Consider the following 72,089-nt stretch of genomic DNA (forward strand, 5'->3'; position numbering starts at 1 on the left):
TCCGGCGTCATTCTCCATGAATTATTAGATATGTTTTGGCAAAAGAATTCCAAAACTATAAAGAGGTCTCTTTGTATTTTTGGCAACTAAAGCATAGTCGGTATAAAACTATTTTACCCGATAAGTTGCTTTTTGCATCGAAAGTCGGAATAGAAAACTTCCTTCGGAAGAAAGATTGAAATCATCAAGAGAAATGGGTGTACGCGTGTAGAATATTCATTTGAAGCTCTGAATAGATAAAGTCTTCATTGTCGAGAAATTCTAGGGTTTTGAAATACCAGGGATTCGGTTTCGGCAAACTTCCGATGATTGGAATCGGACGTTCGTAGATCCTAGAGTTTCGCCTCGAAACGATTGTGATATATGGAAAAAGAGAAGTTCTAACATTTCTCTGAAGATTTTTGGAATTAACTGCCATCGTGCCTAAAAGTGAAAATTAGCTATATACTAGGGTTTCTGACCTAGGTTTAAGCGTAAAACGTTCGTGCTATAACTTTTATCGATCATAATGCAATCCTTGAACTTTTCCTGAACTTTCTCCTTCATAAATATATTTCATTTAATAAACTTTCGTTCAGGTTTCCTTCACATTACATCAACCCTAATCGTGAATAAGAAGTTTATTCACTTAGCATGAACTTAAAAACTCGGGCCTTACATTACTACCCTCCAAAAAGAAAGTTTCGACCTCGAAACTTAAGGGTTAGTAAAAAGTTCTGGATACTGTTCTTGAATCTTCTCCTTCAGCTCCCATGTCGCATCACCAGTGTCTTTATTCCAAATAACCTTCACTAACTCGATCTCTTTCCCTCTCAACTGTTTTATCCTGGTGTCACCAATGCTAATTGGCGGTGTCTCGAAAGACAGATCATCCTTCAACTCAATATCATCCAGCTCGATAACATGTGTCGGATCCGCAATATATTTCCTCAGTTGTGACACGTGGAATACATCATGAATATTTGATAGAAATGGAGGTAGTGCAATCTGATATGCGACTGGTCCAATTCGACGAGTGATCTGATACGGTCCAATGAACTTGGGCGTAAGCTTCTTTGACTTGATTGCTCGACCAACACCCGTCGTCTGAGTAACTCTCAGAAATACATGATCTCCTTCTTCGAACTCCAGAGTTCTGCGCCTCTGATCTGCATAACTCTTCTGTCTACTCTGAGAAGTCCTCATCTTCTCTCTGATCTGCTTGATCTTCTCAGTGGTCTGTTGCAGAAGTTCCGGTCCTACCAACAGATTTTCTCCGTTTTGGTACCAACACAAAGGTGTTCTACACTTGCGGCCATACAAAGCCTCATACGGTGCCATACCAATGCTCGTATGAAAACTGTTGTTGTATGTGAACTCAATCAATGGCAATAAGGTATCCCAACTGCCCTTGTTGTCCAGAACGCAAGCGCATAGCAAATCCTCCAACGACTGAATAGTTCTCTCAGTCTGTCCATCAGTCTGCGGATGATAAGCAGAACTTAGTCTCAGCCTTGTTCCCAAAGCCTCTTGAAGAGCTCCCCAAAAATGTGATGTAAACTTCGGGTCTCGATCGGATACAATACTTGTCGGTACTCCGTGAAGTCGTACAATCTCCGCTATATATATCTCTGATTGTTTCTCCACGTTGTACGTAGTCCTCACCGGTACGAAATGAACCGACTTAGTCAGTCGATCCACGATTACCCAAATAGAATCGTATCCCTTCTGAGTTCTTGGCAAAGCCACGACGAAATCCATCGATATGCTATCCCATTTCCATTCTGGCACATCCAAGCTTTGTAGCATACCTGAAGACTTCTGATGCTCCACCTTCGCCTTCTGACATGTCAGACATGCAGCTACATACTCAGCCACTTGTCTTTTCATTCCTGGCCACCAAAAATTCACCTTCAAGTCCTGGTACATCTTCTTCATTCCAGGATGAATGCTTAACTTGCTCTTGTGACCTTCATCCATAATCAATCTCCTCAAGTCAGGGTTGTTAGGCACACAAACCCTATCCTTGCACCGTAGGATATTGTCACTTCCCACCTTGAATTCTGGGTCCTTACCTTGACTTACCAAATTTCTTTTCCCGAGCAGAAACTCATCTTGTAACTGTTGGTCTCAGATTTCTTCCATCAACCCATTGGTAATTCTGATCATCCCGAACTTCAGTTCTCCCTCGGATAATTTCACATCCAAGCTCAAATCTCGAAATTTCTCTAACAGCTGCAGCTCCTTCACCATCATCGACGAGATGTGCATCTTCCTGCTCAAGGCATCAGCAACAACATTCGCCTTCCCAGGATGATATTGCAGAGTGAACTCGTAATCTTTGAGAAATTCCATCCACCGACGCTGTCTCATGTTCAGCTCCTTCTGCTCAAACAAATACTTCAAGCTCTTATGATCACTAAATATGGTGAAATTGCATCCATATAAGTGATGTCTCCAAATCTTCAGCGCAAATACGATTGCAGCTAGTTCCAAGTCATGAGTCGGATAATTCTTCTCATGCACCTTCAGTTGTCTTGAAGCATAAGCAACCACTTTCCGATGTTGCATCAGCACACATCCCAAACCTTGATGCGAAGCATCACAGTATACCTCATAAGGTTCCTCCGGTTGCGGTAAGACGAGTACAGGTGACGTCGTCAACCGTTCCTTCATCGTCTGAAAACTAGTTTCGCACGCTTCAGTCCATGCAAAAGGTTGGTCCTTCCTCGTCAGTTGAGTCAAAGGTCCAACAATCTTCGCGAAATTCTCGATAAAGCGACGATAGTATCCCGCTAAACCGACAAAACTTCTGATCTCAGTCACTGTCTTTGGCCGTTCCCATGACAATACGGTCTCTACCTTTGCTGGATCCACAGCTATACCCTCCTTAGAGATCACATGGCCTAAGAATTTTACCTCTTCGAGCCAAAATTCGCACTTGGCAGGATTGGCATACAACTCCTTCTCCCTTAACACTTGTAAAACTTGTCGCAAGTGCTCTTCATGGTCTTCAGCATTCTTTGAGTAGATCAGAATATCGTCGATAAACACCACGACGAATCGATCCAAGAATGTATGGAAAGTCATATTCATGTAAGCCATGAATATTGCCGGTGCATTTGTCACCCCAAATGGCATCACTAAGTACTCATAGTGTCCATAACGGGTTCTGAATGCCGTCTTCTGGATGTCCTCGTTCTTGACCCTGATTTGATGATAACCCGACTTCAGGTCAATCTTCGAGAATATTGTAGCTCCTCGCAGTTGATCCATCAAATCGTCAATTCTAGGTAACGGATACCTATTCTTAACGGTTACCTTGTTCAATTGTCTGTAGTCGACACATAGTCTCGATTTCCCGTCCTTCTTCTTCACTAATAAGACTGGCGCTCCCCAAGGTGAAACACTTGGTCGAATAAATCCCTTCGACAACAGATCTTCTAGTTGGGACTTCAATTCCACTAGCTCCGCAGGTGCCATACGATATGGTGCAATCGAAATCGGCCCTGTTCCCGGTACGATGTCTATAGCAAACTCAATGTCGCGTACAGGCGGCAATCCAGGTACATCGCCAGGAAAAACATCTGCGAACTCTTTCACCACTGGAATACTATCAACTCCCGGATTCCCTTTACTCTCCAAGCTCAGCAGAACGGAATACTCTTGAGATCCCTCGTTCAAAGAGACGCCAATGTGATTGGCAGATAGATACTCAAAAAGATCTGAATCAGGAAATACCACTCTCTTTCGGTTGCAGTCCAAAAGACAATGATAGTGGGACAACTAATCCATTTCTAGGATAACATCTAGGTTCCGTTAAGTCAATCAAACAGTTAGTACTCATCATAAGATAGCATCTAGCATCACTATACAATATGAGTAAGCAATAACTTCAATCAATTTTTAAGCGAAAAATCGCTTGCAGACAATCAATTTTCACTCCTTGCAGAGTCACAAAACCTAGCACAGAAGACCTATTCCCCAACAACTCCCGAAAGACTCGACCGTGCTCTGATACCACAATGTAACACCCCGATTTCGGTGGCGTCACTTTAGTAACCAAAATAAACTTAATGCAGAAAAACGTGAATATTTTTTTTTTGATAATAACTAAGACAAGACTGAATTAAATAAAACCCAACACTAACAATAATCAGAACTAATGTACAATATATAAACAGCCCCCGCTGTAGTAGTAACCTCGTCACGAGTAAACCTCCAGTCACGGAAAGAAAAGTGTAACGCCCGAAGGCAATATGTACAGAGTGAAAATGAAGGTGAAGTGTCCGCAACACCATCCCTCAAAACTGAGAATCAGCTGGCCCATCGGCCCGAAGCAAGACCTCTTAAGTCCAACCAACTCTCTGTGATTCCTGTAAAGAAACCACACAAAAAGCTATAGGTGGATCTACCCTGTCCCCTAAGTAACAAATGAAGCAAGACTGTCAGAGCTAAAACTCTACTCCTACACTAATCCTAACTCGAGGAGCTCATACCAACACTCAAAACTATGTGCTAGCATGATCGTCGTCTGAATCAGAATCCAGAACGACCAAGTCTACTAACCCTATCCGTCCTCCCCTCGCAACCGCAGTGCGCTCCGATGCTGGACTCACGGGCTTAGGGCCCGAACCCTGATCATCAATGATCGCAACAGAGGGTGCACTAGACCCTGCCGAAGGCACTCCCACTGGAATCTCCTCTGAGGGATCCTCCTCCTCTGAAGATGACGGTGGCGGCGGTGCTCCTCCGAATCCTGGTCCGCAGTGAACGCCCGGTGGCAAGTTGAAGCTGATAGAGCATCGCCTCAACACTCCTGACCTCAAGAGTCCCCCACTGTCCACGTGATCCTCCATGATACGCCCCGAATACGTCGCTCGGTGGCTCGCGGGGTCAACCACCCACGACCCGGGGTCGTCCTGATCGATCATCTCATACCTAATCCCCCCCGAAGGGTGGACCATGGTGTACCAGTCCGCAATATTCATCTGACAAAAGGCGTTGTCCGCCAAAACACACACAGAAGACGCGAGGGTCAACTCTAAAGAACTATGTAGATAATAAACCCAATAGGTACAATTAATAGATAGCCACTTAGGCTTATAACTAGAGATATCATTCCTAGGGTTGCATGTTCCACAAAATCATAATGACAATAATAACAATTAGCATGTTCCAAGTAAGTTTATCAAATAGCAACCACACTCATCAACTAAGTCAGTATGCATGTTGCGTGATATGTATGCAGGTTAACCCAGTCAACCAATATGCAATCCGGAACGGATGGACATCATCGGATCAGCCCTTCACCAGCCACGGTGGTGCCATTTCGGCCCGTGATGTCTCTTACTCCCACTGGGTAGTCAGATCAGCAGTAAACCCGTAGGTCTGCCATTTCGGTCTGCTACAAGAGACGTCTACAAACGCTCTTTCATGGCATTCCGGGTCTTATGACCATTTTGGAAACCGACGAGGTCCAGAGTACGTCCTGTGTTAATACCTCATTAATGTTGCATGTATGCAAAATGATTAGTCAAACAACGTCTCCGTCCTCACTCGACACGTCGCCACGTGTTCTAGGTAAATTAAAGTCTCTAAAATCTTACCCTAAGGCAAAGTCGATTCTGCGACAAAAGACACACTTCATAACACACATCGCTGCTCCAGCAGCACAAGAGTATCACATACTCGGGAACTAACGGTTCCCCGGACTTATCCCCAGGATAGCCCCAACAACATCGCTGCTCCAACAGCACAACAACCAACGCTGCTCCAACAGCACAACAACCAACGCTGCTCCAACAGCACAACAACAACAGACTCAACACTTGGATCCGACGACACTTCTCGTTTTCCAAAACTATGATTTTCATCCAAAGCCTCCTTTCGAGATTATTACCCTTACTTAAAGATGTAGAGGTTGTTTAATGTCTTATGAATTTTCTTTTCAAAATAATATCCTTTTTAGTCTTATCGCAATTCCTATAAGTTCTCGGGATCTTCGAATCCCCAAATGACTCCAGAGAATGTCTCGATCCATAAACCCTATACAAGGCCCGAACCTCGTTCGTCCTATCAAACTTTCTCAAAACTCTCAAAATAAAATCGGCATGACCTGCCCGCTATTCTCACCGTTCAGAATCTCAGATTCCAGTACAGAGCATATTTAAATCATCACAATCAACAACATGTCATATATCAATAAATCGCATCATAAACACTTAGCACTTAGCATATACAGCATGCACCACACATCCTAGATTACCCACATAGCACATAGCATGTAAGTCAATCTTCAAAAACATTCAGTAGATGAATCATCTACATTGTCAGCCGAAGCCTCAGAAAACATTTTCAATCACACACAATCTCAGTGCATAAACAGTAAACAATGTCGAAATATCGACCCTAAGCATTAACTAGAGATTCAGTGAGAAGCCCTCACCTGAAAGTTCTCCAGAATGATCAACTAGTGCTTCCTCGCACTCAAAGTGTTGGTCCTCAGAGAAATCCTCAAAAGTACCTTTACAATGAAATCAAAGAATACTATAAGAATCTATCGGAAACTAAGTTATCGATACTTACTAAGGTTACTCGAAGTAATCTATACTCTAAGGTACGATAATCTAGCGCGAAAGGACAAGTTTTCGGAAAAGGAAATTTCTTCCTCCCCCTCTAATAGGCTCGGCCACTTTTCACAATTAAGGGGCTCGATTTTTCTTCGATCAAACTTGGTTCCTATGCTTTCATAAGCCGTAACTAAGGGTATTCTGAACTCGGAAAAATTATCGGATCAAAAACTGTCGCAGGGGTATTTTGGTCATGATTTTTAACTTAGGATTTTCAAAACTGAAATCCCAAAAATAAAATTTTGCAGGGACGTCACCAACGACGTTTATGACAACTAATCCTACTAGCACTAAGCTAAGGCGATAGTTTACAGCCTAAAGGTTGGAACTTTACTCAAAAACTACATAAATGGGTATTTTAGGCTAGAATTGATTCCGGCGGAATTCCGGCGACATAACGGAAAATCTAATCCGGCAGAAGTGATCTTGGGCACATATAGAAGAGGTTTAGAATCAGAAATGAAAGATTCAGGATAGTTTTGCAAAAACCCATAAACTATCCACTCAGAAAACTCTACAGAAAAGCTATGGAAAAAGCGATCGGAGGTAAGGATTAGCGACTATACCTCGAAGCCTTGAAGCAGCAACTGATTGATCGACGATCAAGCAAGGTTTGAAAAAAAACTCTTCTTCCTTCTTCCTTGTTCTTGGCCGCGGGTTTGAAGAGAGAAAATGGAGGAGAATTTGAGTTTTTCTTCCTTTCTTTGCTATATATAGAAGGTGGAAATTCGCGGGAAAATGAAAGTTTCGCGAATCTGATTTTTCCGGCGTCATTCTCCATGAATTATTAGATATGTTTTGGCAAAAGAATTCCAAAACTATAAAGAGGTCTCTTTGTATTTTTGGCAACTAAAGCATAGTCGGTATAAAACTATTTTACCCGATAAGTTGCTTTTTGCATCGAAAGTCGGAATAGAAAACTTCCTTCGGAAGAAAGATTGAAATCATCAAGAGAAATGGGTGTACGCGTGTAGAATATTCATTTGAAGCTCTGAATAGATAAAGTCTTCATTGTCGAGAAATTCTAGGGTTTTGAAATACCAGGGATTCGGTTTCGGCAAACTTACGATGATTGGAATCGGACGTTCGTAGATCCTAGAGTTTCGCCTCGAAACGATTGTGATATATGGAAAAAGAGAAGTTCTAACATTTCTCTGAAGATTTTTGGAATTAACTGCCATCGTGCCTAAAAGTGAAAATTAGCTATATACTAGGGTTTCTGACCTAGGTTTAAGCGTAAAACGTTCGTGCTATAACTTTTATCGATCATAATGCAATCCTTGAACTTTTCCTGAACTTTCTCCTTCATAAATATATTTCATTTAATAAACTTTCGTTCAGGTTTCCTTCACATTACATCAACCCTAATCGTGAATAAGAAGTTTATTCACTTAGCATGAACTTAAAAACTCGGGCCTTACAGTATCAGGAGCAGTGATCTTCTCTTCAGTAGTATTAATTGCAGAAATAGCACAACCTTCAGTATTCTTCAGCACAACTCCAGCAACAGTTTTTTTGGCACATTGTTTAACAGTTTTAGAACCAGATATTCCAGATTCATCACTGAGACCATACTTGGCATTGATCCATTTTTGCAAAAAAGCATCAAGATCATCATCCATTTCAGAAACTAATGAATCAAATTCAGCTTCAAGTTTCCTCTTCAAAGAGCGGGCAGCAGTGGTAGAACTCTCACCAGCAATTACATATGAATTCTTAGGCACATTACACTTCACAACAACATCAACCATATCTTTGAGATTTCCAACATGTTTTTCTTGGACTTTTGTATTCTCATGAACATCCTCTAACTATGTAAATGGAGGAGCAAATTTGGCCTAATGAATAACAGGCTTAGAATTAGTAAAAAATAAAGACCATTTCAGCAATAGATTTTTTACTTCAAATAACAATAACAATGTACTTAAAATTGAGTTAGAAAACTATCTTGTTGCAGATCAATAAAGGGTTAAACTGTACCTTCATTGGGGTCTTGTACACTGTCTTGTTTCACATTATCTCAGAATCATCGCAAATCCTTAAAACCTCAAAATTTCTTCACAATTGTATGTCAAACCAAAACCAGCATGAATCTGAAACAATAACTTCTTGCCTACCACTTTATCTTCAAGTTCAACAGGATACTCAGTAGATAGGTGGCGCTTTTAGAAAAAAATTATAAGTTCATGTGAGAAATTCATTGATATCATGGCAATGAAAATCTAAACTTATATGAGATAAAATGAAGAAATCAAATCCATTCAATCACCTTTGAATTCATCAGCTCTTGACATGGTATATTAATAAGTTCCATTCCCTCACGATCCTTGAGTAAAAACACAGTACTATAAACCCCATCAAAAACTTCAACCTTGAAAGAGTACCTTCTGAAATTGAGATTCATATGTTAGTACAGATTAAGAGTAACAAAATTAAAAACACACTGTATTGACAGGTATGGACCTCTTTGGTTGAGAGAAGTTCAGAGATGGTTTTCTTCTGATGCAAGTCAAGCATCTCAGTATGAAGATCCATCTTCTTATCAACATTTGAGATATACTCAACAGGTAACTTTGAGTAAACACCATCAAATATGTTCAACATTAATTCAATACATATAAAAAATGGAAATACATAAATCTCTCATAATGATATGTAACAGGCCAAGTTGACTACTGTTTTACTGATACATGCCTAAAATAAAATTAAACAATACCTGTCAGCAAGGACAGAAGCTTCTTCGAACTGGTGATTGATCATCATCTTAGTCACATGAGGAACAACATGTATAAGAATGGCACCTACACATGGTTTCTTAAGCATGAGCATATGGCTTGGAAGGTTCAGCAGTAGGAGCCATCTCCCACTTCCTAATAACTCTTGCTCTGATATGTTCAGACACTGGAGTTGGAGAAATTGGGGATTTGAAGAAATCAAACAGAACCAACAATCAGTGAAATCAGTGGAAATACAGGGGATAGAGGTGATTTTGAAAAATAAGGAAGGAGGAAATGTGTTGAATGGAAGTTCACAGCAAGGGGTATTTATAGCATAAATTCGAAACTGCACTGACAGGACCACACCCCTAACAAGGGTAGGTAATCAGACTACAAAAATTGTAAACAAATTTTGAATGCAAAAGCAACATTTGAAGATCAGAGAACCCTTGCTGTGAAAGGGTGCAGTAGTACAAAAATTAAATGAGATTTGAACAGATACTGACCATTTGATCACAGAAGCAACATTAGAAGATGCATTCAACCCAAAAACTTCGGCCGCTGAGGAAAAGAATGACGAATGAACAGCTTCCGGCGGCGGAAATAAAGGAGTCATCAGATCAATCGGAAAAGACGAACTTGATGGATGAGTGAGAAGTGGGTGGAAAGAAGAACTTAAACACGGCAACACATCTAGGGTTGTGAACGATGTGGAGAAAAGGGAACCTTTCAAGATGAATCAGTGAGAATGAAGATGACGATGAGTACGGCGGAGTAGGTAGAGAGGAAAGGCAACACGCGATTTCTACCTAGGGTTGATTTGAGACGCAGATGATGACTGAAGGCATGAACAACGACGTCGTATCCTGCAATCTATTTACGAAAAAAAAAAGAAATAAAAGAAAGCCATGTGGCGAGATCTGATTGGAGGTTTCTTAGGAATAGTAACTGAAGAATAAGATGTAGTAGATAAGCCTTAAATATGTTTTTGGTCCTTCTAAAATTAGGGTCTTTTGGTTTAGGCCCTCTAAATATTTTTTTTGGTATATACTCCTAAATGCAAAATAATATGAGGTTTTAGCATCTGTTGTCACTTGTCACCTTACGTCATTTAGAAGGAAGGACCTAAAGCAAAGAATCATAATTTTAGAGAGACTTAAGACATGGTGAAAGTTGAGTTTTAGGATCCTCTAAAATCATGGTTCATTGGTTTATATCCCTCTAAAATATGTCACGTCAGCGTCCGTTAGGTAAAGGTAACAACAACGGCTTATTACTCCAGATTATTTTCAAAATAAAATAAATTAGAGGGGTCTAAACCAAAAGACCCTAATTTTAGAGGGAACAAAAACATATTTAATAATAATAAAAAGACAAACTCCTAAAATACTCCAATGTCCTTTTCATTTTTTAGTCAAATGTTATTAATGGTTGATAGACGGACCAATAAGGTGTAACACAACGGATAGATAATTGAGTTCCATAAGCATCTAGTACAGGGTTCGATCCTTGGGCAGTGTGTATGAGGAATCATTTGTTGGAAGATACCTACTCGTTTAACGTGATCTCAGAGGACATTTTCTTAAAAAATGTGTATCATTGTACCACAATTGTCTTTTAGTTAGTAACTATTTTATTTATTCTTCATCCAAAAATGAGATTGCTCTAATTACCTTGCTTCTAGTGGGCCTTTATTGATTATACTTGTGCGACAAGGCTGCGTTGCACGACGGGTTGTACCTGCAAAATACGCTTAAGTAAGTGAGATAACAAGAAGAGAATTTCAGAGCCTAAAAAGTAAGAAGAACTCAAAGTTCAACATAATGAGTAATGTGTGTCCGCTAAACTCCCCTAATCTAGCAAAACCCTCTCAGCATAACCATTACAGGGTCGTCCTCATGCGGCTTAATGCCTTCAAAATCTCTTATGGAGAACATAATATCTTGCTGCTTAAAGCCACGCTGGGTTGCGTGCACCAAATGCATGGAGTGGACGTAGTGCCTCCTCGCCGAACTTGTTAATCCCCTTTCCCCAAAATCTCCAACAATGAAATCAATATGTCATCGTCGGCCCCCAAGTGTCACAGTGGTGGTGGGAATGGGTTACATGTTCTTGAAATTAAAAATTAGGATGAAATCGTTTTAAAATTAAGTAAAAAATCATTCCAGCTCCATTTTTGCCGAACATGTTTTGATTTACATTTGAAAACCAAACACTAAAAGATTTGATGTTTGTTCTTACTTTATGTTTAGTCGAGTTTCAACTTGTTTGATTGCTTTAATTAACCCTTTTACAACATTAATTCCTGATTTAAAACTTTCAATATTTTCACGAAAAAAACCAAGAGGACTCGAATATTTTTTGGTGTAAACAAGTGTGAAATATGATTTTTTTTCTAAGAAAAATGTATTACAGCTGAAATATGCCCACAAATCTCGGTACATGGCCACAAATGAAGGAATTAAGTTCTGGGAGATCCCCTCAATCCAAACAAAGTTAGAAAAAGTAATAACGAAGAGATTCACAGCCGCTTATACCAACAAAGAAAATGTCAACAAAATAAAAAATTACAAAATAGTAAACAATAGGCTTAATTAAGTTTTTGGTCATTATCCTTTACCCACCATTAGAAAATCATAAGAACTCCCCGGAATAGCCTTCAGCCAAAGCTCATAAAGATACAAACACGAGTCTCAAAGACAAATGAGTGAAAGCAAAAATCCGTAGCCAATGATAGAGTCCACCAGAAGCAAAGAGACTCAGCTATCAAAAGGGATGACACATGAACGCTGTAGCAGCAGACATGATTTGTTGCTCTGTTTTGTGTTTTTTCTAAATGAAATCTGAACCATACTCATGTTCATATAAATTGAGGAGACTATGGAGCCCTTTCATTATTGATTGGTTTAATATACTTAACTCATAAGCAAGCATTTTTCCACTCTATGAGCTTACTGTTAATATCATGGTAAACGCTATCTTAATCAAAGCCCTAAATTGAATCAGTAATTAACTAATTGTACACGCATATGTAAAAAGTGTAGACATGTGATAACACACAATTTTTCTTTATATTTCTCTCCCTGCATATATCACATCAATTAGTTCATTTTCATCTCTTCTTTTCTCACTTTGAATGTATGTCACTTTACGAATATTTCAAATCACTAGCTTAACCGATTGAAAATTATCATGAGATTCATTCAGCCCTTAAAGCTTCAAAGTAAGAGTAATAAGAATGCGTGGGCTCCATTCGACTCATTCTTTAGAACTTTCTCAAACATCACCAAAGACAAATGCACTAACATTCAAATCCAAATATCCATGTTGCATAACTTTAGCTTTACAACCCCCACCTTTTGCCAATACCCAGAAAACATTGTCCCCACTTCCTCATACTAAATCAAAAGCTTCTTTACCCCTTCTGCACTTTCCTTAACCCATAACTCCATTAAGAATAAATAAATACCTTCATCTTAATCTCCACTCGTCCATCTCTTCCTCATTGCTTTGCTTGATTAGAATGACCTTTTTCTAGCACCATCTACTGAAAACTGAAGCATGCTTGCTCTCCCACCCCCACCTTCACTCTCATCCCCAGCGACAAACCAAACCAAACCACTCTCTCTAGACCAAATTGTCATATCAAAACAACCCACAAACCATCTTTCTCTGGAACCAAATTCATCAAATTCAGCTAAAACAAAGTTAAGCAGGCCACCAGCACTAAGGTTTCAAAGGACCAATCCAATCATATGGTTTGCTTCAGTTTTGTGCCTCATATTCAGCCTTGTACTCATCTTCTTTGGTGTTGCAACTTTGACCATCTTCCTAGGAATCAAACCAAGAAACCCCACATTTGACATCCCCAATGCAAACCTCAATGCTTTGTATTTTGACTCCCCACAATACTTCAATGGTGACTTCACCCTCCTTGCCAATTTCACCAACCCCAACACCAAAATTGATGTGAGCTTTGAGTCTTTGGATATTGAGCTTTTCTTCTCAGACAGGATCATATCATCGCAGTCGATCGAGCCGTTTACTCAGAGGAGAAGGGAAAGCAGGTTGCAATCACTGCACTTCATATCAAGTTTGGTGTTTTTGCCTAAGGATCTTGGTGTGATGCTTGAAAAGCAGGTGCAGAGTAACTTGGTCAATTACAATGTAAGAGGAACATTTAAAGTGAGAGTCACTTTGGGGCTCATTCATTTGTCTTACCTGCTGCATAGTAGATGCCAGATAGAGATGACTAGTCCTCCAACTGGTGGTTTAGTAGCTAGGAAGTGCATAACTAAGCGATGAAGATGCTGGGTTGTTTAGAATTCTTCATGCTTTTTGCTGCTTTTTGCTCTGTTTAGATTCTTAGTTTGTATGTTTAGTATGTATATACACATACTATATGATTTTCAATGGTACAGGAAAAAAAGGGAAGATGATTGATGTTATATTTGGATATTTGTTGATACCTGTGCAAATAGACATTATTACTCTCTTTGAGTAACAAAATTCTTCAGAATTGTGATGAAAGTGTATTCCCCAGGTATGTGAACACACACTAAGAGTACATTTTTTTTGTTTTTTGGATTTCATTTCATCTGCTAAAAGCAATTCAATAGTGTCTCTTCCTTAACAGAATGGTAATTTCATAACAGGCTCACTAAAACAAGATTTGGAGTGACTTTATTAGTGTTTTGTTATTTCTGAAGTGTGTGGTGTTTGTTGAACATTACATTAATTAGATTTAGAAGCCTTTTGGACTGTCTGCCAAAGGGTGAGAAAGACTCTGCAAAGATTAATGTGGAACCGTCTAGGATCTGAAAATCATACATGCATTATTTATTTATTTACCATGGTCTGTCATATACCTCAAAGTCATGAGACATCATAATACAAAATCTTCAAAGCAAACACTCACATTAGTTTAATCACGCATAGCATATGAATGAGAATAGGTATTAGGAAGATCCTTGTCCTCCTAATGACCCATCACAAAGTACTTTTGCCTTTGGTTATCTCCACTAATGAATTTAGTTGAGAATACGAATTAGCACTATTGTTGGAGTATTTTAGAATTCCTATTGTTATGAGTTTTCATTTCACCCTTTTATATTTCAAACGAAATTTGGTTAGGAAGAAAAGTAATTACATGAACCAATTGAAATTAGACAATGTAGTTATAGGCTGTCTACCGTAAGCAAGAAAAAACTAGTTCAGAAGTTTAAAGAGTTTATTGAAATTAACTTTAGCACAGAAGCCTAATATGCACTAAATGTTAGTACTAAAAATATGGTTCATGGATTGCGAAGGATTGCATCTTGTCAGTCTTTCCCTATTTAACCATTCGATGGAGGTGAGTTTTAAGTGTTTCTCTCATATATATATATATATATATGGGGAAAACTCTAAACATACACCCTCTTGGTTTCTAACCCAGCTCTTCCAAGATAAAATTATTAAATTATTGTGTCTTGTTATTCTATCCATCAAACGAACTCGCAAAGTATGATGGGTCGACGTACGTATAAGTTGGAGATATACATAAAAATTAAAACACAAAAACATCTCAAATATAGAGAGAAAAACATACAAGAATATGAATTATATTATGCCTTTGGGAATGTCACGAGAAAAGCCAGCCATAGCAAGGGCAAGCAAGAAAAGCACACATAAAACAATTTTCGACGCCATATTCAATTTTTGTGAGATGTTTTTCTTGTGAGATAACTCTACTAAGTGCTTCTCTATGGGCTTTATATAATCAAACATCAATCAATATAAATCAAATCAATATCAATCAATCATCAATATATATTAGAAAAAATCTAATAAAAAAAATCCACTTATCATTCTCAGGTTAATTCTCATAAAAAATACATTTTTTAATTTTAAATTTGATTAGGATTTATGTTTGTTTATTTCTTGATTTTATCTTAATTTATTTTTGATTTATAATTGCATAAAAAAATAAAAAATATTGAATTGCATAAAAAAATCATTAATAAAATCCAATGAGATAGTATTCCTAAAAAAAATATTTTCCATGTGTGAGCTGCCATAAACTTTTTTAGGGTTACAATTCAACCTCAACCTGAACCCTCATTTTTTTTTCCCAACCTTCTACCAGCCTCTTTCTCTATCACCGTCGCGCCACCATTGTTGTTCCTCTGATTCTACCACTGTTTCTCCATGTCGTTTCAATCCCCTCGCGTCCGTCGTTCCACTCACACACCCCGAAGGTCTCTCGACCCTCCTCCTCCTCCAACGAACACACCTTGATCTGGTAGGTTGACTCAGTTTACAGATTCTATTTTAATTTCTCCTTTTTTTTTGCTTTTGGTAGGCTGATTCAGGAATCATTCTTCACTCCCTTCCCCTTTCTTGGATCAATTTCTCTGTTGTTTGCGCTGTTCAGTTTTCCTTCTTTCTCTTCAGGACATCAGAAGACTTCGAAGGCTCCGCGAAGTATGGCACTATTTTTCAGTCCTTCTTTGTCTTTGGCTTCTAAGGTCTAAGGTAAAAAAAAATTCTGCAACTGTTTGTTTGTTATTATTCCATAATTTTTTCAGTTAGACACCATGCATAATGTAAGGCCCTATTTTAGTTTGTTTTGTTTTTGAGAAAGATTGAATAAAATGAGGGTTTTGTTCAAGTTTGGAAATTGGCAGATTTCAACTGTCAACTTGTGTGAATTTTTAGAGGGTCTTAACGACCTCATTTGGGAAAACTTCCTTCATGAGAGTTGTAGCCCTTTAAGTGTAGAAAATTCTCGAAGTGGAATCAGGTCATTCCGATATTGGTACCTCGAGATATTGTAGTTTTAGTGACGATGGTTTTGGCTGTACAGTACCAGCGGGTTAATTGGAGAATTTTCCTTTTAATTCCTGTTTTAATCTTGTTTTTATTAAAAAGTGGTTTGGTTTTCTCATAAGTCAGACCGGTTTAAGTGAGTAATTAGTTGGGTTCAGGGTTTTTACTTGTTTGGGCTTAGAAAGAAAAAAATTTCAAAACCCTAGCCCATGCATGTGTAGCCGCGGGTTCAATAGGGTTTGGAGGGAGGAGTTTTTCTTATTCACACAAAATCTGAATTAGAAACCCTTGGGCAGCACCTCCATCACGTAAAAACAGAAGAGAGAAAGGAGAGGAGAAGAGAGGAGCCGCCACCTTCCACCCTTACCGCCGGCCGCCGTCGTGAAGGGGAGCAAGAGAGAGTGAGATCACGAGAGAGAGGGAGAGGATTCGAGAAGGAGAAAGAGGGAGGGAACTTGGACAGCAAGGAAAAGCCTCTTCAAAACTTCATCATTTTCTTCTTTCATCAAGGTTTTAGCAAGGTAAGGGCTGGTCCTAGGATTGGGTAGGTTGTTAGGGAATTGTTGCCATGATTTGTTGTGGAAAGTTTTGTTGTTGGAGGGTTTTGCATGAGGGTTTGGTTATGGGATAACTTGCTGGTTTTTTTTATGATCATGATGCTTGTTGGATTTTGCCATGAGATACCATGTGTTATTGTCTCACTATTGGCTATTCTTGCCTTAGACCTTGATGCTTTGTGAAGATCCCATGCAATACTTGTTAAGTTTGACATGAAATTTATTTGTCCAACGTGATGATTGAGATGTGTTAGGTTCTGAAATCTTTTCATAGGGTGATTCCACATGAAAATATGAAGTTTTGTTGCTGGAAAATGGCTTTGAAACTTTGCACTTGCATCTTCAAAATTTTAATTTAGGGCAGAAGTGACCCTTCCAGTTTTCTGTACTGGACAGCGGACTTCATGGCCCGATATCACCTATTTCTGGTCTTCAGATGAAAACGTGGTAAACTAGGAAGTTATAGATCTTCGAATTAGCTTTCTAGGCGTATAAAGAACAAAATTGTTGGTTTAGTAATGAGGTCTGGAGCAGTGGCGGAACTTGAGATAAATGTTTGGAGGAGCTAAAATATTATGTAAGTTAGAGTATGTTTCGTTTGATATATTTTTGTTCAAATATAAAGGTTATTTTACATATTTTTATTTACTAATAAAGAAGTTAAAATTTATCACATAAAACTTGACTTGGAAAATAAAAGTTTACCATATTAATTTTAATGTAAATCTATATATGTTGAGTTTATAAAAATTTACACACACCAAATAAAACATCCAACTAACACTCTCAATATGAAAGAAGATAAGAGAGATAAATAATATATGTGATAGGTGATAGAAGAAAAAAAAATAAAAAAAAATGAGGTGTTTGGTAGATGTTGACATTGTTTGACATATAAAAATTGACACTTTTCATACACACACCCTTATTTTTCTCTCTTTTTTTTTATCACCTTATGTCATATACCACATTTATCATTTATCTCTCATTTCTAAGTGTCTTGTGATCTTCATCAAACATTATAAAAAAAATGAAAATATATACATATTACAATTTCACTTTTGATTATCAAAACCAATTTTTATAAAAAGATAATTTAGATGAAAAGACAATGCTTTAGGTTTAGAGGTATAGGTTGCACGAACAGCAAAAAGGAAAATGAAATAGGATGCAAAGCTAGTATTTGAAACATGTGAGTGGTGAATAGTTAGCTAGTATAAGAGAATGAGAGATTGCTTTGGAGTATTTTATTATTATTATTATTATTGGCTAAAAGTAATCTCTTCATTTGGTTCAACACATTTGTATTTTATTGATACTTTTAATTTTTCTGAAAATGGTGAGGGAGCTGCAGCTCCCTTATGTCTCCATGAAGGTCCGCCCCTGGTCTGGAGATCGGTTTTAGTGACTGATACAGGGAAAACAGCAGGTGTATCAGTCACTAAAACCGATCTCCAGACCTCATTACTAAACCAACAATTTTGTTCTTTATACGCCTAGAAAGCTAATTCGAAGATCTATAACGTCCTAGTTTACCACGTTTTCATCTGAAGACCAGAAATAGGTGATATCGGGCCATGAAGTCCGATGTCCAGTACAGAAAACTGGAAGGGTCACTTCTGCCCTAAATTAAAATTTTGAAGATGCAAGTGCAAAGTTTCAAAGCCATTTTCCAGAAACAAAACGTCATATATTCATGTGGAATCACCCTATGAAAAGATTTCAGAACCTAACACATCTCAATCAACACGTTGGACAAATAAATTTCATGTCAAACTTAGCAAGTATTGCATGGGATCTTCACAAAGCATCAAGGTCTAAGGCAAGAATAGCCAATAGTGAGACAATAACACATGGTATCTCATGGCAAAATCCAGCAAGCATCATGATCATAAAAAAAACCAGCAAGTTATCCCATAACCAAACCCTCATGCAAAACCCTCCAACAACAAAACTTTCCACAACAAATCATGGCAACAATTCCCTAACAACCTACCCAATCCTAGGACCAGCCCTTACCTTGCTAAAACCTTGATGAAAGAAGAAAAGGATGAAGTTTTGAAGAGGCTTTTCCTTGCTGTCCAAGTTCCCTCCCTCTTTCTCCTTCTCGAATCCTCTCCCTCTCTCTTGTGATCTCACTCTCTATTGCTCCCCTTCACGACGGCGGCCGGCGGTAAGGGTGGAAGGTGGCGGCTCCTCTCTTCTCCTCTCCTTTCTCTCTTCTGTTTTTACGTGATGGAGGTGCTGCCCAAGGGTTTCTAATTCAGATTTTGTGTGAATGAGAAAAACTCCTTCCTCCAAACCCTATTGAACCCGCGGCTACACATGCATGGGCTAGGGTTTTGAAATTTTTTTCTTTCTAAGCCCAAACAAGTAAAAACCCTGAACCCAACTAATTACTCACTTAAACCGGTCTGACTTATGAGAAAACCAAACCACTTTTTAATAAAAACAAGATTAAAACAGGAATTAAAAGGAAAATTCTCCAATTAACCCGCTGGTACTGTACAGCCAAAACCATCGTCACTAAAACTACAATATCTCGAGGTACCAATATCGGAATGACCTGATTCCACTTTGAGAATTTTCTACACTTAAAGGGCTACAACTCTCATGGAGGAAGTTTTCCCAAATGAGGTCTTTAAGACCCTCTAATAATTCACACAAGTTGACAGTTGAAATCTGCCAATTTCCAAACTTGAACAAAACCCTCATTTTATTCAATCTTTCTCAAAAACAAAACAAACTAAAATAGGGCCTTACAATACCAACCCCCCTTAAAAATAGTTTCGCCCTCGAAACTTAAGGGTTTACAAACAAATCGGGATGTGACTCCCACATCTTATTCTCTAGTTCCCATGTGGCATCGCCAGTCGCTTGATTCCAATCGACCTTCACCAAGGACACCTCCTTGTTCCTCAGTCGTTTGGTACTCTTGTCGACAATCTTGATGGGTGGCATCACCATCGTCAAATCATCCTTTAGCTGAATGTCGTCAGGTTCAAGAACGTGAGAATCGTCAGCCATGTACTTCCGCAACTGTGACACATGGAGTACATCATGGATATTGGATAGGAAAGGCGGCAACGCAATCCTATATGCCACTGGCCCAACTCGTTCCGTTATCTGGTACGGTCCAATGAACTTTGGAGTAAGCTTCTTAGACTTGATCGCCCTTCCGACACCTGTCATCGGGGTAACCCGTAAGAAGACATGATCTCCAGCTTGAAATTCCAGCTCTTTCCTTCGATTGTCAGCGTAACTCTTCTGACGGCTCTGTTAGATCCTCATCTTTTCTTGAATTCGCTTTACTTCTTCGGTGGTTTGCTGAACCAGCTCGGGTCCAATCACAAAGTTCTCCCCATCTTGATGCCAGCACAAAGGCGTCCGACACCTCCGACCATACAAAGCTTCATAAGGTGCCATCCCGATGCTCGCATGAAAGCTGTTATTGTAGGTGAACTCAATCAGCGGTAACAACTCATCTCAGCTTCCTTTATGATCTAGCACACAAGCTCTTAGCAAATCCTCCAAGGATTGAATAGTTCTTTCGGTTTGCCCATCCGTCTGTGGATGATAAGCGGAACTCAATCTCAGCTTGGTTCCCAAAGCTTGTTGCAAAGCTCCCCAGAAACGTGAGGTAAACCTCGGGTCTCTGTCCGACACAATGCTAGATGGTACCCCATGCAGTCGTACAATCTCTGCAATGTAGATTTCTGCTAGTCTCTCCACCTTGTAGTTCAGATTGATCGGCACGAAGTGAGCGGTCTTCGTCAGTCGATCAACCACTACCCAAATTGCATCAAATCTCCTTCGTGTTAGGGGTAACGCCGTCACGAAGTCCATAGAGATGCTATCCCATTTCCACTTTGGAACTTCCAACGACTGTAGTTTTCCTGCTGGCTTCTGATGTTCCACATTAGCCTTCTGACAAGTCAAGCATTTTGACATATACTCGGCTACTTGTCTCTTCATCCCAGGCGACCAGAAATGAAGTTTCAGGTCTTGATACATCTTGTTCATTCCCGGATGAATGCTCAACCTGCTCTTGTGACCTTCATCCAAGATCAACCTTCTCATAGTTGCGTCATTGGGTACACAAACTCGTCCCTTGCAACGCAGTATGTTATCGTTTCCGATAGCGAACTCTGGTGCCTTCCCTTGAGTAACCAATTTGCGCCACTCAAGTAATCCTTCATCGGTCTCTTGCTTCGATTTGATCTCATCCAAGAGCCCACTCGACACCGTCACCATCCCGAAACTAAGCTTCCCTGAAGCTATCTTCACATCCAAACTCAGATCTCGGAACGCCTCCAGCAGTTCTAACTCCTTGACCATCAACGAGGATACATGTATAGCCTTTCAACTAAGAGCATCGGCTACAACATTGGTTTTCCCCGGATGATACTGTAGGTCAAACTCGTAGTCCTGCATAAATTCCATCCATCTTCGCTGTCTCATGTTCAAATATTTCTGATCGAACAAATACTTCAGACTCTTGTGATCACTGTAGATCGTGAACGTACTGCCATACAAGTAATGCCTCCAAATCTTGAGAGCATACACTATAGCAGCCAACTCCAAATCATGCGTAGGATAGTTCTTCTCATGAATCTTCAGTTGTCGCGAAGCATAAGCAATCACTTTCTTCTCCTGCATCATTACACAACCCAACCCATTATGTGAAGCGTCACAATAAACGTCATATGGTTCTCCTTCCTTGGGTAAGGCTAGTATCGGTGCAGTAGTCAGTCGCTTCTTCATCTCCTGGAAACTCTCTTCACATTTCTCCGTCCATGCAAAAGGTTGATTCTTCTTTGTCAACTAAGTCAATGGTGAAGTCAACTTTGCATAATCCTTCACGAAGCGTCTGTAGTAGCCAGCAAGTCCAACAAAACTCCTGATGTCTCTTGCTGTCTTAGGTTGTTCCCAAGACATGATCGATTCAATCTTGCTGGGGTCAACAGCCACACCCTGACTTGATATGACGTGACCAAGGAACTTCACCTCTTCCATCCAGAACTCACACTTCGAGCCGTTAGCATATAGCTCCTTCCCTCGTAACACTCCTAGCACTTGACGCAAATGCTCTTCGTGTTCTTCCCTACTCTTCGAGTAAATCAAAATATCGTCAATGAACACCACCACGAACTTGTCCAGGAATGGCCTGAACACTCTGTTCATGTAGTCCATAAACACTGCGGGTGCATTTGTAACTCCAAACGGCATCACGAGATACTCATAATGCCCGTATCGAGTTCTGAATGCAGTCTTCTGTATGTCAGCCTCCTTGACACGGATCTGGTGATACCCTGACTTCAAGTCTATCTTCGAAAAAACGACAGCTCCCCGAAGTTGATCCATCAAATCATCTATCCGAGGCATCGGGTAACGATTCTTCACTGTCACCTTGTTGAGTTGTCGGTAATCCACACACAATCTGGACCTTCCGTCCTTCTTCTTCACCAACAACATCGGTGCTCCCCATGGCGACACACTTGGTCGGATAAATCCTTTGGAAGAGAGATCCTCCAACTGTTTTGCTAACTCCGCAAACTCTGCTGGTGCCATCCGATAAGGCGCCATTGATATTGGTCCTGTACCGGGCATAATATCAATGGAGAACTCTGTTTCTCTCACTGGCGGTAATCCAGGCACATCCTCTGGAAACACATCCCCAAAATCTTGCACCACCAAAATGTTGCGTACGTCGCCATCGTTCTTCGCCTCAGCTACGATAGAGTTCACGAATGCTGGTGAACCCCTTCCCAAATTGTACGAATTCAAGTCATCCGTAACGCCAGAATCCGGAAAGACTACGACCTTATTAGCACAATCCAACAAAACGTGATACTGTGCCAACCAGTCCATCCCCAGAATCACATCGAGCTCTTTAAGCCCTAAACAGCAAGGTTCGCAAAGAACTTCCGATCCTCATAAATCAACGGACATTGCAAGCATGTCGTGCGCGTAACTAATCGATCAGCGGCAGGGGTCGTCACCACCAAATCGAATGGTAAATCAGCAATTAGCAATCCTAACTTTTCACGCACTCCTCAGCAATCTCAAGTATCACGGCAATGATACTAATCAGACAATCACAGCCAAGCAAACATCTTAGCACACAAGTCTACCCAATCTCACCGCGAAGCTTTGAAAACATCTTTATCAAAAACAAAACATCAACGAGTTCGGAAACTCGTAAGCCCAAAACCCTTAGTGCTCTGGTTTCTCAAACGGAGCTCTGATACCACAATGTAACGCCCCGATTTCTCGAGTGTCACACAGTGACCGATCACGTGTATTTTCTCAAAGAATTTTCGCCGTCCATTTAATTAATCTTCAATTAACGAGAAAGGTTCCTTCAACGTAAAACTCTTGAAACTGTGCGGAATAAATAAACCATGTAATTTCTGAATGAAAATAACTCATTAAATAAAAGGTAGCAATAGACCCAAAAATACAATAACTGAATCCTTGGGCAAAAGCCCTACAATAATGTGAAATCCAAAAATAAGAGGAAATAAATTGATAACCCGATACGGTCTCCCAAAACCCATAGAAAGGAAAAACCCTAGTCCAGATTCCGTTCAAGCACAGCAGCTTCAGCTTCTCGTGCCCTCTTCCTAGCCCGCTCTAGCCTGATCACACTCTTCCGAGGTCCCACAACGTAACGCCCAGGAGCGCGCTGCACACGACCTTCTGGCTTGGCCACAGGTGGTGGTGGTTCCACTACCTTTTCCTCCACCTGCAAGCGTGACTCCACCGTCTCGTCCTCATAAGGATTTTCCTCCGTGTCCTCCGAAGGGTCTTCTTCTTCTTTGTCCTTCTGAAACCTAGCTGGAGGATGCGGACACATCACTGACCCATCCTTGAGAATTTGGCTCCTTATGATCGTCCCTGTACTATTCCTCTCCAAGAGTACCGCACCGCCGACATAGATCTTCCGAACTCCGGAATTGTCGGTCTCCTAGAGTCGGTCTTCTTCTGGTCTATCCAGAACGATCTCCCACCTCGTGATCGCCTCCACTGTCGAAGAGGCCGGCATCTACCCCCCCCCCCCAAATAAACACATAAACAAGTAGCGCAAGGGTCAGGTCTCATATTCTCATAAAAACATTCACATATACATGTACAAGGTATAATAAGCACAATCTTTAAGTTATATCTCAGTCAGTCACCTAAGTTCAGTTAGGCTAGCGACCTCACCATTCACACAACCACCTCAACACCAATGGCCATATTCACGATCATCCGCAGATGAACAATTCTCGGAGGGGACACACCATACAACCCTCATTCATGTGGGGGGACACACCGTCCACCGAACACACAGTCCGTCCACAGAATCACAAGGTGACCGCAGTCAACCAAATCACGTGGGGACACACCATACAACCCACAAAACACCCTCGCGTGCAAGTAACCGTTTGTCTCTAACGGTACCATCGTTCTCATGGCCCACAGTCTTCACTAGACCTATGTCCAATTACATCACATTTTACTTGCAAGCGATAAAGTTCTCATTTCTCTTTGTTAGGGCTCTAATAGTCAACCTAGAGTCTTAACATTTTCAACAGCGGATAATGCAACTTAAATGACAGTAATAATCACAACACCAAAAGGAATTACAGCTGGATGAGCGACCTTTTTTACAGAACAATCCAGCTAGTAACAATAATACATCAATACCATACAAGTAAATTAGATATTCCAAATTCAGAAAACATCCAACCCAAAAACTAGTAGATTCAAGTTTTATGAAGCAACTGTCATATTCATTTTCAAAAAAACCAGCAGGAACAGCGATCACTAACAACGATCACCCGAACTCAATTCTCAACCGAATATGACATACTATACATGCCTGGAAAGCTATTTCGAAAATCTACTACTTTCTAGTTTAACACTTTTTCTTTTGAAACCCAGAACTTGGTGATATTAGGCTCTGAAGTTCGCTGTCCGGTACAGGGAAAACAGCAGGTGTATCAGTCACTAAAACCGATCTCCAGACCTCATTACTAAACCAAAAATTTTGTTCTTTATACGCCTAGAAAGCTAATTCGAAGACCAGAAATAGGTGATACCGGGCCATGAAGTCCGCTGTTCAATACAGAAAACTGGAAGGGTCACTTCTGCCCTAAATTAAAATTTTGAAGATGCAAGTGCAAAGTTTCAAAGCCATTTTCCAGCAACAAAACGTCATATATTCATGTGGAATCACCCTATGAAAAGATTTCAGAACCTAACACATCTCAATCATCACGTTGGACAAATAAATTTCATGTCAAACTTAGCAAGTATTGCATGGGATCTTCACAAAGCATCAAGGTCTAAGGCAAGAATAGCCAATAGTGAGACAATAACACATGGTATCTCATGGCAAAATCCAGCAAGCATCATGATCATAAAAAAAACCAGCAAGTTATCCCATAACCAAACCCTCATGCAAAACCCTCCAACAACAAAACTTTCCACAACAAATCATGGCAACAATTCCCTAACAACCTACCCAATCCTAGGACCAGCCCTTACCTTGCTAAAACCTTGATGAAAGAAGAAAAGGATGAAGTTTTGAAGAGGCTTTTCCTTGCTGTCCAAGTTCCCTCCCTCTTTCTCCTTCTCGAATCCTCTCACTCTCTCTCTCGTGATCTCACTCTCTCTTGCTCCCCTTCACGACGGCGGCCGGCGGTAAGGGTGGAAGGTGGCGGCTCCTCTCTTCTCCTCTCCTTTCTCTCTTCTGTTTTTACGTGATGGAGGTGCTGCCCAAGGGTTTCTAATTCAGATTTTGTGTGAATGAGAAAAACTCCTCCCTCCAAACCCTATTGAACCCGCGGCTACACATGCATGGGCTAGGATTTTGAAATTATTTTCTTTCTAAGCCCAAACAAGTAAAAACCCTGAACCCAACTAATTACTCACTTAAACCGGTCTGACTTATGAGAAAACCAAACCACTTTTTAATAAAAACAAGATTACAACAGGAATTAAAAGGAAAATTCTCCAATTAACCCGCTGGTACTGTACAACCAAAACCATCGTCACTAAAACTACAATATCTCGAGGTACCGATATCGGAATGACCTGATTCAACTTCCTACACTTAAAGGGCTACAACTCTCATGAAGGAAGTTTTCCCAAATGAGGTCGTTAAGACCCTCTAAAAATTCACACAAGTTGACAGTTGAAATCTGCCAATTTCCAAACTTGAACAAAACCCTCATTTTATTCAATCTTTCTCAAAAACAAAACAAACTAAAATAGGGCCTTTCACATAAGGTATTTGATTTGATGATAATATGGTGTATTTGTTTTAATATCTATTTTCAATCAGCTGGAATAGCTTAGAAAACCTATTCAGCCTCTTGCCTTTCATGGGGACTGATCCTTGGTGCAGCTGAACATGGTATGGCCAAAATAATTTTGATCTTTTTCTTTTTATTCAGCTTCTGATACTTTGTTATTGTACTTCTGTGTAAATGGCACAAGTTGACTCAAATGACTAATGAGAATGGTGATCTAAGAGACTTGAAATTAGTCTTTGTTTCCTTATTCTTGCATTATGTTGTTTGATTTTTGAAACCGTGTTTGTTCCCTTTTGATCATTGCTTAAGCATTCTGTTATTTGCTATATTTCATAGATTACTCTTTGATGTAATTTTTTCCTTGGATGTGTGGCTAGACACCTCGAACTTTATTTTATCAAATTGTATATCTATCGAACTCTGAATTAGAACTACCCCTTTGTAGGTTCGCAATATCGGAGAAGGGAAGGAGTTATAGCGCACAGAGGAGACCAAAATCATAACTATCTGTTCAATATCGTTTTGATCATGTTGGATAAGTATCTCTTTTCCTTTTTAATTTTTATACTATTATTTTCATCCAATTTTTGTTTGCAGTTTCCAACGTGGTGTTTTCACATTTAATTGGACAACATCTCATTCAAAAACATTGCAACATGTTATTGGATGATATTGTGAAACTTTTTAACACCAAGAGGACATTCAAATTAAATTCTTCAATCATTAAGAATACCAAATTCTGAGTAAGATGCATGAATTCATTTTTTCCCCTTGAACATTTATTTACTGAAGTCACCTTTCAGTGTGCAGTAGGTCAATGTATACATGAAAAGGCCAAAATATTCAGCAGTTTGCTCTCACCTCCAACCCGTGTCACTTCAAGAGGCTTTGGAAAAGCCTTCATTTCAATGCCAAGTATGACTTTATTTCGTTTGATATGCATCTCATAAGACTTTTATGTTAGGGTACATTCCAACATGTGAATAACACTAAACAATTGAATGTAGTGAAATTAAAATAGAATATGTAAATTGGCTAATTAATTTCATGCATGCATGTGTCTGATTGCCACTTCAACTTTAGATGGCATAGTATACATGCTATAGTATACATGCGACGTGTATCCAAACTGCTTTGAAAACTTACTGTGCAAGAGGTATAGCACAAAAAGATATTTGCCCGGATTGTGATCTCTTTGTCATGTTTTGTTGTGTAGTGATCTATTTTAAATATGAGTTTATATAAAAAGTATGATTACATAAAAAGTATCAATTGAAATTTCTGCACCTAAAATATATTTCCAAAACAAATCTATCTTGGCTAATTTAAAAATATTAAATCTTCTTTTTTATATAAAAAGTATCATTATATTTTTTTTAAACAATCATTATATTCTAAACTAAATAATAGATATTATGTAAAATTTCAGATAAAATCCAATGAGATAACAACCGAATGCATTATGTTTTTATTTTTTTAAGAACAATCATCATGTTCTAAAATAATTATATTTATAGATATTTTTTTAAAAGATTTTCCCTATTTATCTAAGATACTGCATCAGCCATATCTTGGCTAATTTAAAAATCTTAAATCTTCTTTTTTATTATATAAAAAGTACCATTATATTTTTTAAAACAATCATTACGTAAATAAGTTTGAGATAAACAAATTTAAATCTTAACAACATTGTATATCATCTCTTATAAGTTTTTTTAGTATCTATCATTATATTCTTGAAAATCAGGTATGATTTTTTTAAACATATGTTTTATAATAAAATATTAAATTAGATCAACAAATTTAAATGGAATTTGCCAACAAATTTACGAGCTAATATAATAACATAAATCTATATATAAACATGTCATATCAAAATTAAAAATATGAATGTGTGTTTCAAAAGAAAAAATTTATAAATATGAATGTGAATCGGTTGGGTTGTGTTGAATTTCTTAAAGCCTTAAAACCTATTTAAATCTTAGTTCATATCAAAGAATTTAAATAGGTAGATATATTTTTTAAATAAGTTATAATATTATACCTTTTGAAAAAACCTCGTAACAATGCGTTTGAACCCCTCTACGAGGGTTTCTGGACCATGTGATACGAAGACGGCGGCGGCGAATCGGAGGGGCTCGACGGCGGCCCGCGACGACAGCAACGTGGAGGGAGAGGCGGACGGTGGAGAGCTAGACGGCGAAACTGATGGTGGCTCAGACGGAAATCACGGGAGAAGGAGGAGGTGCTTTTCAGTGTTCATCGATGGGTTAGCAGAGAAGAGCGATTACTTGCAGCTCCGTGATCTTTGCTCCAAATATGGTAAGGTTATCAACCTCTTTGTTCAACGACAGAGAAAGGTTGGAAGAAATTGGCACTTTGGCTTCGTCAGATATGGGGTTCGTGAGCAGGCTTTGAAGGCGATTGAGGGGCTCGATGGGCTTAAATTGGGCAAAACTTATCTATCAGCTTCTATGGCCAGGTTTCCTAGGGTTGAAAATTCTGTTTCAGATAAGAATCGGGTTGATTCTCAGAGCAGTTCAGAACAGGGGAAGAGGTCCTCTGCGTTGGGGCAACAATGGAAGGTAGGCACTACTTCTACCCTTCTGTCCTGGCGTGATACTGTCTTGGGGATTAAAAAGGTAAGCAACTCATCTTCCTTCTCCAAGGATGAGTTGAGGATGTTTGATAATTCTGGGAGATTTGCTGTTCAGAATTTTAGAGTTCCGGATTTGGTCCTCTTTCCAGAGATTTCAGGTTCAGGTTTGGATAGTGATGTGAGAGAGATTAAAGGGAGCGTTGGAGTGCAAGATGGTCAGCTCATGGATTCTGCTAGGAAGGCTCGATGGTATAGTGGTGTGTTAGAAGCGGCTGAAGCGATAGATGCGGTGGTAGTGCAGAATGGTGGTTCCCCTGCTGCTGTTCTTTCAGTGGGGCAGGGGTTCTTGGAAAAAGGGTTGCTTTCTTTCCTTTTTCAGGGTCCCTCGGCTGGAAGGTGGAGCAGATGCCTCCAATGCGCTGATGTTCCGCGCCTACGCTTTAGTTTTCTTGCTGCCCCCTCTATTCTGTCGTTGATGGTGGGATTAAGGAATTCGGTTTTTCCGAGGACCTCCCCTTCTGCGGGTGTGAGGTTTGGGTGTGGGCTTTTGGAGAGCGCCGAGTCTTCTGAGTTGGTAGCTTCTGGTTTTAGTGCAGCTGTCGATGAAGCTTCTCCGCCGCTTCAGGTAGACCCGCTGGTTCTGCCGGAGTCTCACCTTTCTTCGAGTTTGGTACCTGTGGTTGGGGGTGCGGAAGTTGCAAGTTCTTCACTTGAGGAGGGGCCTTAAGCAGAGGTTCCAGTTCAGCAACCTCGCCGGCGGGGGCGTCCTAAAAAGTTTCCCCCTTGTCAGAGACCTATTGTTCTGCCTCCGGTTCTTGAGGAGGTTCAGGAGGATCTTTTCACCTCTACACCCTTGGCGTCGGAGGCTCCAGATCAAGCTAGTGGAGGGCGTTACTTCACGCGATCGAAAAAGACCTGGCTTATTGGTAAAGTCTTGGGGCTAGAGTTTGAGGGGAATGACATTGATGCTATTCGAGGTCTGGAAAAGGTATACGAGGAACACTTTATGTCTTGATTTATTTTTTTTCTATAGGGTTATGCTTGTATAGTCTTAGGGTCTTCTTTTTGGCTTGTATCCCTTGGCTTGGTCTGTTTTGCTTTTTTTATTATCTGTCAAACTGCCTCGTTTTTATTGGGGTTGTACTCTCTCCTTAAGGGTTTTGTCCTTAAGGGTTTTTTGTGGATAATAATATATAATCCTTTATATTTCAAAAAAAAAATAAGTTATAATATTGTTAAACAGAATTAATGGAAAAGAGCAAATTGGTGACGTGTCAACTCCTAATGCATTCTGTCTCACGTGTCGATACAAGGTTAATTCTCACATTTCTTTTTCCACGTGTAATTCCATTAGATAACTTCTCTTTTATTGTGAGTCTTTTATTTTACTTTTAGAGTATTAATGAATTTTTATGGTATTTTTATTGAATTTTCGTATTTATATTTAATTCCGGATTTTATGAGTTTTTATTATAATTTGCTAGATTCTGATAGTTTTTATCTATCTTTAATTAGTACTTTCTTAAATTTTAGATTTGATTAGGATTTATGTTGTTTATTTCTTGATTTTGTCTTAATTTATCTTATTATTTATTTAATGTTAATTCCAGGAAAAATGTGTGGATCTGGTGCTGAGGGTCCACAAAGCTACCATGGACACGCAGAGATTTGATGGCTGTTATTTCTACCTCTACAACGTGTCGCGATCGGGACAGATGTCTGCCATAAGATGATGTTGCGCGAAGCACTAGAATTTATGCTTTAAAAGTGATTATATTAAATATTAAAATAAATAAAATCCAACGCGATCATGCTCCATTTATAAGAGATTCACGTCAAGGAAAAAGCAAAAAGATATTCAATGGGTAAATATAATAAAGAAAGAGTAATTCTTGCCGCAACCCTCGAGAGTGTTGAGCAAGTCAACAACTACATGTAGTCAAAGCTTCCTGGTGTCGAGAGAGAGTATTTGAGCTATGATAACCCATGCAGATCGGATTAGGATTATGAGGTTAACGCAGAATGGTTCACCTCTGAGTTTTTAAACTCCAGTGCTTGGGAATTCCAAACCACATACTAATATTGAAAGTTGGAGCTCCGATCATGCTTCTTCGAAACATAGACCAAGCGGCTGGTTTGTGTAATGGGACCCGGTTGACAGTCACTCATCTTACTCAATATATAATTGTTGCAACTATTTTATCAGGGATTAGGCCGGGTAAAACAGAGTACATTCCAAGGATAACTTTAACGTCTTCTGACTCTGGTCTTCGCAAATTATTGAAATTGAAGCCATGAAAAAAAAAACAGAAGCACCCTCTTTTGCCATATTTTATTTAAAAAACACCAAAATTAACTTGAATGTTGATACACAACTATAAGAATTCGGTCAAATAAGGGTGTGTTTGGGTTCAAGTCGTGATCAACTTGAAAGCACATTCAACCCAACATAAGTAAGAAGTTTCTATCACATTTACTAAATTGAAATTTGTGCTTTTCTGCTATTGTTTATTAGACACCGTAAAACCATCCTCTTATATGTTTTAGAGAATTTGAGATTTCTTTAACCAATCTTCTTATTAGTTAATCAGTCGTTTGCTTCGCATTTCAAACACTTATATTCCATCTGTCTAATATATTTAAAAAAAACGTATTGATTGATGTATCAAATACGACAAATTCGTCCCCTTATATGTTTTGTAGAATTTGAGATTTCGTTAACCAATCTTTTTATTAGTTAATCAATCGTTTACTTTGCATTTCAGACTCTTATATTTCATCTTTGTTTATTATATTTTAAAAAATCAACGTATTTATTTACATATAAAATACGACAGACATATTCCCTGTGCATCGCACGGGTAAAAAAACACTAGTATCAACATATATATAAGTATACCTTTATATTATTCATTATATTAATTACTAATTATAATTTTTTTATATATATTTAAAAATGAAAAAATATTATCATTTAAATTTTAATTATTAATCACTTGGGAAAAAATTAAAAGGAATTATGTTAGTAAAAACTAATAGTGAAATTGACTCACTTCACATGATAAAATAATTAATTAGATATTAATAAATTTTATATTATTCATTATATTAATTACTAATTTTAAAATTCATCATTTTTCATAATATATAAATAAAAATAAATTACTATTTAAATTTTAGTTAATAATCACAACTTGGCAAAAATTTAAGTACCAAACAAATAACAATATGTAAAATTGAAATTGACTCACATTAATAAATGTATTTATTACCTATTAAAAATATTTAATTTTAGTCATTATTTTAGATATTAAGATTCAAATTAAAAATAACAAATTGGGAAAAATATTTTCAAAAAAAAAAAAAACACAAATTTGCAAAACAATTTAAAAAATGATGATAATAATAACTAAAAATGAAATTGACTTATCATTTTTGAAGATGAAATTGACTTATCTTACAAAAAATATTATTTAATTATTAATAAAATTTTATATTATTCATCATATTAATTACTTACTGTAAAAAATTATTTTCTTATATTTAAATTAAATATTAATACTATTTTAATTTCATTATGTATCACAACTTTAGTAAAGTCTTAAAGAATAATAATAGTAATAATAATAATAATAATAATAATAATAGTTAATTTACTTAATTTTTACATTCATACCAATATTAATTAGTAGTTGATAATATATAATATTTATGACTAATTGTAAATTTTTTATTTATAATGTATTAATATTAAAATTATTTTCATCTTAATTATTAATCACAAATTTAGGAATTTTTAAAAAGTAATAAATTATTTACTATGTTTTTATATATATATAATTTATTAAGTATTAAAGTTAGAATAATTGTTTTGCAAATACTTAATACATTTTTTATATATAACATAAAATAATAATGTATTAAGTATTACACTTGTTGTTGTGTTACCTTACTAAAAAATATGCAGTCTCGCCAAATATTATCTATTATTTTTACATTGCAATTCCTTGCATTTGATGCTTATGAATCAATGATCTGTGGCAATCCACCCAAGGCCATTACCGTGAACCAATCAGGCAAAGGAGATTTCAGAACAATTCAAAATGCCATTGATTTTGTTCCTGCAGGAAATTCTCAATGGATTCACATCAAAATTTCTTCTGGTGTTTACAGGTAATATATTTGCTTTCAGTATATCAGAAATAATCACAATAACAAAATTTACTATTAAACTTTGATATATTTTTCTAGAAAATTAATCTCTTTGCAAAATAATTTATATAGGTGAGCTAAATTGAATTTATAAATAAAAAATGTTAATACTTATATTGAAAAAAAAAATGTGACTAACATTTCCAGTTTTTGTCAACACAGACTAATGTGAAGTGTTTTCTATCTAGCATATATTTTTCGCGTATTATTTTTCTTAGAGTTAAGAGTCTAATAAAATAAGCATGATGTGCACTTGGTGTAATCCAGAGAGCAAATTGAAATTCCCATGAACAAATCATGTATTTATCTTGAAGGAGGTGGTAGCGGCTCGACAAGTATCGAATGGAGTACACATGAAGGTGCTACTTTCTATTCAAATGCAAATAATACAGTAGCAAAGGGCATTACTTTCAAGGTAATTGAACTAGTCATCTAGATCTATGTTAGAAAGATATTTGTTTCATTTGTTTTATAATTATAAAATTAAATAATAACTTTTTATTATATAATTAGAATATATTAAACCGCCCTGTAATATTAGAGGAGGAGAAAAACAAGATTACACAAGCTGTGGCAGCTCGGGTCCATGCAGACAAATGTGCTTTCTTTAATTGTGCTTTTCTAGGGGTGCAAGATACCTTATATGATGAATATGGTCGCCATTACTACCATAATTGCTACATTCAAGGTGGAGTTGATTTCATATTCGGGAATGGTCAATCAATTTTTGAGGTAATTAAAATAAATAAAAACTCATTCATATTCCTCTATTGATATTCTTTAGTCCTACAAGTAATTCACTAGTAGCATTTCACAATTGGTCATGATCATATATTATAGGCAAGTACAATATTTTTTTCAATGGGGAAGTTTGGTCCCAAAATGGATGGAGTTATCACAGCACATGAAAGGGATTCACCAAATGATCCAAGTGGGTTTGTGTTTAAAAATTGTATCATAAACGGGACAGGAGGAAAAGCTGAACTTGGAAGAGCTATGGCTGCTTATTCTAGGGTCATCATAGCCAATTCATTCTTAACAAATGTGGTTCGACCTGGGGGTTGGAGTTCTCGGAAATATGCAGGGCACGAGTAAGATATTTAATTATATATGTATTTCAGATTATTCTTTATATATATATATATATATGTATATAATTTTTCAAAAATATATATTTATATATAAACTTCAATAATACAGAGAAACCATCACATTTGTGGAGAATAGAAACAGAGGACCAGGAGTGAAAGTTCCGCGCGTGAAATGGATGAAGCACTTGAGTAAGTCTGCGGTCAATAAATTCTTGAGTATCTCTTATATTGATGAAGAAGGGTGGGTTAACAAATTGCCAACAAAAATCTTCACCTGAAGTTGAATCAATGTGACTCATGTATTATTTTGTATTTGTTCAATATACATGGAAAAGCGACAAAAATAAATATTTCTTCGTTAATTATTGTTTATTACAACTTTAATTCAGACAATATGAGAAATATTATACTCGCTCGATCTGTCACTATTGTGAGTCTCCTTTTATTGATCGTTATTTAAAATTTCAAAAGGGTATTCATTATATTTTACTAATTATATTATTAACTTAAAATAATACTTATTAATGATAGAGAAAATTTCATTAAAAAATATAGAAAAATTGACGAGTAAAAATAAGTGAGTTATCAATACTGTTTTAGAAAATTTAGTAGTAACTTTAGGTTCCCACTAGGGTGGGCTAATTTCATTTTGGTCCACCGGTGGACCAGAGGATAATTTTGACATTTCCTCTTCCCTTTTACCCTTTTCCTCTTCCTGCTCTCTTTCCCTTTCCCTTTTCGGTTTTTCCTCTTCCCCCACCTCTTCCTAACCAGCCACCGGTCCACCGCCAACCCCAGCCATCTCTGTCCACTTCTTCCTAATCGTTCCTTTCTTCATTCAGATAGGAAATGGACTGAAGTGGATGACCAAAACACACCCCTCCAAATCTTCATCCAATCGTTGCACCTCCAACAACTCCGTCACGAATCCGTCACCGACGATCAAACCCTCGCCGACCTGAAACGCTCTGTTTCCGGAATCACACCACCTATCCTCCTTCTACTTAACCCTCCATGGCAAACCCCTCCCTTAACCCTTCGAATTGCTCCTCTTTCCAACCTCGTCCTCTGACCCCGCCTCCGCGGCGGTGTCGCAAACGACGCCGCAATGGGCGCCGAGTCCCGCGACGGCTACCTGAACATATATGCGGAGAGGGTAGGTTTTGATGGGGTTCTGGGGATAGCCGGTGGGGGTGGTTTTATGGGTTTTGGGGGTGGGGGTTTGTTGCTTCCTCTTCTGAGTTGCCATTTTTGGACATGCATCTGTGTTGATTCACTTCTGGTTAATAGTTTGTTATGTAGAACATTTTTCCTACTGGATTTTCTTTGACTGATTCAATGATTTCCTACTGGTGAGGGCTTGTCGTTGAGGTAAGGAAAGGCTGAGGGTTCGTTGTTGTAGTGGTTTATTGGTGGGATTGTGGGAAGAGGGGTGGGAGACGGATCTGGGGAAGAAAGAAGAAAAAGATGAAGTTCTGGGGGTTGATTATGGAAGCCACCGTCATTTTCCAAGGGAGAAGACTTACAGTGTTTGTGTTGTTGGGGCTGGATTCTTGACTTCTGGGGTTGGCTGGGGTTCCTAACTTCTGCTGCTCTGCATCTGGTTCTTAACTTCTGCATCAGGGTCGGAGCTCGCGAGGGAGGGGGCGGGGGTATGCTCCGGCGGAAGGTGGTGGTTGTGGCGGAGGAGGTTGCAGAACCAGTAAAAATGGAGAAGAAGAAGGGAGGGGTGTATTTCCACTTTTGCCCTTTTATCATCCATCAAATCCTAGCCATTCAAATAAAGAATATTCCAAGATTCTTAAATCAAACGGTGTGTAGGCCTGGTCCACCGGTGGACCAAAATAAAACTTGCCCACCCTAGTGGGAACCGTAACTTTAATCAAAGTGATAACATTAATACTACTTATTCATGCCGGAGACAAAGTCTTAAAATAATATAAAGTGAATATATAAGGTGATCGTTTAAGTAAATAGACTTTGAAAAAATATCGCTAAAGGGAAAATTAACGATATAATATAAATCAATATTAAAGTGAAGGATTTTTGGAGATAGAAACCAAATACGTGGTGGTAGCTCTCATTGTTATGAAGAGTGGGTCGGCCAATCCAACCAATTGCATTGGGAATATGTCACGTGATCGATCTATTTGAAAGAAGAAACAGACTAATGTCATTATTTACATTGAACATCTTATGTAATTTTATTTATCTCAGTTTTTGGCTGATTATTATTTCAAACTATAGACTAAGAGTAAGTCAGGGTGTCACATGTCCAGTCCTGCAAATTCCCCCCATGAAATATCCATCTCTGGATGTGAAAGTGTGTCAATAAGTTCCATATTATAAAAATATGACCGAAGTTTTAATAAAAGGGTAAATCAACCCTAAACCAAGCTTTTTAAAGTAGGGTTAAGCTTAGCATGAATTTTAAGAAATATACATCAGAGACTTTGTTTCAAGTTACAGACAATAGGTGTCAAGGGGGTAACTCTAATGAAGGCTTAATATCACCCTTGCATAGAAAAATCCCTCTCAGTAGCGAGTAGTAGCTTATTGCTTATTAATAATATTTCAGCCACCTCATTAATACTAATCAACCATTTTGTCGAAAGCTCTAACCCACCATCCTCTTCTAGTGTTTAGATTGGAGGTGAGTACATAATCTTAAACATGGTAACCCCATAAGTGATACTCCGAAACTTCTCTCAAGAAATGATTATGGAACTTCCCACCATAGAACAATTGTGGAAGTAAAAGGTAAGATGAAATAATCATTGGAGCATCCACATGCCATTTTATAAAATACACAACAAAAGGATAATGAAATGGTGATCCAAGGCTCCATAGAGTAAAAATTGATTTTGAACTAAAAGACAGATGTCCAGCATAATAGTGATTGAGCAAATTCTATCATACTTCCATAGGAATCTCTCATTAATAATAATAACAATCAACCTAAAATATTGTGGAATTCGCCCCCAAGGTGTAACTACTGGGAAGGAACCACCAGTTGTTCATCATCATCTGTTCCAAAGTACCTATCGCCAAACTCGCCCATGCCCGGTATGACACGGAAATCTTTATTCAAACCTATCTCAATCTCAGATGTCACTATTTTAATTTTTGGAAATTTTTTGCATACCACATGCACACCTAAAGGAGCCTGAACATGAGAAGATAAATGCAACTCATCAAAAAAAGAAGCAAGGGAAAAACATTCATAATTCAATAAAAGAGCAAGACATATAGAGAGATTAAGGCACTGTCAACTTACAGATATGAGATTAAGAAATATAATGTTGGACTCTGGTACACCCTTTCTTATAAGCAAAGAAATTGCTTGAACAGCCGAATTACCTAAACATGAAAATCAGCAAACAAAAAAACAATTTTCAATCCACTCTCATTATACTAATTAATTTGTAGCTATAATAAAGTTGCAATAGTCTGCAGACACTTGAAACTTCAGAACAAGGGTGACGACAAACAAGAGAATAACAAACCTGTGCCGAGGATAGGGTCCAACAGCAACACATGCCGGTCTGAGATATCCATTGGTAACTTTTCATATATTAGCTGTTCATTTGATTAAAGGATAAGAAGTCAGTGATGAAAAAATGAAACATGATACGCATCAAAGCATACGTGCAGATGGACAAACCTGCTGACCATTGTCACCTTCTCTGTGAATTAAAATTTTCCCAATCTTGATACCTTTACAGCAAGCTCTTAAAGCATTCTCCATACTCTCCCCACTGAAATTTGTAGAATATCATATAGGATAAAGGAAAGTGTTTTGCTAAACAATAAATTATAAACTGCAGAGATGTAACTTCACATCAAACCAAGGAGGGAGGAGGAAGGATCTAGTTAACAAGGATAGGTTTATTACAATTCCGAGGCAAAAAAAAAATGCCACCATATGCAATCTAATGAATTTGGTACTTCTAAATCCAAATCAACAATGGATCTTTCCTTTATTTATTGAATTATATCATATCTAATTATCTATTAAGAGAAGACATGTTATTCAATACTTTGAAGCATGGATAAAAATGTTTAATCTAATATTCAAATGGCCATGTGAGTTGTAACTCCAGCTTTGGACTGGCTAATACCTCCTGATGACAGAGACACCACACAATCTCTTACAAAAATCCACACCAGTGTATACAGAACCTGCATTTTGAGGACATGCATCAACAGTTACCATAAGATGGTTATACATGAAACAAAGTAACTCTATTATATAAGTTGAAGAATAAGAATGAAAACTACATGGAGACAGATGTAAAAGCTTAGTTCAGCATGGTAATTGCTGTAATTAACAACATGGAAAGCAAATATTTTCTCTCTCAAGTTCTATAACATAATAAACATTTGGTACCCAATCTATCAAGAAAAGCTCCTTGACATGGAAGTTAAAAAAGTGCATGACTAAGAACGTGTAACTCTTGTATTTCTCAAATTTGGGAACAAGATGACAGAATGCAAGAAACTAGGTACCCAATATACACATTATCCAAGATATATACAGTGAAAATTTTGGACAAATCATCTGTCAAGGCAATATGATACAAACTAAGGTATTTAGCTCATTCAGTTAAAACCTTTAGCTGCTAGGATCAGCATAGGAAACAGCACACAAAACTTGCATATCAAAATAATCTTACAAGGCAAGTACTGGAAAAGAAAAGGTTACCCGTGGGAGTGATAACTTGCTTTTCTGTAAAGGGAAGATGCCCCAAGCCGTGTTCTACAACCTAGTCAATCGTGCGAATTATGATTATTAATAATGTAAGAAAGTTTCCGTGTTCAAATGAGCTGCGTTTACTTACCAATCTAATCAAACGATCAGCATAAAATACAAAATCATGCTTTGTTATTTGAGCATCACGGATCAGAGTATGCATTCCCCGTATCTACATAGAAGCATTATAATGATGATTCCAAGTTTGAAGCTATTGGTGGGATAACTGGAAAGTTAAAAAAGTTGCAAGTGAAATGGGTACCTGAAAAGTTGTCTGAATTACATACAAATTTGGATATATTTTACAAAGGTCATGCTGACCGAGCTTTGTGCGGATATGCTGTACAATCAAATCACAGGCCACATGATTATCTCCTCCACGGGGTATAATTATATCAGCGTACTTCTTTGTTGGAAGAATAAAGTCATCAAAAGCTGGCTTCACGAATTTTGAATACTGAAACAAGTATAACATAAGAATCAGCTGCCATATCTATCAAGATCAAATAAATTAACTACTGAAATCTGATAAAAATATGTGTGTTTCACCGATATTATACAAATCAATCCTTAATGATTTAATTCCACAAAAATACTGAATAATCATAGGTTTCATCTTTAAGGAATTTAAATAGTAGCGGATCAACAGCGTGAAACTACAATAACATTTCTCAAGTCATGCAATGAAGTAAATATGATCAATCTGAAAAAGAAGCAAGAGATAATCAAAGCATGCTAATGGTGGCACAAATGGTGTGGCAAAAAATTGCTACCTGATCAAGAACAGTTCCAATATCCCGACCCTTCTCATTAGTATCACGCCTAATTCTTCTTGCCAAACGAACATCAGCATCTGCACTGATTTTTTAGAAATGGTAAGTGACAGCTTAACTTAGTGTGCCAACAACAACACAGAAAATGAACAGGCTTATAAATTTATTATAGAAGGTACGCATAAGAAACAATTTAATAATAATATAGAACTGACAAATAAATGAAAAAAAAGTAACAAATTTGAAGATATAGGGTCAAAGTGTCATAGACTCAATAGCATATCCACCCCAACCCATGCAAACAAAAAAATCATTTTTTTTTTAAATAACAAGGAACAATTCAGCATGTGATTTTCTTATATCACAATGTGGCTTATGAAAAGAAGGGGGAGGGTGAACTAGTTCAAAGAGATGAAAGAAAATGAATCTAACAAAAATCTCGAACATATAATAAAATTAATTCCGAGCCAAAGGTAGAGCAACAACAATAAAGGACCTGTGTCAACAAATATCTTCATACTCATCAACTCCCGAACACGTGGATCATGGAAAACAAGGATCCCTTCCAAAATTATAACATCTGAAGGGTTTACCTGAAAACAGGTTAAAGGAATATAAAATGTAATGATAATGACAACAATTTCGCATGCAACACTGTGTTTGAGATATGCATTTGGATAATCATGCACATATATTTTATACTTTCTATATGCAGAAAAAAATAACAAATTTATTCTTTTGCATGATATTCACAACTTCAAAATTAGAATTTCAATCTTAAGCTGTTAAGCATTTTAAGAAACAAAGGGTATAGAGATAATTAAACAAGGAAGTCTAGAGATATACCCTTCTTAACACATCAGTCTTGCAACTTTTAAAATCATACTTCGGGATGTCTACAGCTTCGCCACGCTTCAACTTGTCCATAACAAGTAGCAATTGCTCAGTATCAAAAGCATCTGATGATATAATAACAGAAGTACAAAACAATCACATAGCCATTAAGAAAATTAAAATGTTATATATCTTCCATTCTTCCTTATCTTGCTAAACCATCAAATTTTATGTACAATCCTGTGCTAATGTGTTCATAATTGGTTGGCTGGAACATGAGAACTATTAAAGGGTTTGGAACCTCATCCTCAAAATGCATTTTCGGAAAAACAGATTCACAACTTTTCCAATAAATAGAACTAAAGAAAGAGGACATCGTTCATAATATCTTGATATTAAGAGAAAGTCAAGAATAAGAATAGAATAAGTATAATTGTACTGACCAGGATGGTCAAAATTGTAATCCTGCACTCTTGTAACTTCCTCCTCAGTCAAGTTATTGTAAAAGGAATCCTGTCATAAATAAATTAGTTTATCTATTAAGCCCAAATGTATCAGGACGTGCAATAAGAAACATTTAGTCCATACTTTGAAATATGATCCAGAAAAGATAAATAACACAAACTGAAGAAAGAAACAATTAATAGAAGTGATAAACCAGGGGGGGGGGGGAGAAAAGAAAATATAATGAATGATAAAGAAAAGACATTCAGAATATTTTTCAACTATGTTACCCAAAATAAAGGTATACAAACTTCATATTATGACATTTTGAAGGGAAATTTGAGAAAAAGAGGTAAATATTATTAATACAAGAGGAGGTTTGGCAGAAGCAAGACACAATATCAAAACTAATCATAAAAAAAGAGGGTGATGCATTATGGTGTCAAGGTGTCTATTTTACCATAAAATTGAAAATAAAGATAGTAAAAGACTGATTGTTTTCCTTAGAGAACAGGATGCTAGAGGCTTGAAGAACTAACCGACTGATTGTTTGCCTCGATGATCATTTTGAGTCACAAACAGTAAATCATAATACATTCTCAATTAGACCACCAGCAAGTATAAATAGGAAGAATGCATTGCCTGATTAACAAGGACAACTCGCTGGTCATGAAGTTGCTGAATAATCATGTCACAAACTGTTTTCTTGCCAGATGCAGCACCCCCAGCAACACCTGTAGCATAAAACAAAAATTAGAAAATAAAATTAGAATCATTAAGATGAAACAAGTTATGAGATTGAAAACAAGGCATCCTAACTTATTGTGCAGGAAGCTCTACTTTATAAACATAAGATGATATATAAGTTGACAGAATTTGTAGCATAAAATGACAGTGTAATGGGATATAAGGTGAAATGAAATTATGATGTTAGCATATGAACACCTCTATAAACTGCTAAGTAATTTAATTTCATGTAAATTGTTAAAAGCTCAAGTATTTCTTTTCACTGCAAACATGAATTCAGACCTCAGTAGGTTATTTTTCTTTCAAAGAAACATATATTTCCAGCAAATAAATTCTATTATTTCAACTAAACTTGTGTTGAACATAAATTCAGACCTCGGTTAGGTTATTTTTCTGTGGTGCTCTTCAACAGGAATTTTATTCAAGTACACTCAACAGTCAACACAACTTAATGGCTCATGTGAAATACATCCAAAGTGAAAAAGAACAGAGCTGGTAACATTTTCTTTGGCAGAACAGAACCCAATCCATTTATGATTTATAGTCTCTAGCACCTCTAAGGACCCAAATAGGTAGTTGGTGGTGACTTTACTACTACTACTAATACTTTAGCTGCTAGCCATAAGAAAACACACCTATTATGAAAGGTTGTTTATACATGTCAGTTGCCGATGTTGTTGGTTGTTCAGTGTTGGCCTCTCTTTTCTCAAAACCATCCATGTGAAATCCCGAAAAATGAACTTCTGATGAAGACTCCATTAAATCTAAAGCTGACTTAGCATTCATTGGCAAAGACCTGGAAATAAAACGGTTAAAAATCATGAAGATAAGAGAAATAAATCTGGATACAGAGAGTTCATACATAGCTTGGAACCATGTAAAAGCATTCACATTACGGAGAGTTCATACACAGCTTGCCAATGTGTTTGATTGAATCAAGTAAAACATTTCACTCTTTCGTGCTTTAGGTTACAATTCAGTTCTGATAAACAACCATTCATTGACATTGACTAAACTAGCCTGAAGTAGCATGCTACTTCTTTGTCTTCCGGAGCCATTGCACATTGAGATATTGTGGAAAACCCATTCAAGCTCTGGTAATTTTCTTACAATACATGGTCACAGGCTATGGTAAAAATTAAATGAGGCTGCTCAAAGCACACCTAGGAATTAGGAAATACTGCAAAGGCTTCTGAGACCTCCCAAGTCTTAAATCTTCACCACAACTTTACAACTAGACAAAACACTCAAATTCTTTAAGTAAAACACACAAATTTAAACCCAACTTCATTTTCCCTTTATCTATCAGTATCAAACAAAGTAGTCCAAAGCATCATATATGATATATTCAACTATCAATTGATCATAGTAGTTCATGACAATCCTCCCAGCAAAGTAGTAGTCCACAATGATTTTCCAGTTACAAGAACCAAGTGAATAAAACATCATAGACAAAAACAAAACAGCAAGCTCCTTCAAATGCAACTAGAACGCCAAAAAGAGAAATTACAAAAAATCCAACTTTATGCTCACCCACTTCAACACTTTACAAATAACACACACCCCAGCAACCACAACCTTAGTACTCAAATGGGTTTTCCAGATCCAATAAGAAACAGAAAAATAAATAAAAAAGATTGGAAATTTGATCAAAATAGAATCCCAAACAAAAACCAAGCAATGCATAGTAAGGATTGCTGTACCGAACAGTCAAAGGGTGTTGGTTCCAAAACGTACCTGGTGAAGTGAACACAAGAACTTGTGTGAAGAAGAAAACTGAAATTGAAGAAGGTGAGAGTTATTGCAGAGAGACACAGAGTACGGAGTGTATGTACATGTCAACTACACGTACACATTACATTGACGAAAGCTTATGTGTTGTCTCTTTATATCGGTTTGGTTTATATCTACTCGTGGTTGGAAAATTGGATAAATGGACCCTGTATTTTACTATTTTCTACAAATTTATCACTTTCACCTACCTTAGTTCTGCATTCTTTTTCTTAAAGTTATCTTCCACCACGTAAGATAATATTTTTCAATTGTTTTTTTTTTCAATAAAGATTCATGGCCTAGACTACTTTCGACACATCTTTTGTAGCGGTTTTGATCTGCCACAAAAATGGCAAAGTTATTTTTTCTGTCCATTTCCATTTTTGAGACAGTGTTAAACTGCCATAAAATTAAGTGTACCAAATGATACAGAGTGTTTCTATTATCAAAACTGAATTTTTTTATTTAGTACATAAGACTAAAATTAAACTTAAACTATGGTCTTACTTTGTTTTTTTTAATTTGGAGGGTCAAAAGACCCAACTATGGTCTTACTTTAAAATGAATTAAACATATATCACACAGTGGCAGATCTACCTTATATAGTTATATCCAGGCGGTTCATCTGAACCCCCTGAGTTCAGATGGACCCCCTAAAAAAATTAAATTGCAATTACTCCCTTATATAATTTTTTTTTGAACCCCTAGAAAATTTAAATATACTAGTGGACCAAATTTTGCACCTATTTATACCAAAGACACACACTCACTTATTCCTCTCACTCTTTCACAGACACACTCCTCTGAACCCCTAGAGATACATGGATGAACGATTGTTTAGTTCCTTACATTGAGAGTGATATATTCAATAACATTGACTCATAACTTATTGTTCAACGGTTTCAGAATATAAAATTACGTAGAGGACAACTTTGGCTTGTATAATTTCTGATGTAAAAACATATTGAAGTTATTTTTAATTATATTTTTACTGATGTGTTAATTTAAAAAAATTAAACCCCCAACCCTGGGTCCTGGATCCGCCACTAATATCACATGTTATTACCTTCTGCATTCTAATCCTGATTATCCACAAAATTTTAAGCCTCCAGAAATGGGATTACTATCTTAAACACAATTTAAACAATAAAGATTTGTTCCCATACAATACACCATACCCATTGAAATTTTATGTTATGAGCTAGTATATACATACTAAACTTTTTAATGGTTCACATACTAGGTAGATAGTTGAGCTCTTTAAGAATCTAGTTCAGGATTTGATTCCTGGGCAATGCGTATGGAGAAATATTTATTGGGAAGACATACCCACTTAATGAGATCTCAGAGTATTAATCTCATGACAGCCGGCTGGAGGATACCTTAATTGGAAAATCAAAGAGAACATATTATTTTATAGTATTGAAAGAACGACATATTACTGTTAAATGTTTGAATACACATTATAATTATTCTCCGTAATTTTTTATATTTATGGAGAAGCATTTGTTGGAAGAAGCCTACCCACTTTACGTGATTTCAGAGTCTCGAAGGATTAGTCTCATAGGTGTCGGCTGTGAGATACCTTGGAAAAAAAATTCCACAACTTTTTATTTTTTAATACTATCAAATACTCTATATTTTTTTTTTGGTACAAATCAAATCAAATACTCTATATAAATCATGAAGCAATCATCCAACCATTTATTTCACGTACAATTCAACATCCAAAATTGTTAATAATATTATTCATAGAGAACTCTTTCAGATTATCTTTGTGTAAAATTCATCACTTTCGGTTGACACCGATCATTTTTTTGGCATAGTGTTTTCTTTTGGGAGATCTGGAGGTATATAGAGCCGTGTGTGTATCTATTTCCTTCTATTCATTCAGTTGTAGGCTTGTAGCGTGTCGGTATTTTAGATGCTACTACTACTGTACAGTGTCTTTATCAAAGCTGAGTAGATTTTTCAGAATCCAACTTGGCACTGAATGGATATGGGCCCCAGCTTCATATTATCTCAAAGAATCTTCGCTTCGATTTAAGAGAAATTATTTTTGACCCTAATCAACGTTTGACGTTGGTCCAAATCATTAATCAACACACCAATATATCAGTTAACATAATTTTTTTTATAAGCCAAATTGTATTCAATTTTAGCAAAAGGGGTGCTAAACTCAAATATAAGAGAGGGGAAACTACGACCAAAATGAAAAAAAAATACATGAAAAGGGGAAAAGCATGCATATAGCATGAAACCCAGCCACCTAATGATACACAGGGAAGAAGAGAAAAATCGTGAGCTACCCCAACAAAGATACATACTGTAACACCCATAAGATTTCGGTGGCGTCACTTTAGTAACTCGAAAATAAAATAAAGCGGAAAAGCAGGTATATTTTTTCGTTTTCTTTTTAAACAACAAGACTTGTCGAAACAAAGACTCAACCCAATCGCGATTAACAGCGATTAATATACAATACAAGCACAGCCCTCGCTGCAACTAAAAACATCGTCACGAGTGTCCTCAAGTGACGGAAAGTAACATCAAGTAACTAAAGGTATTGCCCAACGGCAAAAAAGTGCGACCCATAGATAGAGTCATGAGTTCCATAAATACAGTCTTCCAAAAAAAAGTAAGTCAGCCCAAAACGGCCTCCAAAAAGACTTCCTACGTCCGACTACTCCATGTGATTCCCATCAACGGAGAACCACACCGAAAAGCAATCTGTCGGAAACTACTCTGTCCCAAAAGTACAAATGACGAATCAGAGTTATGACACTAACACCCAACCTTAGTAGGCTCTAAACACCCATACCCTATACTTCCATCATCGACCCTCTTCTGGTCATGCATTCAGTCCGGTCCTCGTCGAAAGCTTCAGTAATAGTCATTACGCTCCTGGTCCTCCTCGAGTGACGAATCATCACGAATCGACTGACGGACGCCTGGCAGCAGGCCGACCGCCCAAACACAAACATGAACACAAAGCCAAGGCGCTAGGGTCAACTCACAGAATACAATAGATATACAAACAACATGTGATAAAGAGGGTATATACTTATATAGGTTCTCAGTTGCCTATCTTAAGGTATATACTTAGCATGTTATCAAGGCTCTAATAAACAATTCGATATCTGCTATCTCAACAGTTCAATAAACAACTACTCAACAATTCAATAAGGGTGCATGTATGCATGCAATGTCAACTCAAAAGATGATCCCAACAAATAGGCATGTCAAGTCGATCCAACCCATCGGGTTGAACATACAGACTCGCACACGCAACTAATGACAACGCCAAGTCGGTTCACTCAATAGAGTCGAACATACGGACATTGCGCGCGTCCAATGACTATCGCCGAATCGATCCAATCCACTGGATTGAACATGTAACACCCCGATTTCGGTGGCGTCACTTTAGTAACCAAAAGAAACTTAATGCGGAAAAACGTGAATATTTTTTTTTTCGATAATGATAAAGACAAGACTGAATTAAATAAACGCAAATGCGAGAGATAGCAGAACTAATACACAATATATATTACAGCCCCCGCTGTAAGTAGCTAGCCTCGTCACGAGTAAACCTCCAGTGACGGGTAATGAGAAAAGTAGCGCCCGTAGGCAAAAGGTACAGACCAAAAGAAAGGTCAAGTGTTCGCAACACTATCTCTCAAAAATGAGGATAAGCTGGCCCATCGGCCTAAAACAAGACCTCCTAAGTCCAACCAACTCAATGTGATTCCCGTAAAGAAACCACACAAAAAGCTATAGGTGGGAAACTACCCTGTCCCCAAAGAAATAAATGATGTTCAGAGCTAAGACTCTACTCCTACACTAATCTCATCTCAAGGAGCTCACACCAGCACTAAAACCTACATGCTAGTATGATCGTCGTCCTAATTCGAAATCCAGAACGACCTAGTCTATATACACCATCCGTCCTCCTCTCACGACCGCGATGCGCTTCTATTCCAGCATCTCAACCCTAGTTCCCCCCGAAGGGTGAACCATCGTGAATCAGCCCGCCAAAGACATCTGACAAAAGGCGTAGTCCGCCAAAGCACACACAGAAGACGCGAGGGTCAACTCCAAAGAATTATGTAATTAATAGCACCGATAGATATAGATAATAGAATAGCCACTTAGGCTTATAGCTAGGGATAACATCCTAGGGTTGCATATTCCATAAAGAACATAAACGACAATAATAACACTTAACATGTTCCAAGTAGGATTATCAAATAACAATCACACTCAACAACTAAGTCAGTATGCATGTTGCATGACATGATATGACGGTTAACCCAGTTAACCACATGCATTCCGGAAAGGGATGGACATCAAACGGATCAGCCCTAACACCAGCCACAGTGGGACCATTTCGGCCCGCGTGCCTCTTACACCACACAAAGGTAGTCAGATCAGCAGTAAACCCGAAGGTCTGCCATTTCGGTCTGCTACAAGAGTCGTCTACAAACGCTCTTACACGGCATTCCGGGTCTTATGACCATTTTGGAAACCGACGAGGTCCAGAGTACGTCATGTGTTAATACCTCATTAATGTTGCATGAATGCATGATGATTAGTCAAACAACGTCTCCGAATCTCACTCGACACGTCGCCACGTGTTCTAGTTAAATTAAAGTCTCTAAAAACTTACCCTAAGGTAACAGTCGATTCTGCGACAAAAGACACATCTTCACAACAACACATAACTCATGATGATCTCCAAATCATCCGACTCATCTCAATCCGATGGTCAAAACTGCTCAACGAGCAAGAGTATCAACATACTCGGAAACTATCAATTTCCCGGACTTATCCCCAGGATAGTCCAACAACACAGCTGCTCCAACAGCACAAGAGCATCAACATACTCAATACTTCCCAACTTCCTCAACACTTGGATCCGACGACACTTCTCGTTTTCCAAAAACTAAGATTTGCATCCTAAGCTTCCTTTCGAGTTTGTTATCATTATTTGAAGGTTTAGAGGTTGTTTAATGTCTTATGAGTTTTCTTTACAAAATAATATCCTTTTAGTCTTATCGCAAAATCTAATAAGTTCTCGGGATCTCCTAATCCCCAACTGACTCCAGAGAATGTCTCGATCCATAAAACACCATAACAAGGCCCGAATCTCATTCGTCCTATCAAACTTTCTCAAAACTCTCAAAATAAAATCGGCATGACCTGCCCGCTATTCTCACTACTCAGAATCTCAGATTTCATTGCAAAAGCATAATTAACTCAGCACAATCAACCAACATGTCATATATCAACATATTATGCGATAACCACGTAGCACTTAGCATATAAAGCATGCATCACACATCCTAAATTACCCACATAGCACATAGCATGTAATTCACTCTCAAAAACATTCAGTAGATGAATCATCTACATTGTCAGTCGAAGCCTCAGAAAACATTTTTCCAATCAAACACAAACAAGTGCATAAACAGTAAACAATGTCGAAAGCATCGACCCTAAGCATTAACTAGAGATTCAGTGAGAAGCCCTCACCTGAAGGTTCTCCAGAGTGATCTTCGAACTCTTCCTCACAAGCAAAGCGTTGCTCCTCAGGAAATTCCTCAAAAGCACCTTTACAGTAAAACCACAGAATTCCATCAAAATCTTTCGCAAAATAAGCTATCAATGCTCACTAAGGTTACCCGAAGTAATACATACTCCGAGGTGCGATAATCTAGCGCGAAAGGACAAGTTTTCGGAAAAGGAAATTTTCCTCCTCCCCCCCTAAAGGGCTCGGCCACTTTTGGTAATTGTGGGGCTCGATTTTTCTTCGATCAAACTTGGTTCCTATCCTATCATTAGCCATAACTAAGGGTATTCTAAACTCGGAAAAATTATCGGATCAAAAACTGTCACAGGGGTATTTTGGTCATGATTTTTAACTTAGAATTTCAAAACTGAAATCCCAAAAAGAAAATTTGACAGGGACGTCACTAACGACGTTTATGACAACTAATCCTACTAGCACTAAGCTAAGGCGATAGTTTTCAGCCCAAAAGACGAAGCTTTACTCCAAAAATGGGTATTTGAGGCTAAAATTGATTCCGGCGGAATTTCGGCGACATAACGGAAAAACTAATCCGGCAGAAGTGATCTTGGGCACGTAAGGAAGATGTTTAGAATAAAAAATGAAATATTCAGGATAGTTTTGCAAAAACCTCAAAACTATCAGCTCAGAAAAGTCTACAGAAAAGCTATGGAAAAAGCGATCAGAGGTAAGGATTAGCGACTATACCTCGAAACCTTGAAGTAGCAACTGATTAATCGACGATCAAGCAAGGATTGAACAAAAACTCTTCTTCCTTCCTCTTCAATGGAGCTCGCGGATTTGGGAGAGAAATGGAGGAGTTTTGTGATTTTTCTCACCTTTCTTGCTATATATAGAGGTTGGCAAAACGCGGTAAAATGAAAGTTTCGCGAATCTGATTTTTCCGGCGTCATTCTCCGTGAATTCTAAGATATGTTTTGGCGAAAGAATTCCAAAACTAAAATGAGGTCTCCTTGTATTTTTGGTAACTAATGCAAAGTCGGTGTAAAACTATTTTACCCGATAAGTTGCTTTTTGCATCGGATGTCGGAATAGAAAACTTCCTTCTGAAGAAAGATTGAGATCATCAAGAGAAATGAGTGTACGCGTGTGGAATCTTCATTTGAAGCTCTGAATAGAAAAAGTCTTCATTGTCGGGTGATTCTAGGGTTTTGAAATACCAGGGTTTCGGTTTCGGCAAACTTCCGATGATTGGAATCGGACGTTCGTAGATTCTAGAGTTTCGCCTCGAAACGATTGTGATATATGGAAAAAGAGAAGTTCTAACATTTCTCTGAAGATTTTTGGAATTAACTTCCATCGTGCCTATAAGTGAAAACTAGCTATATACTAGGGTTTCTGACCTAGGTTTAAGCGTGTAACGATCGTGTTATACCTTTTATCGATTCGGATACAATCATTAGACTTTTCCTGAACTTTCTCCTTCATAAATTTATTTCATTAAATAAACTCTTGTTCAGTTTTCCCTTCTCAATACATCAAACCTAATCGTAAATGGATATCTCTTCCACTTATTCTAAGCTTAAAATCTTGGGTCTTACATAACATACGGATCCGCGCGTGTCGAAGAGTTATCGCTGAATCGATCCAATCCCTCGGATTGAACATACGGATTCACGCGAGTTAAAATGGCAATCGCTGAATCGATCCAATCCCTCGGATTGAACATACGGACTCACGCGTGTCTGAGTGACTACCGCCGAATCGATCCAATCCCTCGGATTGAATATACGGACTCGCGCGTGTCAAACAATTATTGCCGAATCGGTCCAACCCGTCGGGTTTGGACATACGGATTCGCGCCGCAAAGTCGAAGATACACTCTTGGTGTTCCTCGTGAAGGCCCAATCTTTTGACCGTCCCAAACCCCAAACGTATGCATAATGCAATATGGTTAACCAAACATCGAATCGTCCTCACATGTACGAGTTTAACCACAAATCTCAATTTAAAAGGACCCGAAGGTCAAAGTCGTCTTTGCGACTAGGCTGTGAAAAGCCGGAGTACATATTGCACTCAGTGACATTTCCATGGTCACTATGGTTCATCCCCGTGACGACCATCAAATCATCTCAAGTTCAAGGCTTTTTGACTATTTCCCGGTTTTCACAATCATTTCAAACTCTTAAATTTTCCTAAAGGTCTCGTTAATTAATCAAAGCATTTCAATGTGAGTTAATCAAGTTATGATGTCTATTATCGAAATCCAAGTTCCATAAGTTCTCAAGTTCCAAATTCCAACTATTCAAAGTTTCCCAAATCTCCCAAATATAATCCCCGGGAAAAGTCTAAGTATTCCAAAGAGGGCTAGATATCAGACCTCAGGTCAGGACCTGCCTAGGGTTATTCTTTCAACCCGAAAGATCAACAACATCAACTCAAATGTCCTACGCTCCGCAATCGCGTCAACACGCACAATTCGAAATCAATTCAACAATATTCAGCTCTAAAGAGCGATGCAATAATAATATGGTGCGGGAATCATAAGACAGAAATCAGTAAACGGCCGAAGCCTCTCAGAAAACGGAGACACACGTCTCATATAAGTTCACTCGGCCGAAGCCTCCAGAAAACATTTTCCAATTCACAGCGATAAACAATATCCAAGCAATATTCAATATCAAGCAATACTCAAGTCGAAGTTATCGACGCCTACAATACAAATAGCTAGTAAGTAAGTTGCCCTAACCTCGAGTTGTTCTAGTCTCGCGGTGCAGGTCTCGCTCACAAGCTTGTTCAGTCAATCCCAAAGTTTCCACAATTGAACCTTTGAGCAAACAAAGCAATAATGAATCAAAACAAGTCGATACAGTCGAAACAATCCTAACAAATGTTCGACAAAGCTCAAGAAGCTTCAGAGTACAACATTTAGGCACGAATGGAAGGGCTTTCCCCGTATGGATGAGTTTAGACTCGATTCAAGTTTTGTACAAAAACACTTTATTCGCTAAAACGTGCATAACTCGAGCTACAGAACTCGGAATGACACGAAACCAACGCCAAAATTTCGACAACGGAGAGAGCTACGCTATAACTCAGGTCATACAGACCCACAAATTATTTTTGGACACGGTACCATGGCATATAAGTTTCGGCCACTATCAAAATAGGGCTTCCCGAACTTTTTCTTCAATCTAATTTAATTCCTAGGTATTCTTAGGCGATATCTAGGCCAGGGAAACTCTCAGAAAAATTATCGGGTCGAAAACTGTCGCAGGAGTATTTTGGTCAATAATCTTAGCTCAGAATTTCAAAATTGGAATTTCGAAAAACAAATTTGATGGGGACGTCACCAACGACGTTTATGACAACTAATCCTACTGACACTAAGCTAAGTCGAGAGTTTTAAACCGAAAGAACGAAACTTTGGCTCAAAATGGGTTTTTCAAGCAGAATTGGAATTTGGCGGCATTTCGGCGAGATTCAGCAGAAAACAACCAGATATTCATGCTCTTGGGCATGTAGGCAATAAGTTTAGACACTAAAATCAAGTTATTTGGACAGTTTTACAAAAAGCTCAAAACTTTGAGCACAGAAAGACATAGAGAAAAGCGACAGAATTGACGATCAGAAGTAAGGAATAACATCTATACCTCGAGGTCTACGCGTAGCAACGAACGGTGCAGCGATCATGCAAGAAACGGCGAAAATCTTTTCTCCCCTCCGTCTCCTCTTTCTCGCGGGTTTGGTGGCTATGGTGTTGTGGGGTTTTTTTTTGATTTTTTTCCTTTTCAAGCTATTTATAGTTTATGGAAAATGCGGAAAAATGAAAATTTCGCGATTCTGATTTTTCCTGCGCGTTCCTCTGTTAATTCTAAGATAGATTCTGGCGACAGAATTCCAGAACTAAAAACAGGTTTCTTGGAATTAAATCAAACGATCCAAAGTCGGTGTAAATCGATTTTACCCGAAAAATTACTTTTTGCAGTGGTTGTCGGATGAGAAAACTTCCTTCTGAAGAAAGATTGGAAACATCAAGAGAAATGGGTGTGCGCGTGTGGAATCTTCGTTTGAAGCTCTGAATAGAAAAAGTCTTCATCGTCGGTTGATTTTAGGTTTCTTGACCTATCAGTGATTTAGTTTCGGCAAACCTCCGAGAATTGGAATCGGACGTTCGTATATCTCAGGGTTTCGTATCGAAACGCTTGTCATGGAAAGGATTAAGAGAAATTCTAACATTCCTCTGAAGATTTTTGGAATTAGTTCCTATAGTGCTTTAAGGGTAAATTAATCGTTTACTAACGCTCTTGCCCTAGGCGTAAGCGTATAAGAGTCACACTATAACTTATATCGATTTTAATACTATTCTTAGCCTTTTCCTGAACTTTCTCCTTCATAAGTTCATTCCATTCGATAAACACTTGTTCAGGTTTCCTTCACGATACATCGAAACCTAATCGTGAATATGAATTTAATTAATTTATTCCAAGCTTAAAACTTGGGTTTCACATTACTACCCTCCAAAAAGAAAGTTTCGTCCTCGAAACTAAGAGTTCAGTAAAAAGCTCCGGATATTATTCCTTGATCTTTTCCTCTAATTCTCATATATCACCGTCCGTGTCTTTGTTCCAAATAACTTTCACTAAAGCACTCTGCTTTCTCCTCGATTGTTTTACTCTTCTAGCCCCAATGCTGACCGACGGCGTCTCAACAAACATATCATCATCTTAATACCTAACAATCCATTATTGTCATTTCCTTCCTTAAAACTTTCCTCACTCAAACCAATTTACACTTACTGAAATCCTTAACACTTCACACAAATCGAGACTTATCCCCTAGAAGATCAACTTATAACTATACCTCAAGGGCTTAACTAGTTATTTTATCATCCGATCCTTCAACCTTCCGAGATTTAACTGTTATCGTAACCGCTAACTCCACTAAATTCCTTATGCGTACATGAATCTCAGCTCACTAGGTCAACCTTAGCCATAGGGTTCTCATTCAACTTAGTGAAATTCACTTGTTAACTCTGGTATGCCTCATCAAAATCCATAACAAAGTTTCATTCACTCTTAGACTATAAGAAACTTGTCCAAATATGATAACCACAAGTATTCATCTTAATACTAACACTTTCCTTTATGTAACTTGATCACCATCTCGTCGATCTATTTCTTAATCTCTCAGTCAAATTCTGACAAACTTCGAGCTCTACGCACTTTAGACAAGAATTCATAGACTTAAAACCTAAACCTCCCCCAAGTTTGGACCTCTAATGGCCTTTAATTCTTCAATACTTCTTAAATGAATATCCATTTCTTAAAACTATAACTCCTTTGCTTTTACAAACGACCTGAACAGTGTCGTCATGCTTTCACATTCACAACTTGATCCTGATATCCACAATCATACTTATTATGCTAACATCTTTCAAATCTTATCACATGGATCATTATGTCCGCAACCTCATAATCAACATCAATCGATCACCAACATATAAGCAAATGATCACCTTAAAATCTAACGATCCATTAATGTCGTCCCCTTTTTGAAACTATCATCATTAAAACCATCAAATCGATATTTCTCTTAATCACAAATCGAATCACCAATTTATTACCAGTCTTAACACTCTACACAACTCAGAATTCATTTACTTCAAGATCACTCTTATATTATACCCCAATGGATTTAACCCGGAACTCATCTTCAGGTCTTCAATCTTCTAAGATTCAACTCCTATTGTCACACCTACAACCATAAGATCTCCTACTCGTACGCGATTCTCAACTCTCAAGGTCAATCTTAACCCTAAGATTTCAATCCAACTTAGTAAATCTCACTTAGTAATCTTAACATGTTTCTCTGAAATCCATATCAACAATCTCAAGTATTCAACTTATGCTGAAACTTCCTTTTTCTAACTTAATCATTAATTCAACACTTAGTCACTCAAGCAAACACCTGACAATTCTCTAAGTCCTACACATTCAAGTTAAAATTCATGGGCTTAAAATCTAAACTTTTACCTAGTTTGCATCGGTAATGTCCTTGAACACTTCAACACTTTTCAAGTGAAAATTCATCTCTTAAGACTATAATGTCTCCACAAATAAATCAAGCGCTTAGCAAAACTTATTCCTCGAACTCGACTACAACAATCTAGTTCAGAGTTAATTCTTCTCAACAATAGATGACAGCAGGACTCAGTATGAAGGCCACATAACTTTCTTAAAGCCGCCTCCATGGAAGGGAGAACACCATGCTGGAGAAGGCTTGTTGCACAGGGGATCCGGTCCAAAACACAACGCCAAGCAAACGCCTTGACTTTAGAAGGGGCCACTGAGCGCCAGATGAGCTTAAATATGGAATCAGGCTCTCCCAATTACGGTTCCTGCAAAAAAGAATAAGAGGAGCTAATAGAGTAAGCCATCAGGGTTCGGGAGCCAAAGCCATGTATACAATACACCCTCCACTAAAGGAACCGCAAACATGTCAGAATGCAGTTCCTGAAGCCAGATCAACTCTCTGCCAGCAAGGGGTCTGCGCCATAAGAGATTCCAGTGCCCAAGAGCCAGAAAGCCACTGCCCGCAGCCAGAAATACAATCCCATTTCAATCTTGATAAATTATACAATCTATATAACTTGTCTCTAAAAATCCCTTGACCTGACTAGTCCTCAAGCCAGAATTTTGTGTCATTTCCCGACCGAATTGACTTTGAAGACCCAGCATCCAGCCAACTCGTTCCTCCTATTTGACAAGCCGCTTGGACATCCTTCCACCAAGCTGATTCCTTCAAACAGGTTCCCTAACTGTATTTAGCTCTAATAATTTTGCACCACAAATTATCAGGCTCTGACTTCAACCTCCAAAGCCACTTCCCTAAAAAAGACTTATTAAACAGCGATAAATCCATGATGCCCAAACCGCCAACATGTTTTGGTTTGCAGACATCAGACCATTTTACCCAAGATATTTTCCTATCTTCCTCATTTCCCCCCAACAAGAAGTTGCGTATAATTCTATTGCAAATCTTCAGAACACAGACTGGGATTTAAAAAAAAGATAAAAAAAACAGGGGCAGTGCTAAGAGAACGCTTTGAATGAAGCAGATACGACCACTAAATGATACCAGTTTGTGCTTCCAAGCTAACAATCTCCCCCTCAACTTCTTAATAACAGGCTCCCAAGTTTTTTGACAGCCACCTCGACTTCCCACAGGGATCCCCAAATAAATAAAAGGAATTTGCATTACCTTACAGTTAAGAAAGGAGGCGAATTGTTGTGCAACTCCGGGCTCAAGAGCAATGGAAGCCAGCTTGCTTTTATGGAAATTCACTTTTAAACCAGAAGCCAGCTCAAAACATCAGCAAACTGAAACCCAAAAAAATAGTATCATCAGCAAACTACAGCAGGGAGACCTCAATACCACTCTCCTTACCAACTTGAAACCCCATAAATTTTCCAACTTTGATTGCATTGAGAAAAAGCCCGTTTAACCCTTCAGCAACAATTAGAAAAAGGAATGGAGCCAAAGGGTCCCCTTGACGAAGCCCCTTTTCCATTCTAAACTCACCACTGGGGCTGCCATTTACAAGTACAGACACAGATGCAGATCTCATACATCCCATAATCCACCCAATCCATTGTTCACTGAATTTCATTCTTCTCATCATGTACTCCAAAAACCCCCCACTCAACAGAGTCGTATGCTTTTTCATAGTCAACTTTAAAAATAATTGTAGGCCTCTTCTTTAATTTTGCTTCATGAACCACCTCGTTGACGATCACAACACTGTCAAGCATTTGACGTCCCACAATAAAAGCAAACTGACGGTCATCAATAATTTTTCCCATGACAGAGCTCAACCTGGTTGCCAGCAATTTGGATACCACCTTGTACACGCATCCAATAAGCGAGATAGGCCTGAATTCATTAAGACTCTAGGGGGAGGTCACCTTAGGTATCAGGGCGATAAAAGAAGCATTGCATCCCCTAGGCCAAGCTCCCCTTGACCAAAATTCTTTCACCACTCTAGAGAAATCCTTCTGAAACAAGTGCCAAAATTTCTGTATGAATCTAAAATTGATCGTCAAGGCTGGGGCTTTTGTCACCTCCACAAGCCCACACAACAGCTTTAATTTCTTCAGGATCAAATGGGGCGGTAAGGAAAGAATTATCATTATCAGACACTGCTCTAAACTGGACCCCATCAAGTGTTGGAAAGACCCTCACCTCAGAACTAAATTTTGCTTCAAAAAGTCGCTGCACTGTTGTCTTCACTGCGCCCGGATTCTCCTCCCATACACCATCAATCATCAGGCCAACAATTGAGTTAGCACGCCTTTTCCAATTTATAGATGAATGGAAAAAAGCAGAATTTTGGTCCCCCTTTGCAATCCATTTAGATCTTGCCTTTTGACAGAGAGATTCGTGATATTTCAGCACCTCCCGGAACTCATTTAACATAATTGAGTTCATGGGTTGAGGGTTTAAATTTCTCTAGCGTTAGTAAAATCTCAGTTAGTGGACAACTTTCTTGGATAAATCTCTCGGCGCTCCTTCAAGTAGTGGTTCTACACTTCTACAAGCCGCTCCAACATGTCATTGATGCCTTGTTCGTAGAATGGAAGTGTTTTCTCTTTTGTTTTCCCATTTTTATTAAAAAAAAAACACACACACCAACAAGTATTTAGAATAGCATCAATAAATTACAGGTTGGAGTGGGTCTTTTGGCTAAACTAAATATCTTGAATTTCAACGAAAAACTAAGGTTAATTTATATACCATAATCTAAAATATGGTTTCGATAAAATAATTTTATAGTTTTTAGTCTCTGAAATTTTTTTTTGATTGGAAAGTCGTTTCATTAAGCATTTTTTACTTGGTCACCGACCAGCGTGGTAATCATATATAGTCACATAATGGTGTTCACATGCAATTTTCACATCAATTCTAACTCTTTCAAAGTTCTCTTTCAGCAAATTTAGTCATTTTAAAATTCTCTTTCATCAAATCTACTCCTTCCAATTTCTTTTTTATCAAAGTTAGTCATTTTTTCCATTCCATGCCACTTCTTCCTCTTCCTCCTCTAACTTGTCACTCATTTTTCTAGCGAACTACCTTATTCAATCTTGATAGCTTCGAAGGAATTATGATCATTTTCCAATCACAAGTAACAGGAATTTTTGAAGGTAAGGAAACAGAGCTGGAGAGTTGGAGGTTGGAGAGAAGATGAAGGAGGAGAAGAGGGAGAGATTTTGAGTGCGGTGGTACGTCTGAAAAAGCTTGATATGGCTTTAGCGGAAGCATTGGGCTTACACGCAATGTTAGTATTGAGTATTCCTGGAAACTCTTTTTCACATGTTATTGCTTAATCATATCAGATAACCTTTGTCTGGACAATGCTCTAAGAAGGTTTTCTAGCTTCTATATGCACATTAATTCGGTTCGATAGTTAAGGATGTTGAGTCGAAACTTTCATGGACTGATTGGATCACATCATCGAGTCACTCATTGGAAGATAAAACAAAAATAATGAAACTGCTCACTATCTAGCAAAATATGCATAATTCTATATGACCAACTAAACTTGGGTTGAAGAAGCCTATGTTAGTGTTGATAAGATGTATTGAGTAGAGACGAGGAAGGTGAGGGTAGATCAACCGTAATGTTCGTTTGGCGGATTTTGTTTCGATAAGGGATTTAAAGGGGTTCGGAAGCATAAAAGGCTAAGAACGTATGGAGTATTATTTCAATGAATAGAAGATGATATACATCGGAAGTCTCCCTTTTATAGCAGGTCGACCTCCAACCCTAATTGACACATTCATTACATTGTCGGTTGACCTGTGTACCAATCATGCCCGCTAATGGAGCGTAATCATTACAGTGCCGGTTGACTTGTGGATCAATCTCGTCCATCAGGGAAGCACTTTATCACATGGTCAGCTGACTTGGTGCCAGGTTGTGTTGGCTAGCAGATCGAAGTCTTGGCATTTGACCATGCGCGTAATCAGCGGTCGGCTTGCTTCCTCATTGACAGTTGGATGTATTCGTAATGGAGTGTGCCTTTACTTTAGTCTTCTAGCATATAGGCCCAGACTTCGCCTGTCCAACTCAATCCTAAGAGGGAAACTTGGCCTTCCCCTAGTTTTCTTTCTTGTACCTGTTTTCTTTTCCTTTGGTCTTTACTCTATTTATATCTCCTTGTATAGGGTTGAAGTATCACTTGTATACTTCTATTCAATATATTTGGTAATTTGGTTTATTTTTTTTTGATAGGTAAAAGTATATAAATAGATTATCACAAAAAACCCCTAAGGACAGGACCCTCAGGGGGCGAAGATCACCCACTAATACAAGGCACTTCGACGAACAAAAAGAAGCCCGCTAAAACGAACAGGAACTAAACAGGCAAAAAAACAAGAGCATAGGCCACAAAGAACATCCTAACTCTTTCACAGACATAACCAGGGTATACAAGCGTGACTCAAGTCTTAAAATGATCCTCATAGACCTTCTCCAAACCACGGATAGCCTCTATGTCGCTTCTCTCGAACTCTAACCCCAATACTTTGCCAAGCAACCACGTCTTTTTCGAGCGCGTGAAGTAAGGTCCACCACTACCAGGAGAAGCACCAGCTTCCTCTAAATCCCCCCGCTGCTCCTCGCATCCCAAAATCGGATTACTCTGGTAGGGAGGAGGAACCTTTTTGGGACGCCCACGTCTACGAGGTAACTGAACTTGCTGCTGTACAACACATCCCTCCTCAAGCGCAGAACCAACGACATCCGTCCCCCCATCAAAAGAACCCAAAGCTGGGCAAGGAGAGGACACTGACATAACCACTGAGCCCGCCTGCATCGGAGAAACATCAGCAGCAACTGCACAAGAACCAGAGGAGACCAAATCCAAGGACTTAGAGCTCTCCAACAACCCAGAACCACGACTCAAACCTGCAAGACACAAATTCAAAGGAGTAAAAGTCCTCAAAGCATTCCTAACACCCACAGACACCGACAGAAGAGATGGAGCAACAGACAATATAAGGTCCCGGTGCCAACACCCAACCGAGGACCCTTTGAGAAGAAAAGACAAGCCGTTCACCCAAAACCCCCTCAATCCAAACCGAGAATCAAACGCGCCCTCACCTCCCTGCACAACCTCTGCTACCGCCGCCACAAGCTCGACTAAGCCGCCTCTGCTACGCCACTCCATCCTAGCCGCACCTAGAGCTAAACAGCCGCTGACTTCACCACCTCCCTCTTCTACTCCTCTCACGATGCTATCCCCACCAAAAACCGCCCTTGCAATCTCTGGAAATAGGAACTGAACCGGAACTTTCGTCCCCTCTTCAAACGAATATCCAACTCCATCAAGCATCCTAACCTCATCCTCAGAAAAAGAAGGCGCAACTCTGCCCCTCCTAAGCCCCACTGCAACATCACGCCATGAATAGGGAAAAGGGGGAAAAGAACCAGCCACCCGTTGTTGAACTGGAGCAGAACAACGCTTCCCCTGAGCCGAAGCGTTCTGGACCTCCACGCCAGAAGAACAAGGAGAAGACCCACTACCCCGTGGGGATCTGGCCATGGCAGCCGACAAAGAAGCATTCCCCATCAAAACGCCATTGATACCCAGAATCGCCTTCTCCGCCTGGTCACGAAGCTCATACCGAACAAAACCGAAACGGAAAAGTCGCCCAATCTTTCTTTGTCTCTGAACAAAGAGATTGAGAACCTTACCAAATTTTGAACACAAGTTGCGAAGAAGGAGATAATCAGCCTTCTCATCGATTCCGTCAATGAAAACAGAGAAACACTTCCTCCCACCACCGTTTCTTCCACCGGACCCACCGTCTGCATCACCGTCCTTCTCGCCGCCTTCCACCTCGCCGTCAACATTGCCATCACCGCGAACCGCCGACGAGCCCTCCTGATTCGCCACCGCCGTCCCAGGGGAACATTGCCCAGAAACCCTAGCAGAGGGGTTCATGTAATATATTACTATTGATTCAATGTAATTTGTATCATAAAAAAGAAAAAACAACCTAAGGAAAACTGCATGAACAAAGCTAAGTTAAATGCTTAAGTTCAAGGGATCCCCACCAATTTGTGATGTTATAATTAAATATAAATTTAAAATATTTAAAATGAATGGTAAACAAAAGAAATATGATTTGATGCATGTGTAAAACTTCTTCCTATGCTATCAATAATTAAATATTAAATCTTTATTTAATTATTACATCAGATGGGTTCAAAGGCGGATTAAGCGGGCATGAACACCATCAATACCATTTTAATCCCTGCTACTTCAGTTTGGCTTAATATTTTCGTAAACTCGGTCTCACCTAGGAGGTCAAGATTGGAAATACTACAAGTTTCAATTTTTTTATACGTCAGAAAGATAAATTATATTATTTAAAAATTGATTCCGGATCTCCCAAACTCATATGTCTCTTAACACTTGAGTTTGATTGACATGTCACTTAAAATATTTATTATAATTTTTTTGAATGATATTTATTATCAATATCAATATATATTAGAAAAGAACAACTTCTAGCATGACGTGTCGCTCTCACAGGTCAAGTTAGTGACGTGTCGCTCCCAGATTAATTCTCACCTAATATTTTACATGTAAGCTCTTTCTCCTTGGCCCCACTTGCCACATGTGCCCTGATTTTTCCTTACTTTATTTCTCCTTAATAAAAAAAATACATTTTTAAATTTTAGATTTGATTAGGATTTAGGTTTTTTATTTCTTGATTTTATCTTAATTTATTTTTGATTTATTTTTAGAGTATTAATTAATTTTTAGGGTATTTTTGTTGAATTTTCGGATTTTTAATTAATTCCGGATTTTATGAGTTTTTATTGTGATTTGCTAGATTTTGATAGTTTTTATCTATATTTATTTAGTACATTTTTTAATTTTAGATTTGATTAGGATTTATGTTGTTTATTTCTGGATTTTATCTTAATTTATATTATTATTTATTTTTAGAGTATTAATTAATTTTTATGGTATTTTTATTGAATTTTCGGATTTTTAATTAATTCCGGATTTTATGAGTTTTTATTGTGATTTGCTAGATTTTGATAGTTTTTATCTATATTTATTTAGTACATTTTTAAATTTTAGATTTGATTAGGATTTATGTTGTTTATTTTATGATTTTATCTTAATATAAAATCTGTGATAAGTAATTTAAATCAATAATACATCCCATCAGCAAAAACCCTCTTAAAACCCTGCCTACCTCCACCATCTCCTCCATGGAATTCATCTCCTCCATGCAATTCTCATCTCATCTCTCCACTGAACGGAACCACCCCCACAAAATCGTCTCATCTCTCCACGGAACCACTTTGCCATCGACTTGCAATCGCATCCCTCCGATTTGCTGCCTTGGACTGATTGGGAAGGTTGCAGATGGAGTGCAGATGGAGGTTTCAAATTATTTTCTTCCTTTGCTTGCATAATATGTTATGGTTTTTTTCAATTTTATTTTACTTTACCTTTAACTTTCATTCACTCATGTTTGACTTCAAGGTCAATTTCGTTCATCACTTGTCATGCTAATTTCAAATTCTTTTCTTCAGGTTTTTTTTATAGATATTCCACCAAAAGAGATTCTTTGGAAGCCATGGATGGTGAGTCCATTTTATATTCTATATGGAATTTTGCAATATTTTGATTTGTTTTTTATGTTTTCTGATTCTCCTTTGTATGTGATTCTATTTTATTCGTTTTTCTTAATTTGCATCTAAAATTTGTGTCCTATGTTATAGGAGGTGAAACATTGATATGTGTATGTTTTGATTAACCTAATCATTGTCAGTGAAGTGGATTGGGGGAGTGAAAGAATTGAGGGGAGAGAAAGGAGAAGTTGTAGATTTTTTTTCCTTGCAACTTTTTTATTTGGTAATTTTTTCTTTTTGCCTGCTTCTTGCACCGAGGAAATTAATTATTATTGTTGGTGCTTGCCGTTACAACTACAGAACTACATATCATGGATGAGATTTTACTGCTTATCTTTGTTCGCTCAAGCTATACTATTGAGGTTAGGCTTTTAAAATTGGTGCTATCCTTTCTAATATGCTAAAACGCCTAAACCAATGTTCTAACAATAAATTGATTTCCTTGGCTTCCCTGGAAACATTTGACATGAATTTATCCGTAGGTACAGAACGGCAATGAGGTGCATACCTCTTTCTGACTACACTCTCTGATTCTCAGCTAGCTGACGATGAAACATAATTGATGACTCAAGATCTTATCTTGCTCTCATTTCAAGTAAGCCACGAAACATGTGAGATCAGTACTCATGGAGGTTTTTCTCAGTCCATTATATGTATGTATTCACCAGATAAGAGATAGAGATGTGTGTTTGGTGTTGCACTACTGTGATGCATATGTATATATTCACCAGATAAGAGATAGAGGTGTGTGTTTGGTGTTGCACTACCATGATGCATATATAGTTTTACTGACTTAGTTCATCAATTCCACATCTATCTATCATCATTACATATATTAAAAGTCACTTTTCGAAGGCAATATTAGATTTTATAATTAATCATTGTTCTACTATGGTTCAATTAATCAAACTTTAGTGTGATTGGAAGTCTTGCTTGCATGAGTGTGTAATTATCACATTACGATTTAGTATCAGCATATATTTTTGATTTGGTTATTGTACTTTCAACAACAGTGCTACATAAAGCAAAGAGTTGTTTTAGCCGCTCAACAAATATAATGGGTCTAAAATTTCTAGAGGGGTTTTCTTCCATTCATCTTCTTTAGTAGCATGTGATTAGTTTCCCCTTACAAATAGATCTGATTGGTTATGGAAACCACTGGAAGGCCATAGCCAAAAAGTGGCTTCAATTCATTCTTTGGCTTTCATATCTGTCTGCAAATTTGATTTCTATCTTTGCACTATCATAGCTAGATTGATGTTGCAGATATTGCTATTATGTTTGGTGGTCTTTAGTCTATCCTACTCTAACATGTCTATCAATCTCACTTCATGAGTTCTTGATTTTCTGTTACTTAGAATGCAGATATGGCTGGAAGCTGCTGATTTGGAAGCAAGTTTGATTTGAATTAGCATGAGTTCATATTAATTCATGTTAAAGTTGGACAACAATCAGGAATAGCACCTAGGATTGCTGCTGATTTGGAAGCAAGTTTCATTTGATTTTTAATTAGAAATAAATATTTTAATGATTTAAATTCAAAATGTGATACCTTCTTACTTTATGAAGTGCTTTTTTATGCCAAAGAACAGACTCTGGTTGCAGTGAAAACAAAATTTGCATATGATGTTAGGTACTGTGTGGAATTTGTGAGTGTGTTTGTGGATAATTTATAAGAAAAGCGGTGGTGATAATGAGGTAGAGAAATCTGAGAGAGATTTTGATGTAAATGGAGATTTTTCTTTCTTATGAGATTGCACTTTTAATCCTTATTCACACCATTCGAAATTTCCATTATTAATACTATTATTTTCGACACTTATGTCACTGACAAATAATAATTAGGTTCTGATGTAATGTATATTCTTTGTAATGGAGAATTAAGTAGTTGTTTTTAAGAGTCTTTTATATATAATTCAGATGCAAACAATATGCACCCAGCTATCACTTGAACACTAGAGCAAGTAAAGGGAGCATACTACGACTGCTTTACTATTCTGAATTTTTTTATCGCAGAAATGCTCGGTAAGTACAACAAGCTCAAAAGCAGAATAGCATGATGAAACTACTAGATATTATTAATGAACCAAACCTTTCAGTTCCTAACTGTCAAGACCGTCGCTAGAAATTTGTTCTAAAGTACGCCCTTTAGTACTACTATAAGAGCAAAGCAACATGCTTCTTATATTGGGAGATAGACAAAAGCAGAAGTTGCCTTAGTAAGCTTTCTTACCTAGATCAATAGAAAAACCAACTGAAACTCGATCGTTGAAAGTTGGAATGACAAGGTTTACTCTTAAAGTCTTCGGCAGGAGGAGGATACAAGAGATCGACCTTGAAGCAAGCAAGGTATGGTGGGTGCCATCATCTTCATCGATATTACCCACCAGATAGACTTGAGAAAAGACTTTCAGGCATCCTGAGAGTAAGGAGAAGTTGTATCTAAATGTATTAGAAAGAGCCTAAAAGCTTTTATATATAGGAAGAATGTTTTACATGAAAATACTTCTACATAAAAATAAATGTTAATAAGATTTCATCGGAATTTTTTTTGTTACAAGAAAAACATAATATAATATAGTTTGATGTTAATTTTTTACTACATAATAATATAGTCCATTTTAATTTTTTTGTACAAATTATTATAGGAGTTAAATTCTCCTACGAGAAGAAATATATTTTAACAAGAAAGTACCTTCATTAAGTATTAATTAATGTATCAAATACAATAACAAATTTCGCGGTACATTTTTTTTTCCAAGATTAAAATGTGTTCTGTATGCTTTATTGGTGATTCTTCATATCTATAATTTTTGTTATTGTCTTTAGACTCATGAAGAATGTGAAACGACTTCATGTTGATATGGGTCAAACATAGTTTATTTTATTGTGTAAAAAATGAACTCGCATAATCACGTACATAAAGAATCTTTTCTCTTTTTTTCATTGTAGATTAAATCAGCTATTGTTTATTAGCCATCATTAAACCACATCCCTTAATATGTTTTTGCATAATTTGAGATTTGGTTAACCAATTTTTTTATTAGTTATTCAATTGTACGAAGTTCAATCTATGCAACAAGGGTTTTAATTTATATTAAAACTTTTTGTCCACTTTGCTCATCATTTCATACTCTTCTATTTCATCCGTTGTTTATTATATTTTTAATGATCAAGGTATTAATTGACCTATCAAATATAATAGATGTATTCCCGTGCAACGCGCGGGTAAAAAACACTAGTAAAAATTATTTTGCCTTCTTTGTACCATACATCCAAAACTGAAATTCAACTTTGTCTTATCCGGAATATAGTAAAGTTGTAAAGTTGGTTTATTTGCTTACGGAATTAGTGGATATTTGTATTTATTAAATAGAATAATAAAATACAGATATATATGTTTTGAATTTTTATGAGTGGATAACGATAATATATATACCATGTACGTTGTATTTAGTGGATCGTCAAAATCCTTTCAGATTGTGATTTGTATTGTTTATTGATTCTGAGAGCTGTCAAATTTTATTTCTTTTCAAGATTCAATGAATTGAATGGCTAATATATGGCCTTTTTTTCAAGATTCAATTGAATTGAAAAACAAAACTGCAACCAAACATCCCCTATGACTAAGGGCCTGTTTGGTTGCAGTTTTGTTTTCAGTTTTTAAAAACAATTTTCACAAACAATTTTTAAAAACAGTTTTCAGAAGAAGAAAACAGGTTAAATGACATGGTTTCTAACATTTAGAAAACTGATTTATAAAAACTAAAAACAGAAACTGAAAACATCTTTTAGCTGTTTTGGTTTTTTAGTTTTAAAAACTGAAAATGAGAACTGTTTTCAAAAACAGTTTTTGAAAACAGGTCCTACCAAACAGGTTTTCAGTTTTTAAAAAGGTGGTTACCTCCGTACGCGTCGCGGCGTCCCGTCCCTAGTGGCTTGGCGAGCTAACAAATCTGCAGTGTTGTTCATGTCCCATGGAAATTGTACCAAAACAACCTTCTAGTCCCAACGAAGTGTAACACCCCGATTTCCAGGTGTCACTTTAGTAACCAAAAATAATCTTTACGCGGAAAACAGGTAATTTTTTTTTTCGTTTTCTTTCCTTTAAATCAAAACGATAAGGAAGTAAAGACAAAACCCAACTACTAAACTAACCGATATACAACATATATACATGTACAGCCTCAGCTGCACTCCATGTCACGCGCACTCGCAGTGACTCCAAAGCAGTGTGCCCGTAGGCAAATATATACAGACCCAGAAGTGTAAGTGAGAAAAGTATAATTACAAACCACTAGGAGAAAGTCGGCCTCAATATGGCCTAAGCAAAGACCCCTATGGTCCAACTGACTCACTGTGATCCCTCAGTAAGAGAACCACACGAAAAGTCATGCGTCGGAAACCTACCCGATCCCAAAAGCAAAACGAATCAGAGCTCTACACAAAACATGACGCCTGCCCAAACCTAACCTCCCAGTGCCAAACCCACAACGATCTGAAGTCGGCAAGTTGAAGCTCAACTCCATGCGCCATAGAACTCCTTTCGTCAGACGTCCACGCTCGTCAGTTCGGTCCTCCATGACCCTTCCCCGATACGTCGCCCGGTGACCAGCAACATCGATCACCCAAGCGGTGGGGCATCCCGATCCTGCAGCTCATATCTGATCCCCCCCCGAGGGAGAGACCACCGAGAACCAGTCGGCCATCGACATCTGGCAGCAGGCCGACCGCCCAAACACAAACATACAAACAAAGCCAAGGCGCTAGGGTCAACTCACAGCAATAAGTACATATACACTCAACATGTGACAGGGTATATATATAAGTTGTTATATAAGCATATAAGTAATCCTAGCATGTTATGGCTCTAACATTGCTTCAATAAACAAACAGCACACAGTCTCAGTCAGCATGAATGTATGCGTGAAATGCACAATATGAATCCGGATTTGTGACGCGTTCCCGTTCGCCACAAGTGAAGCATTCCCGTTCTTCACTATGGATGGACCATTCCCGTTATCCATCCAGGATGAAATCCATCCTGGATGAACCATTCCCGTTATTCATCCTTGGTGAACCATTCCCGTTATTCACCATATGATGAACCATTCCCGTTATTCATCATTTATGCAAGGTGAACCATTCCCGTTATTCACCATGATATGCACAGGTGAACCATTCCCGTTATTCACCCGATTGAATGCAACGTGGTTAGCCAAACAACGAATCGCCCTTACCACGAAAGTGTTTAGCTCACAACCCAATCTCAACAAACCCATGAGTTAGTGTCGGTCAATACAACACAACTCGGAGTAAGTGTCGGTCAATACAACACAGCTCCACCAACAAGAATACACAAGGGTCTAGTGTCGGTCAATACAACACAGCCCAAACAACAAGAGCGCTAAGTGTCGGTCAATACAACACCGCTCCAACAACAAGAGAACCCAAGGGATTAGTGTCGGTCAATACAACACAACCCCATCAACAAGAGTACGTAAAGTACTCGGTGACTTTTAATCATCACCATAGCTCACCTTAGTGGCTTTCCCCAATTCCAATAACTCACAACAAAGGTCGACTTTTCCCCGTCTTTCGTAAATATTTTCCCCTTCAGTTTTCCTATACTTAAACATTAATAAAAATGATTTCAATTCAGATTAGTCAGGTTATGAGTTTATTTCTCAAAATCTAGGTTTCCCAAGTCTTTAGTTTTCGAAATTCTAATCCTTCTACGTTTTCCGAAAACCAACCACCCAAAAGAAGTTTCCCGGGGACAGTCTAAGTAAACCAACAAATACCAACCAGGCTAGGTCTCAAACCCCTCATTTGGACATGCCTAGGGTTGCTCATCCAACCCAAAATATCAAAGATCACCAGATCAATGAATCTCCACTCCGAAGTCGCGTCAAAACGCTCAATTCAACACAACATCACATCATAAGTTATGAAAACATTCATAGCAATAAACCATCATCATAATCAATATCATAGCAAAGCATAAGTCGAATTTATCGACGCCTATCATGCAATCATAGCTAATATATATGTAAGTTGCCCTAACCTCGAGCTGTTCCAGCTTCACAAACAAAGTTCTCCTCAAACAATTGCTCTGAGTCTTCCAAAGTTCCCTCAACTGAACCTCAGAGAAAAACAAAGCAGAATCCAAACAAAATCGATTAGTTCGATCGCAAAACAATACATAAACGATAGACAAAGCATTAAAGCTTCAGAATAGGACAATCAGGTACGAAAAGGCAAGTTTTCGAAACCGAAAAACTCCCCACTAAAGGAAATAGTCCACGGCCTCAAAGGAAAAAGGGCTTCGGCTCTTTTTCTTTGATCAAATCAATTCACAAGGTAGTTTTAGGATAAAACTAAGGCAAAGAAACTGTCGGAACAATTTTCGGACAATCGGGTCGAAATATGACTATCCAGGGGCATTTTGGTCCAAAATAAAGGCTCAAAACTTCAAAGTTATCAGTTCTGAAAACAAATTTGACAGCAACGATCCTCATGACATCCGTGACAACAAATCCTAAAGGCACGAAGTCAGATTAAGTCTTTTCGACAATAAAGTTTCGAAATGTGAGCAAAAAAGGTTTTGAAACAGTTTTTCAGATCCTGGACAACTGGATCACAATCAGCGTTTACTGACAGAGGTTTTAGGCTCATGGGAACCTAGAGAACATAACCCAAGCAAGAAATCGAAGAAAACGGACAATTTTAGAAAAAGTTCAAAACTGTGAGCACAGAAACGACTTCAGAAACGCAACAGAAACAACAATCAGAGGTAGGAATCGTGTTAGTTACCTCGATACCTAGAAGTAGGGACGAACTGCACGAAGATCAGTCAAGTTTTCGCGAAAATCTTCTCCCCCCTTGCTCTCCACGAAATTCAGCCACAATAGGAAGAAAATGAAGGAATTTTTGCTTTTCGAGCTATTTATAGGCAGGCGAAATCGCGGGAAAAATGAAAATTTCGCGATTCCGATTTTTGCAGCACGTTCACCAAGGAATTCTAAGAGAGATTCTGGCGTCGGAATTCCAGAACTACTTTTTGCTGTGATGCTCAGACGACAAAACTTCCAACAGAAGAAAGATTGGAAATGTCGAAACAAGTCTGGTAACGTGGACGGAATCTTCGTTAGAAGTCCCGAATAGAAAAAGTCTTCATCCTTCGCTCAAAACTAGGGTTTCGAAGCAAAGAAATTAGAGTCGTCGAGCTTCCGGAAAGTGAAACCTATCGTGCGTACAGTCCAGAGTTCCGAAATGAAACGCTGGTCGATGGAAAAATAAAGAGAATCTTTAAATTTTCCGAGAGTTCGAAATCTCACTCAAAACATTGCTTTAAGAGCGAAATAGCCTATTCTGGACACGCTCGCCATAAGGCAGGTGTGCAGACGACTCGCACTAACTCCGAAAACAACTACGCAACATTCCTCAAGCAATTCCTGAACTTTCTTCTTCATTAATCTTTCTCAAATGTCAAACTCCTGTCACGCTTACACTGATTCTACGTGTGAGTCGGAAACTTAACTTGTTATGAAAATCCAGGTCTTACAATACTCCCCTCCAAAAAGAAAGTTTCGTCCTCGAAACTCAGAGTTCTGCGAAAAGTCCGGAATACAGTTCCTCGATCTTATCTTCCAATTCTCATGTAGTAGTGCCTGTGTCATTGTTCCTCATAATCTTTACTTAAGCAATCTGCTTTCCCCTTAACTGTTTCACTCTTCTATCCCCACTGCTAACTGTCGGCGTCTCAAAAGACAAAACATCATTCAACCTCATGTCGTCTGACTCGATTACTTGCGTCGGACCTCTGCTTGAAATGATACCGGTTGGCACTCCGTGCAGTCGCACAACCTTAGCCACTTACTTCTTTACTTTCGGTCATCCGGAATTCTTCTTAAACTCAGTGCCTCTCTGTCATCTCAAAGTAGATACTCAACTTGTCCTCGTGATCTTCATCTACAATCCAAAACTCCACTTGTTCGTTCGATAACTTCTAGACGAATCCTCCCCCTTGGAAACCGCTAGTCCATTAAAACACCTCTAACTTCGTAACTATTTTTACACACACCAAGAAATCACACTTTTACTTAGTCACTATTCGAATTAAAGCTCGACTTATGTCCTTATTTCTTGTCCTTCACTAATCTTATCCCCTTCAACATCAATTTATCAACAACTTATAAGATAATCCTCTTCTTAATATCTAACAATCCATTATTATCGTCTTCTTCCTTAGAACTTCCCTCACTCAAACCTATTTACACTTACTGAAATCCCTAACACTTCGCACAAATCGAGACTTATCCTCTAGAAGATTAAATCATAACTATACCTCAAGGGACTTAACTAGCCATTTTATCATCCAATCCTTCAACATTCTGAGATTTAACTGTTATCGTAACCGCTAACACCACTAAATCTCTTATGTGTACATGAATCTCAGCTCATTAGGTCAACCTTAGCCCTAGGATTCTCATTCAACTTAGTAAAATTCACTTGTTAACCGTAATATGCATCATCAAAATCCATAACAAAGTTTCATCCACTCTTAAGCTCTAAGAAACTTGTCCAAACATAACAACTTCAAGTATTCATCTTAATACTAACACTTTCCTTTTTGTCACTCAATCACCATCTTGTCAATCAACCTCTTAATCCCTCAATCAAATTCTGACAAACTTCGAGTCCTACACACCTTAGATAGACATTCATAGATTTAAAACCTAAACCTTCACCAAGTTTGGTCCTCTAATGACCTTTAATCCTTCAATACCTCTTAAATGAATATCCGTTTCTTAAAAACTATAACTCCTTCACTTACCCAAACGACCTGATAACTGTCGTCATGCTTCCACACTCACCCCTTGGTCCTGATATCCATAATCATAACTTATTATGCTAACATCATTCAAATCTTATCACATGGTCATTATGTCCGCAACCTCATAATCAACATCAATCGATCACCAACCTTAACACTCCACCCAACCCAGAATTCCCTTACTTCAAGATCTCTCTTATACTACACCTCAATGGTCTTAACCCGAAACTCACCTTCAGGTCTTCAATCTTCTAAGATTCAACTCCTATTGTCACACCTACAACCATAGGATCTCCTACTCGTACGTGATTCTCGGCTCTCAAGATTCAATCTTAACCCTAAGATTTCAATCCAACTTAGTAAATCTCACTTAGTAATCTCAGCATATTTCTTTGGAATCCATATCAACAACCTCAAGTATTCAACTTATGCTAAAACTTTCTTTCTCCAACTTAATCATTAATTCAACACTTTTCAAGCGAAAATTCATCTCTTAAGACTATAATGTCTCCACATATTAAGCAAACGCTTAGCAAAACTTATTCCTCGAACTCGACTATAACAATCTAGTTTAGAGCTAATTCTTCTCAATCTCGCTACCATCAAGCTATCATCTAAAACCTGATTAAATCCAACTTATTTAGTCTCTAACAACTCCCCTCAGCAATCACATAACCTATGACTTCATAACTTCCGAGAAACTACTTAATACTTTTCCAGCACTAAATCTCTTGACTTGGTCTACCTCTACTTGGAGTAATCACACGAACTAACCAAT

At 37.9% G+C, this 72,089-nt stretch overlaps 3 protein-coding genes across 4 annotated transcripts; 2 read left to right on the top strand and 1 right to left on the bottom strand.

Annotated features, from left to right (window-relative positions):
- Positions 1-12,745: 12,745 nt before the first annotated feature.
- On the top strand, positions 12,746-13,784 carry LOC130723377 (uncharacterized). Its single transcript, XM_057574392.1, has one exon. The coding sequence runs from the start codon at positions 12,890-12,892 to the stop codon at positions 13,631-13,633; it is 744 nt and encodes a 247-aa protein (XP_057430375.1). The 5' UTR covers positions 12,746-12,889; the 3' UTR covers positions 13,634-13,784.
- Positions 13,785-32,560: 18,776 nt separating this feature from the next.
- On the top strand, positions 32,561-33,906 carry LOC130725303 (probable pectinesterase 55). The gene is made up of 4 exons (XM_057576545.1): positions 32,561-32,772; positions 33,079-33,226; positions 33,325-33,543; positions 33,652-33,906. Exons 1-4 carry the CDS (start codon positions 32,561-32,563, stop codon positions 33,904-33,906), a joined length of 834 nt encoding a protein of 277 aa, XP_057432528.1.
- A 2,762-nt stretch (positions 33,907-36,668) lies between these two features.
- On the bottom strand, positions 36,669-43,348 carry LOC130723304 (uridine kinase-like protein 4). 2 transcript variants are annotated; one of them, XM_057574300.1, is made up of 15 exons: positions 43,191-43,348; positions 42,089-42,249; positions 41,349-41,440; positions 40,706-40,775; positions 40,275-40,387; positions 39,925-40,021; positions 39,429-39,508; positions 38,918-39,112; positions 38,744-38,827; positions 38,608-38,668; positions 38,024-38,084; positions 37,567-37,660; positions 37,409-37,481; positions 37,180-37,262; positions 36,669-37,068 (listed from the first exon to the last, which is right to left on the bottom strand). In XM_057574300.1, exons 2-15 carry the CDS (start codon positions 42,237-42,239, stop codon positions 36,895-36,897), a joined length of 1,428 nt encoding a protein of 475 aa, XP_057430283.1. In that variant the 5' UTR covers positions 42,240-42,249; positions 43,191-43,348; the 3' UTR covers positions 36,669-36,894. The 2 variants fall into 2 exon arrangements, with proteins under 2 accessions (XP_057430283.1, XP_057430284.1); XM_057574301.1 differs by lacking the exons at positions 41,349-41,440; positions 42,089-42,249; positions 43,191-43,348 and adding an exon at positions 41,246-41,332.
- Between the last annotated feature and the right edge of the window lie 28,741 nt (positions 43,349-72,089).

This window comes from Lotus japonicus, chromosome 6 (genome assembly GCF_012489685.1).
Source record: "Lotus japonicus ecotype B-129 chromosome 6, LjGifu_v1.2".
NCBI lineage: Eukaryota > Viridiplantae > Streptophyta > Magnoliopsida > Fabales > Fabaceae > Lotus > Lotus japonicus.

What these genes read in the sequence shown, in the direction of transcription:
- LOC130723377 (XM_057574392.1), top strand. Translation starts at nt 12,890, where the DNA reads ATGCTTGCTCTCCCACCCCCACCTTCACTCTCATCCCCAGCGACAAAC.
- LOC130723304 (XM_057574300.1), bottom strand. Translation starts at nt 42,239, where the DNA reads ATGAATGCTAAGTCAGCTTTAGATTTAATGGAGTCTTCATCAGAAGTT. An exon ending in TTACAATTTTGACCATCCTG is followed by an intron (nt 40,388 to 40,705) that starts GTCAGTACAATT and finishes TTATATCATCAG; the next exon opens with ATGCTTTTGATACTGAGCAA. An exon ending in TTGGAACTGTTCTTGATCAG is followed by an intron (nt 39,113 to 39,428) that starts GTAGCAATTTTT and finishes TACTTGTTTCAG; the next exon opens with TATTCAAAATTCGTGAAGCC.
- LOC130725303 (XM_057576545.1), top strand. Translation starts at nt 32,561, where the DNA reads ATGCAGTCTCGCCAAATATTATCTATTATTTTTACATTGCAATTCCTT. An exon ending in ATTTCTTCTGGTGTTTACAG is followed by an intron (nt 32,773 to 33,078) that starts GTAATATATTTG and finishes GGTGTAATCCAG; the next exon opens with AGAGCAAATTGAAATTCCCA. An exon ending in ATGGTCAATCAATTTTTGAG is followed by an intron (nt 33,544 to 33,651) that starts GTAATTAAAATA and finishes CATATATTATAG; the next exon opens with GCAAGTACAATATTTTTTTC.